This window comes from Pteronotus mesoamericanus, unplaced genomic scaffold (assembly GCF_021234165.1).
Source record: "Pteronotus mesoamericanus isolate MK-2021 breed Mesoamerican mustached bat unplaced genomic scaffold, CSHL_Meso_final contig_116, whole genome shotgun sequence".
Classification (NCBI taxonomy): Eukaryota; Metazoa; Chordata; class Mammalia; order Chiroptera; family Mormoopidae; genus Pteronotus; species Pteronotus mesoamericanus.
In genome coordinates this window covers 26571896-26643984 of record NW_026555027.1, presented here as the reverse complement: position 1 = coordinate 26643984, position 72089 = coordinate 26571896, and the positions used below count along the sequence as shown (strand labels likewise).

Genomic DNA, 72089 nt, shown 5'->3' with positions numbered 1-72089 from the left:
TGGAATACTCAGAGAGGTAAGATTGAAGACCAGATTGCCCTGAGAAACTCCCCAAGAGTCATTCTCAAGGAGTGTATCATACGATCCCACAGACATTTGCTCCAGCTGTGACCTGACAAGAGTGATGTGCCATTTGCAATAAGACCTCTGGTTTGCACCATGAGACAACACATCGTGTGGAAACAACTGCCATGAGTAACGAACACTGAGGTGGGCCGAGTGGACACACAGCCCAAATCCTGGTCTGGAAAGCCATTCAGAGAACTTACTCTGATATTCTGGCAGTAAGGTCTTTTTGATTCATGAGACAGAATATAACAGGCAGATAACGATGGTGCCCACCGCATACCAGGCCCTGCTGGTGCTAGGCCCCTCATAAAGGTCTTTTCTATGCTTCATGACACACCTGTCATTATCCCATATTACAGTTGAAAAAACTGAGGTTCAGACAGACTAAGACACTTGTCTACCAGACAAATAAGGGATAGAGAGAAAATTGAGGGAAGATGACACAATTTTGCTCCTCCCTTTCTATTCCTATAAATTATGTAAACTTTTTTGGTTCAGTCCCTCCAAAATGTAAATAATTAATAAATCATATTATTTCCATGTTTTCTGTTGACATGTTAGATGGATAAAACTGACACTATTGAAAATAGCTTATGGTTCACACCACAAAGTCAGGAAGTCAAGACAGATCAATTTATGAGGCAGAAGCAAAAAAACAACAGTCTCACAAATAATGGGAAGACAAAGGAACACCCCCCAGTCAAAGGGAAAGGAGGAATCCCCAGAAAGAAAACTAAATAAAATGGAGGCAAGTAAACTATTAGATATTCAGTTCCAAACAATGGTTCCTTATAAGGAAGCTCAATGAATTCAGTGAGCTCAGAGAGAATTACAAAAATCTACAGAGAAACTGCAAGGAACTTACTGCAAACTATATCAGCATGAAAAAAGGACATAGAAACTATCAACAAGAGACAAGAGGAAATGAAGAATACAATTTCTGAATTGAAGAACACAGTAGAAGGAATCAAAAGCAGGCTAGATGAAGCAGAGGATCGAATCAATGAGCTCGAAGACAATTTAGAAAAGAGCTCCCAGAAAGAGCAAGAAAATGAAAAAAGACTCAAAAAGAATGAAGATGCATTTAGGGAAATGCAGGACAACCTGAAACATATAATATCCATACAATAGGGATACCAGAAGGAGAAGAAGAGGAGCAAGGGACAGAGAACCTGTTTGAAAAAGTAATGATGGAAAACTGCCCTAATTTGAGGAAAGAAAAAGTCACACAATTCCAGGATGCACAAAGGGTTCCATTCAAGGGGAATCCAATGAGGCCACATCATCACTAAAGTGGCAAATATCAAAGACAAACAGAGAATCCTAAAGGAAGCAAGGGAAAAACGAAACAGGTAGTAACATGTAAGGGAGCCCCAGTATGGCTAGCAGCTGACTTCTCAACAGAAACACTACAAGCCAGAAGGGGATGGCAAGACATATTCCAAGTCATGAAAAGCAAAGGCCTGCAACCAAGACTGCTCTACCCAGCAAAGCTCTCAATTAAAATGGAAGACAAAATAAGGAGTTTCCCAGACAAAAGAAGTCTAAAAGAATATACCTCCACCAAACCAGCATTGCAAGATATGCTAAAGGGACTACTTTAAGAAAATGAAGGAAAAGAGTCTATGAATACCCAGTTCCTTTCACAGTCACCAATACTAGATATTATCAATATTTTTAATACTTATTAATCTGATTGTGACTATGATGTGTTATTTTAATTGTTCCTTCATTATTTGTTGAAACTAAACCTGTTTTTGTACATTCCTTGCCTATTTCTATACATTTTTAAAAAGTTTTAAATGACTTTTTGGTATTCTTTATCCATTTATTGATTAAATGTTTGTAGAATTTTTTCCATAAGAAAACAAAAAACTATTAGCTCCTTTTTAGATGTGTTGCAAATACTTTCCTATAAAAATATGTATTATTTTATTATAACAGATATCAATATTTTGAGACCAATGCATGTGAATTTAATAGAAAGTAGTTTGTCTAATTTTTATTAATTAAGAGGGAAAGGTTATTGATTTTTAATTAGAGAAATAAAAGGAATATTTACAATAGACACATGATATTCATATAGTCATGACACATTCTTCATGTCAATAATAAACAACTCATGTAATTTCATGTTAGTTTAACACATAAACAAGTTGCCCCCCAAAATGAGCAGACAGTTCACAAAGAAAAAATTATAAATTTTCATTAAATATATGAGAGCTCAATAATAAATTCAAAGAGAAATAATGAGATCCCACATGTTACATATTAAGTGAGATTTTTTTAATTTTTTTTAGAATGTTTTTTTAAGATTTTACTTATTTATTATTAGAGAGAGGGGAAGGGAGGGAGAAAAAGAGGGAGAGAAACATCAATGTGTGGTTGCCTTTCACATGCCCCCTACTGGGGACCCGGCCCACAACCCAAGCATGTGCCCTTACTGGGAACCACACCAGCGACCCTTTGGTTCACAGGCTGGCACTCAATCCACTGAGCCACACTAGCCAGGGATGGAATTAAAAATTTTTAATATTTAATATTGGTGAATGTGATAAGGGGCATTCTCATGAGCTGCTGGTAGAATTGCATATCAGTGCAACCTTTCTAGAAAGTGACTTGGTGATGTATTAATACCCCTCAACCTTGTGCTCTTAGCCACAAATTATGTGTCACTTCTCCCAGAAAGAATGTGATCTATTATACCTCCTTCTGGAGTCTAGCTTGTGACTGCTTTGACCAAGAGAATATTCTAGAAGAGACTCTGTGCCAGTCTGGGCCTGGCCTTTCACAGTACTGCAGTTTCCACCTCCTCCATCCTGAAACCCAGTGAAGAAGCTCGCCTGCTGGAGAACCAAGGCCCCAGCCGCACCCAGCACCAGCGTGTCAGTCATGTCAAAGCGTCGCCTGGAAAGTGGATCCTCCAGCCCCCGTTAAACCACCCCAGCCAGCTAACATCACATTGAGCACAAACAAATTATTCCCAAATTGCAAAACTGTGAGCCAATAGGTGATTGTTGTGGTTTTGAGTAACAAAGTTTTAGGTTTAGAGGGCATGTTACACAGCAATAGATACCTGAGGTTGACCCAATAATTTTACTTCTAGAAATTTGTCCTCAGCACTAATCAGAAACACACACAAAGGCTTACATTCAAGAACATTTCTGGCAGAGATACTGAAAAATCTTTGTGTATAAAATAGGAACATAAGTATATAGATCATGGTATATCCATTATGAAAGTAATTTAAATGTTAACAATATGAGAGGGCACTTACGATATTCTTGTAAGTAGAAAAAGTCATGTAAAGAACTATGTGTATAAAAATGAAAAAAATTAAAAGTTAATAGTGGTTATTTCCAGGCAATAAGATTATAAGTGATTTTATTCTGATCTTCACATTTTTGTGATAAGTGCATAATAAGAAAAAATAAACTGCTATGGCTGGTGTGGCTCAGTGGATTGTACACCAGATGTGAAGCAAAGGGTCGCTGATTCAATCTCCAGTCTGGGCACATGCCTGGGTTGTGGGCCAGGTCCCCCGGAGGGGGCACGTGAGAGGCAGCTGCACATTGATGTTTCTCTCCATTTCTCCCTCCCTTCCGCTCTCTCTAAAAATAAATAAATAAAATCTTTTTTTAAAAAAAGGAAAAAAAAGGAAAGAAAAGAAAAAATAAACCTTAAAAGAAAGCTATGAACTTGTGAAATCTGTCCACAGATAAAATAAACTTAAAAAAAAATTAAGCTCATTTTAACTATAATTTTCAATTTTTTCATAAAACCATTTACCAAGGCATTCTGCAATATTGGTCATGAATCATCTGCCACTTCTGATCATTGACAAGCTGATAGGCAGTCACATTGCAATCATAAAAACCAGCGGGAGACATACTTATTAGCAAAGGGCTTTGATAATCCATAAACTGGATGTTAAAATCCTGAATAATTAAGCAGTCCTAACGACGTGGCAGAAAGTAAAATAATTTTTTAAAAAGCTCCCGAAAAATCAGACATACATCATTGAAAGTTTGTTACGTGCCAGGAGGAGCTTTTCCACAGCCACACCGCTTAATCCTTTCAGCAGCCTTCTGAGGTAGGTGTTGTTCCCATTTTACAGACGAGGACCCTGCTGCCTCAGCTGAAGCTCCTCCAGCGGCCACCGCAGAGCCCAGAGCCAGGCCGATGTGCCTGGTCTCCCCACGGCACCATGCCACTCTACAAAGGTCAGGGTTCAACATTCCTGTGGGATAAAACAGAATTATCAAACAGGAGGACAGTCTGAAAAAAAGCCTTTTTAAAAAAATCTAACACAGTTAATTAAAATATATTTAATTGGGCTTCTTAAGCCTCTTTAGCGGGATCATTTTCTTCTTTCAGAACTTGAAGCGATCCTAAAAAGTCAATGCCAATTTTGTGAGAAGGCTTGACTATTCTTGCTCAGTTAAAAAGGGTTCAGGGAAAGGGGACCAGCTTACAAAGCAGAGGTACATGAGACACAGCTCCTCCCCCCTCATCCTCTCTCCCTGGGCATTGCTGTGAAGCCCTACCTTTAGCATGACTGAAGCTTTTAGTAAGTTGAGACCTGGTTGTGCTTGTTGGTTTTATTCCCTATTCATATTTGTTTTGTTTTGTTTTGTTTTGTTTTGTTTTGTTTTGTTTTTTTCCATAGGCTGTATCTATTTTGGGAGCCAAGATGTGAAGGATCAGTACCACAGAGAGGTCCCACAGGGCACACAAGAGAATGAGATGGAGAGTCAGATCTCAGCCAAGCCAGTGGGTTTCTGTTTGTTGTAATTAAAGACGAATAACTATAATAATAACAGCTGGCATTTCCACAGTGTTTATACGTGGTCATTTCTGTGCTATGCACTGTACATATAAACATGATCCTACCTAATCCTCCCAACACTACAAGGCAGGCACTAATTTTCATCTTCATTTTACAGTGAAGAGGCGCAGGACCCGGACCCCAGATTGGTAGTGGTCAGGGTACGAACTGTTTGATCTCAGTCCATTCCCCTAACCGCCACTTGCACTGCAGCAGTCAGAGCTGGAGGTTCAGAGAGAAGCCTGCTGCTTCTCTTTCCATCAGCTGCAGAGGGAATCGGGACTGTGAGCCACAGGAGAAGGGCCACCGCTGGGAAACTGGACAAATGGGAATCCTAGTCGTGAAGGCCAAGCTGGAAGAGCAGCTTTTCCCAGAGCCAGGGCTGCTTGTCTCCCAATTCCAAGCTGCTAAGTGCCATGAGCCTCCTTTTAAAATGCATTTCTATTCATTCATCATTTCCTATATCTAAGAGGATATAATAAGGTAGTTTATAATGACACACAAAATATAACAACATGAAGTAAGAAAAAAAATGTGAGTAGACCTTTAAATATTCAGTGGCCAAGATAAAATCATGATCAACAGAGGTCATAGTGTTCATTAGATCGGAAAATAACCAGAAGCTCAAGACAAGCACAACTACTATCAATATTAAGAGGAGGAAAATTTCTTTCCTGAAAGCAAAGCGGTACAGTGCAATGTGGTGAGCAAGGTCCTGCGCATCCCCAAAGGATTGATCCCCAGGCAGCAGCAGAGGGGAGCTGAACACACACATTCTGGAGCCAGACTGCCTGGGCTCTACCACCCTCCCGCTCAGTCACCTTGAGCAAGTTATTTAACCTGTCTGTGCCTCAGTTTCTTCATCTGTACATGGGAACTGGGGAGACATGGAGGAGTAAGCAATGGGTACAAAGCCTTTAAAGCAGGGTCTGGCATGTAGGAAGCACTGTGTGCTAATGTTACAGCCTGGTTTGGGGAATCCCAGACACCTCCTTCCTCGGGGCCCCTGTCCCCACTGCTCCCCCTGCACACCCTCCCCGCTTCATACGCATGGCTTGCTTCTTCCTCTACCCTTCAAGCCTTTGCCCTAACGTCATTTTCTCAGTAAGGCCTTTTTAGGCAGTATTTAAAACTGAGGTGCTTTTCCTACTCGTCTCCCCCAAACTAGCAGCCTACTTCCCCTGTCACAATTCATTTTTCTCCTTCTCATGAGCAATTCTCGTGCTCAAGTAACTAATTACTTTATTTCCTTTTTGTCTATCTTTCTCCACTACGTGAGGGCAATTTTCTGCTTTATTCACTGATCTATTCTCATCACCTAGAACCTATTAGAGTAGGCACCCAATAAACATGCGTGGAATGAATCAACCAACAAACTCATCCCTGTACAGCCAGCTTCTGGTCCCTTTGAAACATCCATAGGTTAAGTTAATAAGTCAAAAAGGGAACTTGTAAATTGTCTGGACTTTTCAATCTTCTTGTAATAAGTCAGGAAAGACATTCAAAGTTCTACAAAGTTTTATGGTAACAAAAGTGGTCCCACTGAGATTTTAGGTGGCATGAACTGTTTTATACTCTTAGAGTGAGCTTAAAATTAGTGGCTAAAAAGTCGCTTCCAGCAGGGACACAGCTAGATGAAATTGTCAAAGCAGAGTAAGAATAAAGCATTATTGGAATCAAATCATCACTCAGTTCTTAATAGAGCCAGTTCAAATAAATGATAGGTTTCATTATCTCTTTCTCTTCTGACACAAAGCAAGGACAGGAAAGCCAGTTATTGATGGGAACATATTATTTCACGTCCCAGAAGAATTCAAAACATTTAACAAAGGCAGGTGTTAAATGTGCAGAACCTGGGGAGCGACCCGAGGCCATGTGGGGCTCCCACTTAGTACTAAGAGTTACCTGCCTGCACAGGCCTCGGTGGTGAGCAGTCGTGTTTTCAAATAGTGGAGGGCAATCTAGCAGAACGGAAAACATACCACAGCAAGGGCACAGTGGCCAACAAGGTGAGTCAAGCTCCAGGTGGAGCTGGGAAACTCACCCAATCGCGAAGGTAGATTGACCCATGTCACCCATGTGTGGTAAAATGTCAACCTTGTGGCAGTGGCCATTTCTGTATGCCACTCTTTGGCCAAACAAAACGGTTTGGGGAGCTCTTATTTCCATGGACAATGAGATTTCTTCACAAAGTATTCAGAAAAAGAACATTGAATTGACTAAGGCTGTAAGCTGAGCGTCCTGCCGCTGTCCTTTGTTCACATAAACGGTGGCCTGAGCACAGACCTCACTGAGGTTTCCCACCTGAGAGAGAACCGTGTGGCAGGGACTGCTGGTTGGGAGCGAGCTGGTGCCTCCGGGCTCACAGGCCCTCCCATGCCCTCAGATCGCTCTCACCCCACCACTTAGTCCACTTAGGAGGCCTTCTCTCTAGTCCTCTGGTCCTTCGTTAAATTCAGTCTCATCTTACTTACTCTGTTCTGTTTTGTTTTTTTTTTTAAGTGTGCTTCTTCTCTCGCAGTTAAACTACAGATTCCTTAAGAGACAAAGGCTACATTTTAAAATTCTTCTTTTGCATCCACAGAACTGAGCATTGCTGAATTGATATTTCACACCATATGAGTTTAAGGTGTACAACATGACTCTGATGAAATCAGGGGTCCTATACCTTCTCATTCCCATCCTCCAATCCAAAAATGCTTATATTGCAAAGTGAGCACCACAGCAGCATTAGTTGACATCTCCATCACTTTGGTTCATCTTTTCAAAAAACCAGCTCTTAGTTTCGTTGTTATTTTCAATTGTTTTACTCGTCTCTATTTCATTTATTTCTACTCTGATTTATTTATTCATTTATTTCTTCTGCCAGTTTTGGGCTTAGTTTGTTCTTCTTTGTGTAGTTCTTCAAGATGTAAAGTTAATTATTTAAGATTTTTCTTTTCTCTTAATGTAGGTATTTCTCACTTATAAACTTCTTTCTTAGAACTGCTTTTGCTCCATCCCATAGGTTTTGGTATGTTGTTTTTCAATTTTTGTTTCAAAATGTTTTTTTTTCATTTTCCATTTTATTCTTTGACCCATTGGTTATTCACAGGCATGTTGTTTAATTTCCACATATTTATTAATTCTTCATCTTTCCTCCTGTTATTGATTTCTAGATTCATACCATTGTTGTCAGAAAATATATGTGGTATATTAATCTTCTTAAATGCACAAGATTTGTTTTGTGAACTATCATAGGACCTATCCTGGAGAATGTTCCACGTGCATTTGAAAAGAATAGGGAGTTGGATGGAATGTTCTGTATATGTCCATTAACTCTATTGGTATAAAGTGTATTTTGAGTGCAATTCTTCCGTATTCAATTTTAGTCTGTATGATTTATCCGTTGTTGACAGTGGTGTATTAAAGTCCCCTAATGCTATTGTGTCATTATCTATTTCTCCCTTCAGATGTTAGTATTTGCTTAATATATCTAGGTGTTCTGATGATAAGTGTATATATACTTATGATTATTATATCTTCTTGATGAATTGACCTCTTTATCATCATATAATGATATTGTCTCTTGTTACCCTTTTTTGGCTTAAAATCCATTTTGTCTGATATGAGTATAGCCACCTCTGCTCTCTTTTGGTTTCCATTTGTATGGAATATCATCTTCTATCTCTTCACTTTGAGATTATGTGTGTTCTTGTTCTGAAGTGAGTCTTTTATAAGCAACATGTAGTTGATTCTGTTGTAGCAGCAATACAATTGGGTCTTGCTTTTTTGTTGTTGTTTTGTTTAGTTTTGTTTTTATCCATCAGCCACGCTGTGCATTTTGATTGGTTAAGTCATTATTGATAGGTGCAGACTTACTAATGCCATCTTATTAATTGTTTTCTGGCCACTTTGTAGTTCTCTCATTCTCTTTTTTCTCTCTTTCTCTCTTCCGTCTATCTTTGGGAATATGTGATTTTTTTGTGGTGAAGTACTCTGATGCTCCATTCTTTATCTTTTGTGAATCTGCCATAGGTTTTTGCTTTGTGGTTACCATGAGATTGACATAAGACATTCTATTGCTAAAACAGTACATTTTAAGCTGAGAGTAACTTCTATTACATACAAAAGCTCTACTCTTTTATGTTTTTGATGTCACAATTTACCTTTTCTTATATTGTGTATTTGTTAACAAATCATAGTAGCTATAGTTATTTTTAACATTCTGGTCCTTTAACCTTTATATTAGAGTTAAGTGGTTAACACTTAACCACCATATATTACAGTATTAGAGCATTCTTATTTTGACTAAATGCTTTCATTTATCAGTGTGTTGTATATTTTTATATATTTACATGTTATTAATTAGTATCCTTTTGTTTCAGCTGGAAAAATTCTTATCAGCATTTCTTATAAGGCAGCTCTAGTAGTGATGAATTACCTCAGCTTTATTTGTCTGGGAAGGTCTTTATCTCTCCATTTCCAAAGGATAACTTTGCCAGATACAGTATTCTTGGTTGGCAGTTTTGGGGGTTTTTTTAGCGTTCTGATATATCATCCCACTCTCTCCTGGCTTGAAAGGTTTATGTTGAGAAATCCACTGTTTCCTTGTAAGTAACAAGTTTCCTTTATCTTGCTGCCTTTAAGATTTCTCTTTGTCTTTAATTTTGAGTTTTTTTTCTAATGTGTCTTGGAGAGAATCTCTTTAACTAGAGTTTGTTTGGTGACTTATGAGATTCATAACGTTGGATATTTAAATCTCACCCCAGACTTAGGGAGCTCTCAGCCATTATTTCTTAAATAAACTTTCTGCTCCTTTTTCCTTCTCTTCTCCTTCTGAAACTTCAATAATTTGCATCTTTTTCATTGTACACCATTGATCCCTAAGCTTTCTACTCCCTTTTTCATTATTTTTCCTTTGTTCTCTTCTGACTGAATAACTTCAAAGTTCCTGTCTTTCATGTCACAGATATTTTTCTTCTGCTTGATCTTTTCTGCTTTTGATGCTCTTTATTGAAGTTTTCATTTTATTCATTGTATTCTTCAGTTCCAGATCTTCTGTTTGGCTCTTTATGGTTTCTATCTCTTTGTTAAACTTTCATTTCGTTCATGTCCATTTTCCCGATATTTTTGTGTATTGTCATTGTGTATAGTCTTGTAGCTCATGGGTTTGCTTAAACAGCTATTCTGAGTTCTTTATCAGATAAATTGCAGACCTCCATGTCTTTGAGATCAGTTCCTGGAAGATTATTATGATCTTTTGGTGATGCCATGTTTCCTTGATTTTGCATGTACTTGAAGCTTTGCAATTCAATATTCTCATCTGAAGTAGCAGTCTCCTCCTCTAGTCTTTACTAACTTCCATCAGCCTTGCTAGTGACTCTGACACACTCTGTGGATGCATCCTCTCCAAACTTCTTGCTCTCTTGTGGAAGAATTCTTAAGCTTGTATGCCTCTTCTTGATCCTACAACATATCATGCTGGGTGCTGATAGTCTTGTTTGTTTTTCCAAAGGACATGCTAAAGCTCAAGTTTGTGGTTCCTGCCTGGCCCACAGATTCAGGTCGGCTTTCTGTGTGTGTTCACTAACATTTACCAGAGCTATTTCCTGCTGCTTCCAGTGGGAGCATGCTCAGGAAGTCACACTGACGGGAGAGAATGAGGGTGGTTCATTCAGTGCTCAAGGGGTACCTGTGGGTTTGTCGGGGGATCCACTGGTAAGGTATCCCCAGAGGTTCATGGCCAAGTTCCTTGATAAAGTATGTGACAGTTTGGGGGACCCACATCTTTTTAATGCCATCTCGTATGTGTATTATCTGATGCACAGGGTGTAAGACTCCTACTAGATCCCTTGGCGTACGGTACTAGATTCCACAGCTCCCACAAAGGCATTTTTGTCCATGGATGGATGCCAAATTGTGGCTTTGATGGGAGGGACATCTTATTCAATCATAAGGCTGACATCACTGCCCAAAGAGCTCCACTCTGTATCTTTCAGCAAATCAAGAAATTCAGGAACAGAAAACTCTGGACAACCCAGCTCTTTTTACCACAAAACTTTTGGATCAAGTGACTACCTCTTAACCTCCAGCTCCATTCCTACAACTCCCAGCTTCATCCTTGTCCAATATAACCTTTAAACTTTGAACTTTGTCCCCCATTTTCCACCTTATGCTTACTCTTTGAAATGGACTTGGCTTCTCTGACTTAATCCCATCCTTACTCCCTGGCTCCATCCATCCTAGGTATTGACTCCAGCAGATAAATGTAGGCTCCCAGCATCGAACTTGTCATTAGATGCACAAGACTGCCACTGAGCTCATCTAGAGTTCACCTTGGGGACAACAAAGAATCAGTAAGTGATAACTGGACATGTTGCAATTATCATGAGTACAACTAGGGAGGCACAATTCTGCCAGGCTGTCTGCTGCTTCTACCCCCAGCAGCAACACTTTTCCATATGTTGGGTGACCAACAAGGAGTGGTCTGGCTTAGCTTCCCACCACCAGAAAGAAGCAACAATTCATTTATCAGGGACAGCAGAAATGAACTGGGAGAAAAATACATGAAAGTAGAGAAGATCACAAGCTCCCTGAAGGTAAGAACTATAGGTGTCTGCTTCATCATTGCCTCCTGAGGGCGTGCCACTGCCTGACATGTTAATAGGTTCCCAATACACTATTAAAATAATTAACTAGGAAAAGAGTAATACTGTCTTTGATTTCCATCTAACTACCCTTTAAAGAAATTTAAGTCAATAAACAGGTAGCGTTCCAGTTATGGTGTTAGGACTTGCAAATATATAGATGAAATGAGTTACATGTAGGTTTTACTCTCAAGATGTTCACAGCTCCCTCCAGGCACAGAGGCAGACACACTGTAGAAGCTGTGCATGTGTGAAGAGCTTCGCTAGAAGTATGCAGAAGTACCTTGGGCACGCAGACAGCACTTTATGGAGTAATGCAGGCTGTGTAAGTGGGAGCCCACAGGGGAAAAAAGTAACATTTGAGCTGGGCCTTAAAATACCAAGCAGTATTTCAAGGGAACTTACAATGTTGAGAATGAAACTGACCACACAATTAAGACTCTAGGAAGCACACCCCCAAGTGGAGAGCCGAGTGAGGTTCGGGGCTACCAGCGCCCCTGGGGCAGGCAGAGCTGACTGCTGACAGCAGTCTCTGTCACCGAGGGTCCAGGGCACACTGGAGATGTCCTAGAACACAGGGCACATACACTGGGGAGGAGAAGGCTTATGACAAGTGCAGCCCTTCCCCAAGGTGGGCTCATGGTCTGTGCAGCTCAGCCCTGGCTGATGCCTCAGGACACGGATCAGTTCTAAGGCTCTCTCAGGCCTCAGTGGTTTTCTGGGCTGTTCTGAGCAGGCCCTGGGAATCTAAGTCTGCCTAGGTGTGTCAGAACCAAGATGGACAAGCGGGGTGCCTCAGGGAGGGCTTGCAGCCACTTGAGCCTTTAGAGCATGAGTAGCTCTCAGTGGTCACCCCAAGCAGGCATCTCCTATGGCTATTTCTCCAGCTCCTGATGCCACCAGGGAACAGAGCCTCCCTGGAGACCGAGACTGGTCCTCATATGTGGGTGTAGACATAAAGTAGGGGACACCCTCTCACCTGCAGCCACCTACACAATCTACAGGATTCAGGCTGCGACCTGTCCACAGAAGCCCATATGGAAAGAAAAAGCCCATGACCACTCAAAATGGGGATGTTTTAAAATCAGAAATCTGCCTCTCTTGACTATTTAGAAGAGAAAATGGCCACTGTACTGAGAAAGAAGCTAGTTATGTAAAATTAGAGAGGAATTGAAACCCCAAGCAGTGCTGCACTCAGGTGACCTGAAGACCCTTGGGATGCACCTCAGACTTCCTCCAGCTGCAGCACTGCTACTGCCTGTCTGCGGACAAGCCGCGATGTTTCTGTTAATTCAATGAGTATTAGCAATAGAATATTATTGTAACAAAAAATCCAATTACTAAGGAAAAGGACCCTCATTTAATTATTTGCTTTATGAGCTAGAATTAATGAGTAACAACAATATTGTAAATGGTAAAAAAAAAGGTTTCCATTTTCAAGGTCATTTCCCATTCACCACTGTAGGCGATGCTCAGAGCTCCTGATGGCACAGGCGCTGAGGCACTAACAGACACGAAGACATTCACTGCACCCCCTCAGCTCCTCAGGTTTCACAGCAAAGCAGGAATCAAGCCCAGGAAGGCTGATTCCCAATTCTGTGGTTTCTTAATCCTGGTCAAGTGCGGCTGTCAGAAAACCACTGTGATCCACTCATTTAATTTAGCCATTTCCAGATTTCATCTGTCAGGAGCTTTCCATCTGAGTATCTCTGGTGATGAGTTCCTATAGCTGACTGTTCCGCACTCAAGGCACCTAACTTCTTAACACCTGCTGCCTACTTTATGAAAATGTTTTGTAGTAGCATTTGAAACAAAGCATCCTCACCTTTCTTTTCTTTATGATGGATGTTCTGTTTTGTGTGTAGTAAGAAGAATGTAAAAAAAAAAACTTACTGTACATCTGGCTTGTAAATGTCTAAAACCACTATTTGGATGACTGTATGTATAGGGCAGAAAAACCATGCTGTTAAGGAGTTCTAAGGAACAACTCATCACAGCTGAGACTTCAGAAAAAACCCATCTACTGCCTTATTTTAAAATCTGAATTCAGGAATATGGAAGGATGCCAATGAAGTCGTTAACCTGTTTGCCATTGCACTGAAAGTATCCAGAGCCCAACCCTGAGCAAGCAGGCACTCCCTTGGTACGTGACCGCTGGTCCCCAGCATTTCCTGGGCTGGTCCCACTGCGCCTCATCTCTGGTCACCCACATGCTCACCACTTCAAGACCCGACATGAGTTCCCTTTCTCACCCCGTGTTGCACCTGTAGCTCTGCCTTGTCTGAGTTCCAGCTCTGGTCTCTATGACTGATTAGCACAACCTTGAAAAGATGTATTGTCCCACATGTTGGATGGGTAATGAATTTACACTAAAATCACAAAGGGAAAAATGGAAAACCCAGCATAATAAGTTAGTGAAACTTGGCAGCAAGCATCAGATAAAAATATCCTGCTCCTCTTTTTCAATCTACTTTTTTGTTGATATTTGTTCCTCACATTCCTTGGATTGAAGCTACAAGCAAAGCTAAAGAAGGGCAGAGGAAGGAACAAGGAAGGAAAGAAAGAAGGCAGTTAGCGGGCCAGAAGGTCCTACCTCACCTCCTCGGAGCTTTGCTCAAAACTGGTGGGTCACTGATACTTGTCTGAAAATGAGTGTTATACATTAGTCTTTTAAGAATACTATAGCTCTCTAACAGTTGAACCTCGAGAAGACTCAAAGACATGATACTTTATGGATAGAATCTAAGGGATTATGACACCTGAATGGAGAGACTTAGAGGTAGAGAATTCCTTCTAAGACTTCTTATGCCATGATACCCTTTTAGATGTCAAAATCAAAGCCCAAACTTAGTTTTGTCGTCCATACAAGTTCTAACACTCATCCTAAAAGAAAACCACAAGACTCCCAGTCTCATGTTCTGAGTATATTCCAGGTTGTTCCTCTTTGGTAACCTATAACCTTTCCTCTGGTGCCGGACTGCCCAGGTGCAAACCGTGGTTCTGCCACTCACCATGTGTATGTCTTGGGGCAATGTACCAAAAACATCTCCACAGTTTACTAGCTGTGTAAACTTCAGTGAGTGATTTGGCCCTCCTTTGCCTCAGTTTCCTCATGTGAATGAAGATAATTACTTACCTCACAAAAATCTTTCTAAAGGTTACATGAATTAATGTACAAAAGACACTTAGACCATTGCCTGATATGTAGTAAGCCCTGTTTGCCATTATTATTTCCCCTTGACGATAAAGACAACCTATAATATGTCTGTGATCTCAACTAGAATTAGTTATGAACCATAAGCCCCAGGAAAAACAGAAGATAATGGGAAAGCAAAGTAACACAAAGCAATGCCAATCACAAATTCCGCATTCCATCCGGTAGTTTTAGCCAGAGTGCAGTTTTACTTTCTCTCCCTTCCCACAACCACCCTTCTGATTAGAGAGACAAGAAAGGTGGTGAACTTGAAAGGCATGCAGCCAGATAAAGGATCAGGAAATAAGACACTGGTGCGCTTCAGACTGGATGGTCAGCCGTTACCGCGAGTGCTTCACCCACCCAGCACTGCCCTGATGAAGCATTCGACCTCCACCCCACCCACTCCAGGCTACAGAAGCGTGGCGCCGTGGCGAGAGGCCTGGGCTAGGACTGACAAACTTTCAGAGCCGAACTTTCAAAGGTATAGAAGAAATGGAACCAGGCCTCTCATCGGTGGCTTTGCCACAGACCTCCGAGTGACCTACAAACAAGTCGCCTGAATTCTCTCGTTTCATCCACAGAATGAGGATACCTGTGCTAAGCACCTCATAAAATGTTAAAATAAGTTGACATTTAGACATGTGAAAGCACTTTGAGAAATATCAAGTACCATATAAAGTTTCATTAATGGCAGGGTTTGCATTAATTTAGCTTTCCTTAAAGTTAACATAGGTTACACAAAACAAAGATTCTATTATCAAGTTAATTTAGCAAATGCTGGGTTAAGAAAATTCTCCAGATTTTGTACCAAGGATAGGGGTTTCCAAACCTGTCAGATACATTGTGCCCCTGTTGTAAACATGCATCTTTGTAACATCTCCTTTACCATCCTAAAACAAGTTCATAGACATGTCCTACACAAACGTAAAATCCAAAAAGACCACCACCAACAACAACATATGTAAATGCCTGGGAATGACTAAACAGAAAGACCTAAGTAGTCAGATACTTGCATCTACATGGAGAATCACAGCGAATATGACAGCTACAAGCACAGTCTACAGAGTTGTGTTGCATCAGCGACTCGAATACAACCAGAAGCATTTGCTTATAATGTACTTTCCTGAAATAATAAGAATTCTTTGTAAAGCTCCAAACAAAACAAAATACAACCTTCCCTTGATTTTTATGGTCACTGTATTCCTAAGATATTCGGTGTCTATGGTTATAAAATCTCAACTACTTGATGTTTATACATAAAACAGTTCGGTCTAAAGCTTACTGATAAACAGATTTTTCAGCTACATAACTATAGGGACAAGTCCCAGGGGCTGAGGGACAACTCTGGCTTTTATAGAACTGTCTGTGCACTGCAGTCTATGACCTCTGGGCCATCAGGGTGACAACAAAAACACTTTCACAATTAATTTCTAAAATGTCCCCAAGGGGGCAGTATCGCTCCATTAAGAATCCCTGCTGCTAAAGCTTCAGAGCATTTTTACCATGATAATGTGAAGAGAAAAATAGTTTGCCAATGTTTAACCACAAAACTTTGTTACCCGAGTAGCTTCTGGAAAGACTATCGCTTCACCAATCACACTTTGGGAAACATTGGTATTAAGCATTTTTAAAGAGTAGATCAAATAGTGAAAGCATACTGAGTACCTGCCACTAGTGAACAGTAATAAACAAGAAGGTTGTGGAGATACGTTTTCGAGGGATGAAAAGTGTGATGCTTCGCGGGATCTCTCAGTGTTATCAATAATACAGAATAAATATCCCTCAAAAGACAAGAGACACAGAGCTCATGGAAACTTTTCTGAGATACTCAGACATCACAGACATAGAACTGACTCATCAGTATTCAGGATAAATGATATTAAAGTTTTAGATTTGGAACCTAGGCTGTTGCTTGGAAGTCACTTTGATGGTCCTTGAACATATTACTTCATAAATTTGCTTTTCAAGGGCTTCAAGTTTCTCTATGCCCATTTCTCAAAAGGAAATTGACTTGTAGATCAGTCCAGTAAATGAGGTGGATGTTGGTTATTCTTTTCATTATCAATTCAATATACAAAATTACAGCAATGAAATGTTTATTCCCATCATTCTCTCAAACCTGAGGGTTTTATAAGCACTGGAATATATGTTTAAATTTGACCTCAAATCTGGCTTTAACTCATAACCTAATTTTTTTTTTTAAATAAACAAAAGCCCCACTATTCTGGGCCTTAGTGAGGCTAAAAATGTTCTGATTTCTACATAAGTGAAATAAACTCCAGTAAATAATTACAGAGTAATCAGGTAAATGCTATTACTTACAGGACCACAGAACCTTAATTACATTGTCAATATGTTTTTATTTTAACGGATTTTAAAATGTGTGAGATTAACGCTTCTAATTTTCTTAAGTATTTATCGTGCGTTGCTGCCACCTGGTGGGCATTTTTAACTAAAACAAAAATGATTGTTTAAAAAAATTGGGGGCTTTCTCCCTTTGTGTAAAAAAAAAAAAAAAAAAGTAGAAAAGCACATTTTTGTTTTGTAACACACTTTGTCCTTTAGTTTATGTAATCTGGGGACCAACTCATCGGCTCAGTCCGACTAGATTCTATCAAACACAGATCACTTACCACGCAGCCACACCTTATCTTTATGCAGACTTGTGAATGGATTGTTACCGCATTATTTGTAAAATAAGTATTTCAGAATACCTGAAAATATAGCAATAAAATGAGTGACTATATATGCAATGTCTAAAATCAACAAGGGCTATTTATATAAGACATTTCTTCAAATCAATACGAGACAGAAAAAGCAAAAAATATGCATAAGCACTGACCAGGATGCTTATAAATTATAGGGATGGATTAATAAATTATTCCATACATTATTAAAAAAAATTAAAATGAAGGTCACTTTATACAGTCAGATTGGCAAAACTTATTTTAAAAGTTTGATATTAGTGAATAACATGCAAGTATGAAGAAACAGAAGGCCTCAAGAATCGCTGGGAGGAAAGAAATCTAGCAGTGCTTAGTTCAGTATGTATGCACACATCCTACAACCCTGAACTCACATTCCTAGGTGTATTAGTTACTTATTGCTGCATAACAAATTACCCCAAGACTTAGAGGCTTAAAATAGCAAACGTTTATCTCCAGGTTCTGAGGGTCAGGAATCCAGGCATGGGTTTACCTGGGTGCCTCTGGGTCAGGGCATCGCAAGCAAAAGTCTCAATAGTCGGCAATCAAGGGCCAGCTGGGACTGCAGTGCCTCAGGCTAAGGGAAAGTGCCTGCTGCCAAGTCCACTTAAAGGGCTGCTGGCAGGCTTTGGGGCCTCCTTGGCTTTAGGTCAGAGAGTGAGTTCTCTGCCACACGGACCTCTACGTAGAGCAGTTCACAGCACAGCCCTCTGCCTCCCCCAGGGAAGAATGGGAAGTAGCAAGTAAGACAGGAGTCACAGATCTCTAGTAAACTAATCTCAGAAGCAAGATCTCATCACATTTGCCATACTCTATTCATTAGAAGGCAATCACTAGGTCCAGCCCACATTAAAGGGAAGAAGAGATTAAACAAGGACATGCAGGTGTATACTACATGCAATGTCTACAAATGTGAATCATTATGTTGTACACCTGAAACTAATATAATGTATGTCAATTCTACTTCAGAAGAGGGGGGTGGGTACAGCATGAATAATCAGGAGGTCGGGAACACTGGGAGCCATTTGAAAGGTTGCCTACCACACTGGGTATATGCCCGAGAAACTCTCCACAGATGGACAAAACAGGGATGAGATTGTTCGTTACAGTATTGTGTTGACATGGGCGACAAAGGGAGAGAGGAATGAGCATGACAATTTGCATGGACCAGAATCAATGTGCCATAAAATAAGTATAATCAATTCAGGTGCATGAATCTAAGGGCATTAAAAACAAAGCCCAAAAGACAAAGAGTAAAACAAATGCATCCCTCCACGGCTATTGCTCAAGCCCCCTTGAAACTTCCGCTTCCTAGAGACGGCCACAGTTATGGATTATAAGAAACAGGAGCATGTGTATGTACATAGTCTTTGCGCAGGCTAGTTACCTGCTGTTTTTCAACTCACCCACCCTTCTACGTGCTACTCTCAACACCTGAGCAGGGGAGCCATCAAACTACATTTCTAAGCTCTCTTGGCAAATGGACGCTGAAGACGCTGAAGGCTTCGGAAGGATGGAAGCAGGAGACTCTGTCTCCCAGGGGGACGGTTGCTGGCATACGCTCTTGGCTGCTACGGGAATGGAGTGATTCCAGGTGGGCGGCTGGAGCAGAGGCAGCACCCTTTGGTGAGGTGACGCCCCTTCAGCAGACCCAGGTCCTGCTTCCAGCAGTGAAGCAGCTGCTCAGCCCAAGGGCTGCAGCTCCTGTGGCTTCTGATCTCTGGGTATCACCCCCTCATCTTCCTTTTCATTGCTCCAGTCCCACTTGTTTTCCCTTTTGCACTTCCTTTTGGTACTACATATCAGTACAGAGAATAAAGACCATCTGAAAAATACTGCTTTTCTATTAACTTCTTAAGAATAGGACCCCACAATTTTAAACAACTAAATTCCCATTTTACAGATGAGAATGATTTAGGTCATTACTTGCCTAAGGGTCACGGCTGGGGTTTGAACCCAGTACCTCTGGCTCCTATCGCTTAACCATATTCTACACTTCCTTTCACTCACATATAAGTAAAATTATATTCCCCCATGATGTCATGTAAAAGAAAGAAATGTGATAGCATAGTAAAGAGAGCTAAATAATGTCAGGGGCCCTTTGAAGTAAACATTTATTTTTGTATCCTCACGCTTTTTAAAAAAGAAAATGTAAAAAACAAAAACAGAAAACAGTTACACAACCAAGAACATGACCAGCCTCCCTTCCTTCTTGAAAGATTCATTCAAATACTTGGGGTAAAATTATATACGGTTCTATATTCTAAACTTCCCATGCTTAGTGGGAAGTGCCAGATCAGGAAAAGGTATTATCAGACCTGTAACTTGTTAGATTGTTTTGCAGTAAAAACTATTTTTTTAAATAACTAAGTGAACTTCTAAGACAAGCCATATCACAATTTTAAAACATTTGTAAAAAAACATTTCTATTACTCTTGCTTACACTGGAAATTCTCAAATCATAGAGCAATGGGAATAAAGTACAGGATACTGATGATGTTATCACTGAATTAGGTTAGAGTTCTAAGCTAGGGCTGTCATATGATTTAATTCCCCAAATTATAAGCCTCTACCCACTACTATGAGCTTCAGTTTAGTCCCAAATACCTGACAATAAAGAAGCATGTTATAGTGAACATCACAGCTCTGAATGCTCCTAATGAAAAGAAACTGCTTTTAATTTCCTGCCACAGAAGTCTCTCCAGAATGCCAAACTGAAAATTGCTAGTCCTCTTTTTCTCCCTAATAACCTCACAGGAAATGAGGACCCTCTCTTCTCTCTTCCCTTACCTAATATCCTCCTCTTCCCATTTGCTACTATCAGCAATGACAACAAGAAAAATAATTGGCCCTTTTGTAGGGAAGCGGGGAGGGAGGAAGGAAGGAATTCACATAAACACACAACCTCAATGGGGTTGTGTCAAAATGAGCCCAGAAGCCAACCCAAAGAGTTCCAATGACCAAAAGTAGAACAATTTAAACAATGAAGTAGTATTAGATAATAACCCAAAGTTTAAAATAAGCATTCGTGAGTCCATATTGCTGTAAGTGATTGAAGAAATTAGTAAATGAGACAGATCTCCCACACAAAAGAATTCCAAATAATTTATGCAGATTTTCCAACTCTCAGTGAGGGGCAGCATGGCTCACCCCATCTCAGGCATGGGCTGCGCATAGTGACTTCCTTCCAAAGTGCATTTTATAGAAAGGGGAAAGGAAAGAATAACTTTTCAGTGGAGAAACTTGATAATCACTACTTCAGTCGGCGATCAAAGCCAATAGCTTTGATATTTTACCGATACTCTGTGTTAAATCGTGCTGATAGTATGTACCCTTGATACAACCACGAAAATAGCACTTACCTGTGATCTTCCTCCCAATAACCCATAACGCCAAGGTTATCAGAAGAAAAATGTCAGACAAATTCCAATAATGAGGCATCTTAAAAAATACCTGACCAGTCCTCCTCAAAACTGTTAAGGTTATCAAAAACAAGGAAAGTCAGAGAAATTGCCACTGTTGAGAGGAGCCCAAGAACACATGACAACTGATTATAGTAAGATGTCCTGGATGGAATCCTGGGGAAAAGCAGTACTTTAGGTAAGAACTAAAGAAGTCTAAATAAACCATGAACTTTAGTTAATAATAATGTATCAATATTTGCTCTTTAAGCATAATGAATGTATCATACTCATGTAAAATGTTAGTAACAGGGGAAGTGGAATATGGGAACTCTGCACTATCTTGTCAGTTTTTCTGAAAGTCTAAAAAATAATTTTTAAATATTAATAAATTCCATTAAAACAGAAAAAAATTGCAAAATGTTAATAATCTTCCCAGTTTGGGAACATAGGCAATTTATGCTTTTGTCTTTATAGTTCTCTGAGCCATACACATTTTCTAGCATAGGCTCTATGCTGCTCTAAAAAGTATATGCATACAAAATTTTTTCTCAACCTATTTAAATGCTGAACACTAAATCTATGATTATAAATCTTTTTAAAGATTTTATTTATTTTTAGAGAGAGGGGAAGGGAAGAAGAGGGGGAGAGTAACATTGATGTGAGAGCAATATTGATTGGTTGCCTTTGGTACATGTCCCAACCAGGGACCAAAACTGCAACCCAGGCACGTGCCCTGACGAGGAATTGAACCAGCAACCTTTTGCTTTGCAGCTTGACACCCAACCAACTGAGCCATGTTGGTCAGGGCTGTGATTTAAATAATTTAAATTTTAAATAAATACTATTTATGAAATAATTACAATTTGTTGCATACTGACTGTGCTTAAGAATTTTACCGATACTCTGTGTAGTGAACAATATTACTCCCTTTTAAAAGATAAGGAACGAAAGAAGAGATTCGGGAAGTTTAAGTCACGTAACCTAGGAAGTGGCAAGTAAGCTGATTCTAAAAGGTGCTTCTATTTCTACATAATACAGCTTCTCTAGAATTATTTGTTCAGCATTCATAAACTAGTGCTCGTATATATATTCAGGTACTTCACACCAGTGCTCTGAAGTGGGTTATAAATACACACACTTCCGTGAAACAGGCACCACTGCAGTGCAAACACCACCGAAAACAACACATAACCTCCATCAAATAAAAATAATACAAATAGCACTGGCACATCACACAGTAGCTAGCAAACCGACTGCTAATCGCTTTGAAACACAGCAGAGATGTTTCACTGGAAGGCATCCGGAATCATGCCCCTTCCCTAGGCAAAGCAGTTCTTCCAAACTGTATTAAGTCAAAGAACTAAAACTGAGTATTCTACAGAAATAAAAAATACAAATAAATAAAACTGAGCATTCCCCTTATACTACTTTGGAGTTCGAAGAGATAGTTTAGAGTGATTTCATGTCTTCATCAAGGCTCAGGACCACACTGTTCAAGTTATTTCAACATGTGACAGGATCAATTGAGACTACTTAGCCTACATCTGTCTTTATGATGCCCTTTCATGATTCCTTAATTCACAGGATGATTCAGCTGATGAGGTTAGCCTATTTTTAAGTAAATTACTGTATTTTAGGTGAATTAGTTCTTACCATGAAAATAAGCCAAAGTAGACTGTGTATGAGGCCTGAACAAGGGAAATCCAAAACCTGCCCAAAGAGTTACAATACCAGCATCCATGAATAAGATCACATACATGAGGAAGCGCACCTGTCAAAACGACATAGGAACCAAATTGATAGGGGACCCACTGACCAACTCTGGGACATGGCAAGCATCAAAATAAAAAATTAACTCATACAAAATAGTCATGGGATATAAAGTAAAGCACAGGGAATACAGTCAATAATATTGTGATGCGGTGTACTACGCAAAGTGTATGATTAACCACTAAGCAGTGCATCTAAAATTAACACAAAATAAAATTGAAAGAATATTTTTTAAAAATTAACTCAATATGAAAACAAACGACCCAGACCCGATTTTAAAAAGTAGACAAAAGACTCCAGATATACAGATAACAAATAATCACATGAACAGATGTTCAACATAATTAGCCATTAAAAAAAAAACAAAAACCTAATTAAAACTACACAAAGACACCATCCACTTATTAGGATGGCTCAAAAAAAGAAAAAAAGAGAAACTGACATCAGGTAGTAGTGAGGATGCAGAGTAACTGAAACGCTCATACACTGCTGGAGGGCAGTGAAACGGCACAAACCACTTTGGGAAAGTTGGGCAGATTCGTATAATGTTACATTCGTATAATGTTACATTCGTATAATTTTACATATATACACTTACGGACCCGACAAATCTTTTATTTACTCAAGTACAATGAAAACCTGTACAGAATGTTCACAGCAGCTTTAGTCTTACTCACCAAAACTGGAAATTCAAATGTGTCTCAACAGGAAAATGGTAAAACTGTGGTATGCTGCATCCGTGTAATGTAGTATCACTCAAAATAAAAAGGAACAAGCTCTTGATACATACATCTTGGATGAATCTCAAGTACACCATTTAAGTGGGAAAAAAAATTACACTCAAAGGCTACATACTATATGATTTTACATACTTTGGGAAAAGCAAATCCTAAGGTCAGAGAACAGATCAGGAGCTGTCAGGGTTAAGGTGAGGGGAAAGGTTTAAAATAAAGGAGTGGCTAACGCAGTTCTTGGGCGGTGGAGGGGAATGACAGAATTGTTCTGTATTTTGATTGTGGTGTTAACATGAATCTGTGTGTTGAAATTCATAGAACTATAAATCAAAAGAGTAAACTTCACTGCCTGTAAGTTAAAAATGAATTTTTTAAAAACATCAAATGAAAATAACAATTATAAAGGATTCAATCCTTTAATTCCTTAAAACAGAAAACCAATAACCTGAGGAGGTTTGCGAACATCTTGACGGACAGCACATGCCGCCTCCTCCTGATTCAACGCACTGAGGAGGCGGCATTGCTTCCCGGGCAGTCCTGCGAAAAGGGCTCACCCGAAACGTAGTGATGAGAACACGTCAGACAAACCCATATCGAAGTCATTCTGCAAAATAACTGGCTTGGGCTCTTCAAAAGTATCAGTTACATAAAACGTAAGTCTGTAATTGGTCCAGATAGAAGAAATCTAAGAAGTTACAAGAATCCAACACAGTGCACAATCTTAAGATTTATTTTTTCTATAGAGGACTGTATAGTTAGAACTGACAAAATCTCATTATGATTCTCAGTAACAGCGTTGTGTTGATGTTAATTTTCTGATTTTGACCAATGCATTATGGTTATGTAAGAAAACTCCTTGGGGGAAAAGGAAACACTGAAATATTTAGTGTTACTCTTAAATGGTTCAGGAAAACAGTAATTAGAAAGAAGGCCAATGACATAAATATTCCTATTTGGTGTATTTTAATGAAGGGTATCCAGGAATTCCTTGTACGACTCTTGCAAAGTCTTGCAAATTTCAGATAAATTTGACATATTTATCTGAGAATGTCAAAATCAAAAATAATTATAAAAAGTAAACATTCCTTGGGCTACAAATACAGATGAAGTAATCTGAAGGATAAAACGAACACATCTCGTAAAAGAGCGAGCCTGGAGCCACTCTGGCCCTGACTCAGCACTGACCAGACAGACAGCTGTCCCAGCCCGAGTCCTAGGTTCCGCTCCGGTAAGGCTTAGCCTCATGATGTGAAGCATCTGAATTATACAAGTGACTCTCCCTCAGCTGTTTCCTTGCTCTTGATTGAATTTTGCATATATAACAGCAGCTTCAAGTATGGATCTGGCTCTAAAGAAAACTATTGATCATGCTGATTAAGAAATTACTCATATTTATAAATTGGGTTATAAACCAGCTTCCTGTGACCTTGATTAATACCAGCATTCCCATATTTTATCAACTCTGGGAAATCAAAAAGAATATTTTGGGACCCATGAGCCTAAAAACTATATTCTAAAATCATAGATTTATCAAGGCTGTATAACTCTGTGTAATTCTTACACCATTTCTCTTAGCTATATTCCTGCATCTGTCACAGCCTTATTTCAACCAACGTGTATCATTACTCAGAAAGACATGACATTTAAAAGAGTAAGACTAAATAAGGTTAATAGGAAGCCGTATTTTTCAGTGGGAGAATCACATGACAGGTACTTAAATAACATAATTCCAGTTCGGAAAACTGCATGAGATATCTGTCATTTAAATATGGCACTGATGCAATCAATCACTTCAAGGACACAAAAAATGGAGAAAATGTTTTTATTTTCATGTTTTTCAAAGTCTTGACATAGAACAGGTAAATACAGACCACAAGTGAAAACTTTAAATATGCAGACAGAAAAGAAGCCATACAGAAGGTTCAGGCCTTTATTCATAACCTCAGAATTAAGGAGTCCAGTCTTTAAAAAAGGGAAAAGGTTCCATTTAACATTTACTCAATTTCCTTATGTAGCGGTATACTTAAAGTTTTTAGATTAGCTCTTAGTTCTGGCACACTTAGTAAGTACAATCTCACAGAAACAGGATTTTACTATTTCATTCTCCAAACACTTCAAAACCCAAGCCAACTCTTTCTCCTCATTCAAATATGAGTCATGGTTTTATAAAGCATGAGCATCAATTTTACTGCTTCATCATCTACATGCTAGATTCTAATATTCTTTGTGATGGTTGTGTTCAATGATAGGAACTTACAGAGAAAACTCCTTCTTTCTCAATTTGTACATCAAAATTTTAAAAGGAAAAATCCTTGAAATGATAGGAAGACATTTTTTGACATAAGCAGCTACTGCCATAAGGTGCTTACACAGGCAAACATAACAACAGTATAAATTGTTATTTAATATTTAAATTAGTCTATGTTTGCTACACATCCAAATAATTCAAACATATTTTCTTCTGCAATAAAAATTAAAGTAACCTCCAATTTGACAACTTTTAAAGACATTAACAGCCCTGGCCAGGTAGCTTAGTTGGTTAGAGCATCATCCCTACACACCAAGGTTGTGGTTCAATCCCCAGTCAGAGTATATATGAGAAGGAACCAATGAATGCACAAATGAGTGGAACAACAAATCAATGTTTCTCTCTTCCTCTCTCTCTCTAAAATCAACAAATACTTTTTTTAAGAAAATTTAAAGATGTTAATAAAAAAGATTAACTTTCTTCCTTAATGTCCAGTGATAAACTGAACCCCAACTTTCCTACCACAAAGGACATAAACTGATCTAAAGTGAATCAAAGTGCATAACAAGTTTATATTAACAATTATTCTTCATATGCCTTTTTTCACTAAAGGAAGCAATATAAAAGTAATGTAAAAGCTTGTTTAATGCTTGCAGATTTAGGTAACCTCCAAGGAATCAAAACTTTGAAGCTTTTAAATCCAGCACTAATGTTATGTGAAAATACTTGTGTCTCAGAAAACAGCAAACCAATAAAACCCCATACGTAAAACGGCCTAAATATCAGTAATAATAATATTCTCCATAGCTTTTGTTATCTAAAATTTAAAAGTCATCAATCTTCTTCAGCACTTTGAACAGCAATCAAAATAGTCATTATTTATTCAGGCTGAAAACTAAACTTCTCCTCTCCGATATGCAGGCACACGTGAAACAGAAAAGGTTATTTTGTCGATCATCGGGAGCCCGTTACGCCATCATCGGGTCGCCTTCTCCACCAGTAGCATCCTGAGAAATGTGAAGGTCTTCAAGCATCTCGGCCAGACTAATGCGAGGAGCTCCTTCATCATCTGTGTCACTTTCCACAGGAATGGTGGAATCTAAGAAAAAAATACAAGGAGGATTTCAAATAAATACGAATGTGGAAATATGCAAACACCTGCCCTCATCATCATTACTGTTATTTAACCACTTTATATCCACAGCTCTGGTATCATATCTAGGGCAGGCATTAACCATTCACTGAATGACTAAACCACATAGATAATAAGTACTAGTGTAGGGGTCGACAACTTGAGTGATCATGTGAGGAGGCAAATGACATCAAATGTGGTTTAGCAAACATTTTAGTAAGTTTTACTGTTCTGAAAGCTTTTTTAAATAAATGATTAACTAGAGTAGTTTTTAAAAACATAAAATGAAAGTCATTTATGAAATCAAAGTTTAAGATACCAGAATATTCAATGTGGGGGAATACAATTTAAACACTCAAACACCAACCTCTGTAAATGTTTACATTTTTTCTAATTGCCTCATCTTCTTCAAGATCTTCAAGGAAATCTTGGTATTGCCTATAGGAGAATAAAGAAACATTTAAGTATTTCATCTTTACCAGGAAGTATGAAGTTATCTTTCCTTCATTTTCAGCACTGTAAGATGTAAGATTAAAATCTTTAAAATAATATCTGATTGTCATTGCAAGTATGCCTGTTAAATATTCTGACCAGTTTTCTAAGTTTTTTCTTTCAAAATTACATGATAAAAAAATACAAAACTGAACATAAGGTGATGTTAATTTAAATATAATACAATGAGAAGGCTCCTTCCCGCTTTACCTTTCCCAAAAAATTCTTATGACCAAGTTGAAGTACATACACTTTTAAGACTAGAGATTTAACAGTCAAAAGTGTACTTACATCTAATTAACATTATATATTTAATACATACTTTAAATTACATTATGAGATTACGTTTTAGATATATTGCTGTTTTGCATTCACATTTAATGACACAATTTTCTTTAAAACTTCATTTTTTCAGACATCAGTGTCTTTACCACCATCATTAAGGCCACTTTACAAATCACCCAGTCTTTTTTCTAGAACACATTATCTCCATTTCTCCTAAAGGTGTTTGAAAAATAGTGTATTTGATATCAATGAGCTGTTTTCTTTTTATCCCAAGTCATAAGTATTCATTTGCTATTTGTGATATACACAAGGTAATTAATTACTTCTTATATTTTGACTTTTCAAATAAACTGTTTTCAATGACACTGCAATTGTCAGGTTATAACCCAGGATACAGTAACTAAATCTGTGTTAAATGTCATTATAGCCTGTTATACTGATTCTATCAACACATTGGTAAAGTTTAATTAATATTGAGTACAAGGATAAATTGTGAGATGACTATTTCTTTATCGTATAAAAACCATATAAGGTTTAAAGAAAAGTGGGACCTTTCATCATCCGTATCCATATTTTCTCTATCTCTTGCAAGCTCTTTCAGTTTCCAGTTTCTACGACGCTGACGTTTCGTACGGTCATAGCTCTTCTTGATTAATACCTAGAAGTGACAAATATTTGCAAAGTTACAAAAATGGGAACTAGGTAACAGGGCTTCAAAATCCAATAAAGACAGAAAATTAAAAGTTATGAGAATGTCAGCAAGTCACCAAACTGATGACAGGGCTTATACCTTAAAGGGGAGAAAGAGGGAGGGATCAGAGGCAGTGTCAAGAGATCTTCTAATATTTTTCTCCATGTACTTATTACTATTTTATGAGAATGCATTTAGCTATTATTTGTATAATTGTTAAAATTTACTAACAAATTTTTCAGTGATTTAAAATTGCTTTTCCTTTATTGTCAAAATTTCAAGTATCTGGTGTGCTTTTTACACCAGCATTCAGTTTTCAGCCACCATTCACATAAGCCATTCTGAAATGTTATCACAGACACTTCTTCTCTTTTTTATTCCTACTAATAAGCACTTATAGAACTACATTAATCTTTCACAATTGTATGTCCTAGAACAGTTTAAAAATTTGCAGCATGAATAAATAATTTTACACAAAACAAAATCTTGTAAGAACATCATGATCTCCTATTATGACCTATTTAGAAAGACCTACTTACACTTACACCTAAGCTGTGCTCTATTTTCTAATTTATTAACTAACTAAAGCACACGTGGGTGATGGGGCAAGGAATCCTTCTTATACCAGGACTATATTTTTGTCCACAGCTAGAGATCAATGTTTATTTTAAAAGGTTAAGGAAGCAAGAGATAGGGTCTTTCACATTCACTGTTGTACATGACTCATCGATTCATGTTAGAATTTACCAGGTTTTTTCCAAAAGTCAGATTTCTTTCTCTTAGACTTGCTATTATGAAGGTCATTTTCATTTCATTTACATTCAAACCAGAAAAAGAATTTCACTCTAAATGCCTCCCAAACTGAACAATACAGGAAATACCAAAAGAATGAACCTGGATAAATTCTAAAGGTCATCAACTTTAGCTGTAAATTTATTTTTTTCTCTATGAATAGTATCAAGCATTTTGACAGAATATGACAATTTGATTATAAAAGCAACAACAAAAAACTCTTAAAACTTGGATTTTCCACACTAAGAAAAATGATTTAAAATGAAGACTTTTGCTATCATATCCCAAGTACAATTTCAAAAGCAATCTCGAAGTTGATTTATTTTTAAAAATGTGACCTTGTTCATCTTTCCTAAAAGAGTTACATCAATCCTCTTTAACACAGGAAAAAAGGGAAAAATCTAAAGCCTTACCACATCTGGGACTCTATCTGAGTTCATTTTGTTGACATGCTCGTCATTTAAGTTACAGTTTGCCAAATCAAATCTGAAATGAAAAATAATAAAACATTTAATGGCAAAAAAATTTTCCCTTTCCATGTAACTTTTTATGTTATGTATGATCACCTGAAAGTTCCTTCTGAGATCAAACATTTAATATGTTCCCATTTCCAAAATTTTGGAGTTCACTCTACAGTGGGCATGCTTCTAGAGATCACTGTAAAGATGATAACGCACTCATCTCTGAGAGTCACATATCGATTATTGTCTACCTCACCATGTATTTGTGAAGAAGCAAAACAGACTTAACGGTACCAGTCCAAAAGATTCAGTTAGCTGGTTCCATTTAGTGTATAATAAACAAAACAAACAAAAACCCTTCATTCTCCAGTAAAGGAACTAAAACCCTAAGAGCAAAAGTAATGTTTAAGGTATGATGACAAGCCCGGCATCTGAACAGACTATCCTATGCCTGTAAACACCCTTTACATACATGGCTGCCATTTTTTAAAAGTGAAATATCTAAGCAGTAGCAGATACTTAATAAAAAAAGACCTACTCCCCCAAAAAGTCATAAAGATGATCTAACCATACAACTTCAGAGTTCAGTTACTCAAAATCTTAGAACAAACGACATTTCAAGATGATGGCCAAAATGGAGCTTAGTGTGGGCTTCTGTCCAATCCACAGTTTTAATTTACTTATTAATAGTAAAATGAGCTATAAAGCTCCAGGGAATTCTCTTTGGGATAAACTATCATAGTATTTTAGAAACTTTTGATGGCTCCAGAAGAAAATTTGTAATGCTGATTTACAGTTTAAAATACTATAAAATAATACAAACCCCAACACCAGGTCTCCAGGATTCAGAAGATGTCCCAAATGAGTGCGACAAAAATACTGTTTATCTGTATTCATTTCAGATGTTTTCTGTACCCAGACTTCCCCAAGGGTATGCTTAATAGGAAAGAAAATGGAACTCAAAAATGCATTTCATAGAAAACTTAAAATACAATGTTGGTTTTCTAATTTTCACTTTAAAAACAGAAATTATTTTATTTTCAGATCTCTGAAATACTGTCAAAATTAACAAATTAAGTAAGAGTATAGAAAAATATTCACAAGAAATTCATAATATAAATATTTTTGTTTAGATTTTCATAAAGGCTTTTATAAAACATTAACAAGTCACCTAAAAACAGACATGTAGAATTTTCAGAAGAAATGTTTCCACAGGGAGATTGGGCCAATATATACTGACCAAAAAGAGCAAGTGAAAAAGTAGGGGAGTCTTAAATCCAATCCTAAGCAACCCCTTGTGTTTTACACATAAAGTTAAAAAAAAACTAGGATTCAGAGAGAACAATCTAGCAATGCCAGTGGCCCCACTACTAGAATTTTTTGGATGTCTACTATTTTGAGATATTACACTTAAAGAAAAAAATTGTTGCAGAAACAGCATCCCAAGTTTTAAATTTTAAGCTAGAAAACCAGTCAAGTACCCTTCCCACACAGAATTTTACAAGAATTGTAACTGACATTCAGACATCCAGACTGAATTTACTATAGCACATACCAATACCTTTACTAACAAAAACAGACGCATTGAGTTCAAAAGCAATACTAAGAATTATAGATAAAATAAGGAGTCTTAAAGAGATGAAAAGAAGAGGTAGAGATAAAAGGGGAGACTGAAATAAAAGACTGATCTCAGGTTTGGGAAAGAAATGATTAAAAAAAAAAAAAAAGTGAGTTACCGGAAAAAGAGACTAAATCCTGTGTTACAGGATTCACTTTCTGGCTACTAGGCTGCTTCTATTTATAAGAGACTTATGAACCTGTTCTAACTAAGTGTATTTTCTGAAAACCAAAAAAAAAAAAATACACACATACACACACACACACACACACAATATCTCATTTCATATATGCCTAGGGAAAGTGGAATTCTACATTTATTATAAATAATAAAAGTTTTTTCTTAACCATATTACTAAATTTTGTATTTTAAATAAAAATGTGAAAAGTAATCTGTCTGACATTTCTATTGATTTTCCCAAATTATCAGAAGTTATTTTTACCTCAAAACACAGTTATTACCTCACTAGAAATGGGCACCATTAGTATACAGATAAAGAATCTCTAAATACTAATTCACAGTAAAGGAAATCAGATTTATATCCTTGAGGAAATACCTGATTTCGGGCATGGAGTAAGAACTACACAATGTGATTCTGGAACACCTAAACACTGTGGTGGTGTGCCACAAACTAAGGATGTTTTCAAAGACTAGGAAAGTCATGTCAAAAGGACATAGGAATAGACATATCTATTCAAGAAATTGAATCAACAATTAATAAAATAACCTTCCAAAACAGAAAGCACCAAGCCCAGATGTATTTATTGGTAAATTCTACCTAACATTTAAGGAAGAAATTATACAGATTCTCTATACTCTCTCCCAGAAAATAGAAAAAAAAAAAAAAAAAAGGAATACATCCTAACACATTTACAAGGCCAGAATTACCCTAATACCAAAACCAGACAAAGACATTACCAGACAAGCAAACTACAGACCAATGTTCTCTTGTGAACATGGATGCAAAAATCCTCAACAAAATATAAAAGAATTGTACACCATGACCAAGTGGGATTTACCCCATGGTGCAAGGCTGGTTCAACATTTGAAAATCAATTCATGTAATCCATCAATCACATCAACGGGCTAAAAGAAAAAAAATCATATGATGGTATCAATATAAAAAAGCATTTGACAAAATTCAAACACACACACCATTCATGTTAAAAACTCTTAGTAAAGTAGGAATAGAGAAGAACTTCCTCAACTTGATAAAGAATATATACAAAAAACCTACAGCTAATATTATACTTAATGGTAAGAAGCTCAAAGATCTCCCACTAAGATCAGGTACAAGGCAATGAGGTCCTTCTTACCACTGTTTTTCAATATCCTACTAGAAATCCTAGCTAATGCAAAGAAAAGAAAATGAAAGCTATATAGATTGGGAAAGAAAAAAAATAAAATTATCTTTGTTTGCAGATAACATGATTGTGTATGTAGAAAATCTGAATGAACAAAGAAACTCCCAGAATATAGCAAGGTTACAGGATACAATGTTATAAACAAGAGTCAATTACTTTCCTATGTATCAACACAAACAACTAGAATCTGAAATTAAAAACACAATACCATTTATATAGAACCCCCAAAAATGAAATACTTAGGTATAAATGTAACAAAATATATGAAGATCTTTATAAGAAAAACTACAAAACTCTGATAAGCAAATTTAAAAAAAACAAAAACCCTAAGTAAATGCAGAGAAATTTAATGTCTGCGGCTAGGAGGACTCTATTTGGGGTGTATTAATAATGGAGAAGACTATGCATGTATAGAGTCAGGTAGTATGTGGGAAATTTCTTCCTCTATTTGCTAAAACCGCTCTAAAAATGTAAAAGTCACTTATAAAATTTTTTTTAAGACATAGAAACTTCTGTAAGGGTTCCCAGTGGCTAATTTGGGGAAATCTGAGTCGGAGGAAAGGGGGGAGAGAGGAAGTCAGTCAGACCAGCAATCTAGTAACAAGGGGAAAAGAATCATAATATTACAATAGAGAGATCTGGCTATCAGGGAACTAGCCAAACATTACCTGTCTCTTGATACATCTTAGAAAGTACATAGAATCACCACCAAAATGTTCTGACCAAAAATAATTAACATAAATTTAAGCAAGTCTTTAGATACACTGTCCAGTTTAACGGAACTACAAGAGATTAAGTAGCAAGTTAAATGACATCATGAGGAAACAATAAAAAAGATCCACAAGACAAATGCCCTGGTTGCCCTAAAAAGTTGTTATGGAAAAAGGGGGAGGTGGCTATTATTAAATAAAAGATTTAAGAGGTATAATATTCATATTCGATGTATGATCCCCAAATGGATACTAGTTTGAACAATCCACAAAAGATACTCTGGGACAAATGATGAAATATGAAGATAAATGAAAATGTTTATATGTATGATAATACTTTGATTATATAGAAAATGTTCCCATGTTTTAGAGATGCAAACTGATGTATTCAGTATTTAATGATAATACAGCTTATATTCGATTCAAATGTTTGAAAATTTTTAAAGTCAAAAAAGGTTAGCTTATCATTTGGTCTTCCTGTACAAAAGTAAAGCAAGAAAATGCTTTTTCATAATAATAAACATTTTAAAAACTATTCTCACATTAAACAAGAAAATAAACTTACCAGATAGTGTAAGTCTCATAATTTTCACCACAATGACTATATGTAAAAGCAAACAACATACAAAATTGAGTGCAATTTTAACCTATTGTGGTGCTATCTTTTTTTGGAAACACATTTTAGAAATACCTGCATCAAGACAGTAAGTTGGGGGAGAAAAAACACAGGTGTGCAGGATAGAACTTACCTTTTTTGATATCATTCCAGCACCTGCTTTGCGTTTTAGATCTCGAACTATGCTGCCTTCCATCACAATGAACTCCTCCAGCTGTTTGGGATGGCACAGACTATTAAAAGGGTGACTCCAGAATGTATTCCCATCAACATCTGCAACTAAGAATAAGCAGAGACTACTAAAGAACAAGAGAAACGAAGTATATTAAAAGTCAACAAATGTTATATATAACTAGGGAGAATTTGGAATATATAAACTGGGAAGCGGCACGTCAACAGGAACCACAGGGGCAGCTCACCAATGTCTACAGTCATCATTTATTCCCATAAATTAGTCCAAATTTCTCACAACACAAGAGAAGTATCAGGTGTCAAATATATCTTAAGTAGTTACTATCATCAGAACACCATGGAGCTAAGTGACTTTAATATAAGATTAGAGCCAATCAGTTGTACAGTTTTCATGTGCTGGCATTTTATTAAGAAAACGCGTCAGTTATCTTAAGTAATGAGTTTATGGAAAATGAAGTTTTACCTGACAGATGTTCATCCAATACTGTACAAAATACCTTTAACTGATGAATCCTAACCTAATTGATGAAGATAATAAATGACTTTCTGAAGAATCGCAAAATAAACTCGATTTTTTAGTAACAGAAAACTAACAGGAAATAGAAAGTGAAAAGGATAAAAAAGTAAGAGATGTAAATGAGTACTAAGGAGACACTGATATGGGGTATTCTTTAAAAAATAGTTTTTATGCCCTAGCTGGTGTGGCTCAGTGGACTGAGCACCAGCCTGCAAAGCAAACGGTCGCCGCCAGTTCAATTCCCAGTGTAGGGCACATGCCTGGGTTACAGGCCAGGACCCCAGCAGGGGGCATGCAAGATGCAACCACACATTGATGTTTCTCACCCTTTCTTCCTCCCTTCTCCTCTCTAAAAATAAATCTATAAATAAATACAATCTTTTAAAAAATTAGTTTTTATTAAGGGACTATATAAATTATGTAGAGTATGATGAAATTAGTTAAAATTCATATTTAAACTAAATGTTCTACTGGATTACAAAAAGTTAAATGTTCTAAACTTTAAAATATTTGCTATACACTAAAATCTGGCAATGAACTTAAATAATTAGTCACAAAAATAAACTGAGGTAACTAAGTCAATTTCAGTAAAATAAATGGTATAAAACCAGTAAATTTTTGAAAGTTCATAGAATTATTTCTTCAAGTGAAAAATACAAGGGTGGCCCTGGCCAAGCGGCTCCTTTGGCTGGAGCATCATCCATACAGCGAAAAGTGGTGGGTCGGATCCCCAGTCAGGGCAAATACAGGACGCAAGCAATCAATGTTTCTGTTTCTCTTTCTTTGTCTTTTGTTCTCACTCTCACTCTCCCCACTCCCGCCCCACCCTCTTCTCTAAAAATCAATAAATATATCCTCAGGTAAGAATTTTTAAAAATATATAAGTGTAACTTATCAAAAGCTTTAAAATCAGTGTTTTGTGAGAATTAAATAATAAAAATGTTAACTAGTTTTTCATAACAATATTATTGAAAATGTCTGAGAAATTATTACTGCTTGCCATACAGAACTGCCAAGGCAAACAATTCCTAAAACTTACCTTGCAGGGTATTTGGATCTATGAGATGGATGGCACTAGTTACACGAATACACACACAAATCTGGTTCATATTTCCCAGGCTTTGTGCCAGTTTTGGAGACAGACAAACAACATTGTCCTAGGCAAAAGAACTAACAGTTAGAGTGAAGCAAATACTAAGTAACAGTCTACAAAAAACATTCATCGCTGTAAACCTGATCCAAGAGCATTTGCTCAAACCAAAACATTAAATTTTTAATTCTATGTACAAAGTACCTAAACAAAAGAATCTTTAGAGAAAAGAGAAAATGAGCTATATTTTCTTAAGATGGTGATATCTGTTTAATAAAAATGCTTTAATTTGTTTTTCAGATCCTATTCATCAAGCTATTTACTTCAACTTAGTTTAAGTGTGAATGCTTATCACTCTATGGTAACATTGTACATTATAATCAAAGTATTAAACATCAAACTGATTTTCTAAACCTACTTGTGACTTACTTCAATCTCCATAAAAAATAAATTTCAGGGGAATCACATGTTTCTCTCTCATGGCTACATGTAGCAATATGTAATCAAATATTTAATGCCCCAAAGAGCACACTTCTATGTGTACACTGGGAAATAACACCCACAGTGGGGTTATCTGTTTTTAAACTGCATTAAAATACAGAAGAATCTGGGTTATATTTTAAGCTGCATCTATTCACAATTACAGGCTCCTCCACTGAGAGGACACCTGTGCATCACTAATAGCACCTAGACCAGTCCTTTCTCTTTAACTTAAGATTCTCCAAAGATTAATGAAACACTCCTTTATATTGTGTATGCATCCAGTGACTTGTGTGAATCACTCGAAACACTTAATAATCAAGGTTTAAATATACCCTTTCCCCTAAATCTATACTTCCCAGGCTGTAGCAGTAAAATGTTCAGTTTTAAACCAGGGGTTTGCAAAATATGTCCCTCAGGACAAATTTGGTCCACATCCCATTTTATAAATAAAGTGTTACTGGAATACACCCTCAGCCACTCATTTACCTATTATCTATGGCTACTCTGTGCAACGGCAAGTGAACTCAGTAGCTGCAAAGGAAACTACATGGCCTGAAAGCTGAAAATATTTACTCTCTGGACCTTTACAGAAAAATTTTGCTGACCCTGTTTTAAGCCATCATGTCATCTCTTGGTAATGTACTCTCTCATAAATTAGTGGTAACAGCTTTAAAGCTTAAGAGTCACAGACCTAGGTACAAATCCTGGCTTCATCACTTTGCAGTAATGTAACTTTGGTCAAGTCACCCAACCTTCCGAAGTTTCAATTTCCTCATCTTCAAAATGACACTATAATTCACACTAGTTATTACAAGATGTAATAAGGTGAAATACACTCAGGTACAGTGGTACCTAGGTACTCATCATTACTTTGTTTCAGTACTCGTGATGAGTGCCAAAACCATCAAGTACTGAATGATGAACAATTTTCTCTTGCAGGGCGGTGTTGGGACTCACACAAGTTCTAGCAAGTACTAGGAGTTCTGAGCAAGCACCAAGTGCTGAAACATTTTTTCCTCATAAAATGCAACAAATACAGGGTTTGACAAGTTCTGAAGCTAACAAGTACCAAGGTATGACTATACTCAGATAACTTATAACTTATATAGATAACTTAACTTGTATAGAATGCTCATAATAAATTACGGCACTTACCATTGTTAGTGATTTAAATATCAATATATAAGTTCCTATGTGGCAGAGACCTCTAGATACATAATCCTTAACACACAGACTTCTATACAGGAGATCCTCAATAATGATTTGTTGAAATATTAATCCACTTACATTTTTGAAGCAAGGTTTTACCTTAGTACAATTAAATAAAATGATAACCTATATTTTAAGTGTTATTCAGATTATGTTTTTAAATCACAAAAATGATTCTATGGCCTCATTTCCACAATACTGTTTACTTTCATCATGCCAAAATCCAGTTTGAACATATTCCAAAGTGGTTCACTGATATTTATTTTAATGTCATTTCCTGTATTCAAAGTTTCACAGAACTGTCATGTGTCCACTAGGACCATAAATTTTAAGGAATAAGGACATTGAAAAACTGCAACAGGCCTTTTAATTAGTACATCAAAATAAAGGGTATGCCAATTTTAATTTTAAGCATAATTACTTTTAACATCTTTTTAACATAGCTGAGTGTGTTAGAAATCATTTAAGAAGGAAGTTATTCTAAATTTTTAACCAACCCCAGAAGGAAACCAGGAACTAATAATTACATATAAACCAATTAATTACTTCCACTCTTTTATAGACATAGATTAATTTAATAAGAAAAAGTACCTTGCATATTGGAACAATTTCCACAGAAAAAGTGCTTTTGTAGTTGTATGTGTTACTATGGATATCCTGAGAGATCAGTCTCTGTGAAGCTTTATACCTATTAGGAGAAAAAGTTACTTACAATAAAAAGATAAATGCCTTATTTGTATAGTCTCAGAATACCAATTTTCACCAAATCAAATCATCACTGTCAAAGGCCTGAAACAGCTTCCTGATGTCTGCTATGGTGAAGCCTAATTTCTTCCAAATCTTCACCAACATGACTGAACCCTAACTATTTTCAACTTTATCTACTAAAAATCTCCAAAACATACCCTTGCCTCAGCCAATCTAACTTATCCACAGAATCCATTAAAAACTATACTAACACCCACAAGTTTTGTTCACACTCATTTCACTTTTCAGTATAAACTCTACCTTTGAAAATGTCCCATGTGAGGAGTTGAAGTCCTTCCTCCTCCATGTAGCTTTTCCCCAAAGCCCTCTACCCTCATCCTTCTTTTCTCTTATTTAAAAATATACAATCAATGGTTTGGTACTACAGTGCTTACTATCCTGGGGTGAGGTCCACTTCCCCAAAGTGACTCTTACATGCTCTTAGACTACTACTTCCCTTAAAGTGACTAAATCCAATAAATGCTTACTAATTGTGTAACTATTCCTACTGCAATTTCAAATATTTTAACATAAGAGAGGTTGTCTGAGTCTGAAGAACGTATGTGAATTATACCTACTCTCAGCTCCTTGGACTTAATCACATTTAGGTTCAGAACATACCTACAGGGGACTGTACACTGAAGAAATTCTACCATCTTCTGAGCATGCTGCTTTGAAGAATAATAAAAATCCAGTCCATCTTTAAAAAAAAAAAGTCACATGAAAATAATACTGACAAATAGATTTTCTTCTAATAACATGATTACATAACAAATAAAATGTGTTAAAAAAAAAAAAGGAAGGGAAGGGGAAAGTCAAGGAACATATAGTAAGGACTCATGGACAAAACCAAAGGGGAAGAGTTGAGGGAGGGAAGGAGGGAGGGGGCAAGAGAAAGTGGTGGGGGGAGGGCAGAGACAAATGTATTTGAAAAAATAAATAAATAAATTTTAAAAAATAAAAATAAATTAATAAAAATATTTTTAAAAGAAAAAATGTGTTAAAAAATCAAATTATCAGAAAATACATTCACAATACTTAGGAATATGTCATTTAAGATTTATTCAACAAAATCAGATGCTAACAAAAGAAAATAAGATTCATAAATTTAATTTCAAACATAATAATATTCAAGGTCAACGGGCGGGGATAAAAACACTAAAAAACATAGGATATTTTATGTAATAAATGTAACAATCTACCAAGATGACAATAGAAATTCACCTAATAACAGCACTGAGATGCAGAAACAAAAACTATTAAAAAGAAATTAACAAATGTTAAGTCATGCACAATCATTGTGGGGGACTAGTACAAGACTATCAAAGCCAAAATGACCAAACTGACCAAAAATAGGAAGGATCCACAGAATTAAATCTATACAAGGATTTAATAACCAACTATCAAGATTAATTTAATTGAGATTACAGAACATGGTCCCAAGAAAGAATACAATTTTTTAAAATTTACAGAACATGCATAAGATAATTATGTACTACGGTTTTTTAAAAAACTTCAATAAATTCAAAATGGTAAAAATTACTACAGACAACATTATCTGATCACAATGCAGTAGCATTAAAATTCAGCTACAAAGGGATAACTAAAAGAAAAACTACCTGCTAAGAAATGTTTAGAAATATTCTTCCAAACAACTCAGCTAACTAGGAAACTAAAATAACTCAGAATGGCTAAAACAATTTTAAAATTGGAAACACTACATTTCCCAACTTCACAACTCAGTAACTTTAAGTAATCAAGATAGTGTGGTACTGGCCTGAGGGTGGACATATAAATTTATGGAACAGACTCAAGAATCCAGAAATAAACCCTACATTTATAAACAGATCTTGGACAGAGGATCCAAGGCAGTTCATTTGGGAAAGGACAGTCTTTTCCCTGGGAAAGCAGGCTATCCTCATGAAAAAGATGAATTTAGACCCTTCTCTCACATCATGCACAAAAAGTAACTCAAATGGGTTATTAACTTAAAGCTTAAACATAAGAACTAAAGCTATAAAATATTTGAAAGAAATAGAGGAAAATCTTGATTAGACAAGAGTTCTTAAACATGACACCAAAAGCACAAGAGGTAAAAGAAAAATACATTGCAAATTGGACTTCAAAATTTAAAACCTTTGCAATTCAAAAGAAACCATAAAGGACAGGCACCACATTTCTTGCTTTCAAGATATATTACAAAGTTACAGAAATCAAAGCAGTATGGTATCAATGTAGTCATAGAGACTGATGAACCAAAACAGAGAGGTTAGAATAGTTCACACATATACAGTGAACTAATTTTAAACAAGAGAGCCAAGAATACATGGTGCGGAAAGGACAGTCTCTTCAACAAATGATATTGGAAAAACTGGTCATCCATATGCAGAAGAGAGAAATAGACACTTGTCTTATATTATATACAAAAATGAATACATAGAGTATAATTTATATACTGTGGTAGAAGCAGTGAGACAAAATTAACCAGAAGTAAGCCTTGTATAGAAAGGAATTTAGCATGTAAGAATAAGGAGATATTTCAAATCGGTGGGGAAAAGATGAACTATTTGGTAATAGGTATTAAAACAATGCAGGTTAACCTTCTGGGAAAAACTCCTACTAGGTAGGATTAAAGATGCAAAAGTAAAGTATGAACTATAATTTACTTTTTAAAAAATAATTTTGGGAGTAGAGAAAATTTCCTTCTGTAAGACACAAAAGTCATAAAGCCATAGGTGTATAACTAAAGAAGGAAAATTAAAATAATAAGACATGAGACATTGCAAAAAGCATCTGCTCTCTCAGGCTCATGCTCAAACACGTGCTTTCAAATGCATGCTCACTCTCTCTGTGTATACATACATGCACACACAAGTAATGAAATTGATATCCTGAAAAACAGACAAATTAAATGAGGAAAAATAGATAGGTGAAGAACAAGCTATTCACATTAGAGGTAAATATAGATGGCTAATACACATACGCAAATGTTAACCTTCATTAATCACAGAAATGCAAATTAAAACAAGATGCCATTATTTGCTCCTTTAGAACAGCAAAAATTAGAAAGGCTAATACAATCTTATGAGACGTTAGCAAGTGTGGGGAAAAATGGAAACTCATAAGTGATGGGACTGTAAACTGGCACTATTTCAGAAGATAATCTAGCAGTACATAGAAAATTTAGTATTAGCATATCATTTAGCAATTTCAACTCTCAAACCCAATGCCACAGAAAAACCACTAAATATGCACAGACACAAGGACATTTATTTCAGCACTGCTGCAGCAAAAAAAATGGAACCTCTTATAAGCCAGGTTATAGTAAATAATTGAAGACATTGATTAATGAACACATAGTGGTTAAAAATAATGAAATATAATCATATGCAGTGAGTTGGAAGGTTTACAAATATATAACGTAACATGTTGTTAAGTCACAGAATATTACAGAATGATCCAACCAATCTGATCCCTCCCACCAAAACTGGGAAACCAATTTTATCACAGTGCATGTAGAAAGCACACACATACCTTGCTTTACAGTGCTACTTCAAGAAATAACAACTGAATAAAAGGGACCTAGTTGTTATTTATTCACATATACTTCTGAGATTGAATTTTTATGATTATGATTTTTAAAAGTTACAAATAACACAATCAAACAAACAAAATAGTCATTGAAATCAAACCAAGAACCACTGAGGGTGAGGGGGGAGAAGATTAATTCCTCTGAATAAAAGAAAAAGGGGTGGGGTGGTTAAACTTATAACATTTTTGGTTTGAAAGTGACTGCAGAAGTATGTCACAAAATGTATCCATATATTTTTCTACAAAAAAAATTCTGTGTGAGGATAATTCTGCCATGGTGATGAACAATAGTAAGTGTTTAGCTTCCTTAGCTACAATATTTGGATCTCCTTATTCCCAAGAGTTACTCAAAGCAGCTACCCAGAACAAAGGTGTACTTTCTCCTGGTGGCTAGCCACAAGTAGCCAGGCATTATGTTAAATAAGCAGCAAGGTTTGGTCTCACTGCTTCTACCACAGTATATAAATTATACTTTAAAATACATGCCCCCTTACTAATTATATTTTTTGCAAAACTTGATTGACAGTAAGAGCATTTCTAAAACCAGGTTCACTAAACTGTGTTTCACCAATATAAACTATTAATCTTCTATCTTACTCATAATACATAATGCACTCAGGTCAGATACAAAAGTTAAAAGATATTCTTCAGGTGACATAGCTGATATTCATTTTTCCTCTCCATTAAAGATCAAGACCACACTTCTAAGCACTTTTCTCAAAATATACAAGGTCAGTGATTAACAGATTCTGACAGCATTTCAAATGCTTTTACATTTTAACTCACCGTGAATCTCTTTGATACGAAGTGTATTCTGATACATTCCATACTTCAAAATTAACTGTTCCAGATAGTAGAAAGTTTTTTTGTGCAAAGTCTAAACATAAATGCAATATTAAATTAATAGATGAAATGCAAAAAAAAAAAAAAAGCCATTTAGAGATGCAGCACACTGATTTTTAAAACTAAAACAATCTGTAAAGACTACCTATAATGCAATAACGATCTATTTCTAAAGGTGAATGCTCCAGGAACCTAGGCTATCCTCAGTGCATGAAGGATTTGGAAAAAAGGGAAAAGAAAGAGGTTTTATTAGGTACTTCAAGCTGACAAAGATAAAATATGAGCTGGAGGATTCACTCATCATCTTCCTCTCATCACCTTTTGCCGGACTTGGACCACAGCCTTCCAGAAATCCTTAGCTTCTACTCTATGACAATCTCCGCACATTTGGGGCTGAACAACATAATCCACCACAAACACTTGCTGAAGGATAGCACCATTCATCACCTGAATTTAAAAAAAAAAAAAAAAAAAAATCACTCTCCTTCATTCTTTCCTTTCTGTTTAATAACAAATATTTTTATTAAAAAGACACTATTAATATTTTAATATTTAACTCAAACTATTTTTTCCAGGAATGCTTTGAGAATATCAACAATAATCAGTTAAATGTAAAGTCACAAGTTATACTATTTTAAGAGAGATACATAGGTTAAGATTTACTATAATAACATTGCAAATTTACCTTTAGTTGAAGTGGTTGTGAGGATTTTTTTGCAGAATTTTATATATATATATATTTGTGTACGTGTGTGTGTATAAAATTTATCCTTAGAAGACAAAAAAACTCTCAAAAAAGAAAACATTCCTAATTTGTTTCCAAACATAGTCAATCATCTGAAATCACCTCAGAAGATTTCTAAACAAATATATTTTTGTGTCACATCCAGTTGAAGCCATTTTGACTCAGTTACTGTGAGTCATGATAACCAGCCAAGTTTGAGAAACACCACCATAGCTCAAGTTTTTACTTCAATTTTTTTTCCTATAAAGTAACTTTAAAAAGATTATCTTAGCCTACTAAACATAAGGAACAGCTGCTATTAGTGACCTGATCATCTGTGCAGATGATCCAAAAGAAAATAGATTTGAAATTAAGAGTTCATTCATGTCCTTTTAAGCTGTTCAAGTCATAAAATAACTTACCAATAGCCCCTTCATTTTCACTACCTACACTTTTAATCATACTGACAAAATTATACACAGCTTACCTCTTTCTGAATAGTCAGTTTAACTTTAAGTCTCTTAGAATGGGGCTCTGTCCAAACAAAGCCTGCATCTACAAGCCGGACCTTCCACAAAACACAAACAGAAAATAACATGAGTTCCCATATGAGGAGAAAAATATGAGAGAACAATTCATTAATAAGTAAGTGCCCATCAGTAAATGAGTGGATCAAAAAACTATGGTACATTTACACAATGGAATACTACACAGCAGAAAGAAAGAGCTATTACCCTTTGCGACAGCATGGATGGAACTAGAGAGCATAATACTAAGTGAAATGAGCCAGGGGGTAAAAGACAAATACCATATGATCTCACCTATAAGTGGAACCTAATCAACAAAACTAACAAGCAAGGAAAATATAACCAGCAACATCAAAAGAAAAAAGAAACCAACAGTAACAAGAGGGAAGGAGGGAGGTGGGTAACAGGGAAAAGAAGGGGAAGGGTCAAGTCAAGGAACATGTATAAAGGACCCATGGACAAAGCCAAAGTGGGAAAGGATTGAGGGAGGGAGGTGAGGGTGGGTGGGGCAGGGGAAAGCGATGGGAGGAAAATGGAGACAAATGTATTGGAACAATAAAAAAAAAAAATTAAAAATAAATAAATTAGAAATTAATAATGAAAAGATAAAAAATATTTCCTTAATAAATTTCATAAGATATTTAAGGAATCTGCAATTAGTATCACTACCGAACATAACCAGTAAAAAAACAAAAGGATCATGAAAGGTACAACAACAACAACAGCAAATGAAAGGACAATCTAATGACTACATTAATGCAATGGGTATAATACAAGTAAAAATAAAATACTACTTACATAGGAAAAAAAAATACTCTTCTCCCTAAGGTAATATACTGTGATTTGAATGGACATTATACTTTTTATAAGAAAGCAAAGATGTTGTGACCTTATCATCTACTAGAAATCTCATGAACAGAAATTTCTACTTGGATTATCTTTCTAATATTAAGTATGTGTCCTTAAAAAAAAATAAAGAGTAAGCATTCATTAGAGAGCATCTCATGCATTGAATACTAAATCCATAACGGTAATGCACTGCTAAATAAGCAGAATCAACAGAGGCCAAGAACAGCCTGCTGTATCTGAGAAGCTACACAGAGCTCAATATTGCTAAAATAGATGTTTTGAGGAAGGAGGTAACAGGACAAGAATGAAGATTGTTTCAATAATTTGGGCAGGAGTTGTAGGTAAGCTGAACTAAAAGGTGCTAAAAATAACAGAAGCAAAAAGATCCAAGAGCTATTTAAAATACAAAATCTATAGGATTTAATAACCAGATATGGAAGGCAGAACAAAACAGATTTTATTGGGTTGGCCAAAAAGACTTTAGTTTTTTCTATAAAAGTCACATTTTTCATTTTCACCAGTAACTTTATTAGATTTGGATATTTTGAGTATGTCACCTATCTCCCATGTGGTATAACATTGATTGTTTTCAATTAATGTCTCCATTTGGTTGCTATCAACTTCAACTGATCTACCTGACTGTGGAGCGTCACCCAGCAAGAAACCTCTAGCGCCAGCACAAATCTTCACAAACTACTTTTGACACATTCAATCTGTCACAGCACCTTCTCCATACATTGCACAAATCATTTTTGCATTTCAGTTGCATTTTTCCCTTTCTTGAAAGCATAAAGCATAATATGCTGAAAATGTTGCATATTTTCTTCCATCTTCAATATTAAAATGGCTACACAAAAATTCACCAATTTTGATAAGTTTTTTTAAATGCACATTGATATGACAGCTGTCATAATAAAATCTAACAAAATTGTTTTTAATGAAATTAAAGACAACTAAGTGCTACTAGAGCCATCTTACAGAGAAAAAAAAAAAAAAAAGCAAATGAACTTTTTGGTCAACCCAACAGAATGATGCTCAAGTATCCAGCTTGGACATCTGGATAACCCTATTTTTCTGACACAAAGAATAGATTTAATAGGGAGAAGATGCTGCATATGGTTTCAGATGTTTGCATTTAAGAGGACTAACCTATGAGAAAATCAAGTGAAGATGTTCAGTAGCTAATAAGACACAATATTTAGTCTGGAGCTCTATGGAGAAATCTGAACTCTAGATAACAGATTTGGGAGACATCAGTGGGCAGGTGATAATTTAACCAAGGCCTGTCTGGTGAGAGCTGGACTAGATAGCGTAGCTGCAGCACTCCATAGTAAACTCTCCTAATACAACTGGCTCCCCACTAGCCAACCCTAGTAGTCACCAAGCCACAGATGTACAGAGAGTGACAGGCAGCGTCTGTTCCCTCGGTATCCAACTGCAGGGGTCAAGAGGAAGCCGATGGGCACTAAGGCTCCCTTTCCCTCGGCCTCCAACCTCCATCTGCAATAATGGAAGTGGACCCTTCACCTCTACTTCACCACTGCCCAACAGTCTCACCAAACTATTGGTGCTCAGACAACCAGGATTAATCAACTTTATTGGGCCCTTTAATCTTCTTCACCATAGTCCCAAACACCTCAGTCACCCCCATCTCCCACACACCAAACTCCACATGGTTCCACATGTTCCTTATTCTGTCCCATCTAACACTCTGCAACTCAACATTCACTAACAACAAAACCTCCTAAATCCTCAATCTCTTCACTGAACACTCCCATCACCATGTAGAGCTCTTGATTATATACGAGGTCTGTCAGTAAAAAGTCCAGCCATGGTTAGTATAACAAGAACAGTCTGTGCAACATCAACATAACCTGGCAGCCAAGAGTGGACTGCAATGAGCATGCATGAACAAGGATGACTTCACTGTACTAGTCAGTAGGGATGGTAGATGCCACTGAGTGAGCAAGTGTACTGTGTAGCCGTCACATTCAAAATGACTGATTGGAGCAACAAAGTTGTATCAAATTTTGCATTAAGCTTAAACGTTCCTCCACAGAAACTATTCAGATGACTCTTCAGTATTAAAATGGCTACACAAAATCTGTGGCTAAGGGCAAGTGCTGACTGGCAGCTTCATCACAATATACCCACTCACGCATCACATCTCATGCAGAATTTTTTGTGAAACATCAAATCACCCAGGTGACTCAGCTCCCCTGTAGCCTAGATTTGGCGCCATGCGACTTCTGGCTTTTCTACAAACTAAAATCACCTTTGCAAGGAAAGAGATTTGCAAGGAAAGACCATTGATGAGATTCAGGAAAATACAATGGGGCAGCTGATGGCAACTGGGAGAACTGTGTGAGGTCCCAAGGTACCTACTTGGAAGGGCATTGAGGCGTCACTGTCCTACTAACAATGTTTCCTGTATCTTGTATCTTCTTCAATAAATGTCTCTATTTTTCATATTACATGGCTGGACACCTTCCAGGCAGACCTCATACACTGTTTCTCTGCAGCTAATAAAAGTAATGACTGATATTTTTCTCACTTTCCTCCCGCTATTGGACCAGGAGCCAAACAGGTATCATCCTTGCTCTTAAACTACTTTTTCTAAACCATTCTCCCTACCTCCTCCTTAAAAGCAGCCAGGTCCGAATCTGAAATCTTGGGACTATGTCACCACCTCTTTCTCTGTTAAATCATCTGTTAATCCTTGGGTTACCTGCTTCCATTTCTCAAAGATTTTTAGATCCTGGCTCAGTCACTCTTCTCAATAATACTAATACTTGATGATTTCAGTATCCTCATAAATAATGCCCCAAATACCTTATCCTCTCCATTCTTTTTGAGTTCCTCTCCCCACAAGATCTTGTCCTGCTTCCAACTCATAACTAAATCTCCCACCACCTCCCTAATCTCAATTCCAAGTATCAAACTGACTATCATCTCCTACATTTCCAGCTCATTCTCTCCAGTTCCTGAACACCAAAAACCTTTCAATCTACTGAAATCTACAAACTGTTCATCCGACCACCTTTTCGCTATCCCTCATCTCTCCCTTCTACACACTTCCATCCTATCCCAGCTTAATCTCAAGATCAATCATCACTGATCCCTAAGTGTACACTCAATTGCCTTGGTCCCTCTCTCACTTTACCTTGGTCACCCGCCTAAATCATAATGTTGGTTAAATTCAATCCTCTGCCTGCTTATCCTTTACCCATGCAGATGGTGGGGCTAGAGAAATACACACACACCACATTATTCTGTAAGTTTGTAACGGTAGCTCTCAACCCTGCCCAGCAACCATCCTTCACTCTGGTACATTTTCCCACTTTCCCAGAGGTCTATTTCATGCCTTCTCCCCTCTTCAAACATCCTATAATAGATTTTCCCTGAATAACTACTGCCCATGAATCTGTTTTCACAATTTTAAAAAAGGAATCGAAAGAGATTTTCCAGAAGCTCCCACATGCCAACACCTCCTCTTCTGTTACCACAGATGAAATGTCCACACTCCTATTAAGACCAACCTCTAAGATGCCCCAATAGAGAGCAGAGACCTTTGTTCTGTTCAGTAAAATATCTAGGCTCCCAAAATGGGATGGCAAGAAGTACGTGCCAAATACTTGTTGAATGAACAAGGAAAAGTATTCTTCCACTATATCCTATCACTTTCCTACTTCTCCAGGACATCTCCTAGCCAACTATTCTGTATCTTTGCAGTTTTACAAATTTTTCCCTCTATACTCTATCATTCGAGGACAGCTTACTAATATACTGTAACATCTCCCATCTTAAGAACTATGTCCTTCCCCTGGCCAGTATGGCTCAGTTGGTAGGAGCATCATCCCATAAACTGCTCGAGGCATATACCTAGATTGCAGGTTCAGTCCCCAGTTGGGGTGCAAACAAGAGGCAACCAATTCCATGTTACTCTCTCCCACGGATGTGTCTCTCCTCTCTCCCCGTCTCCTCCACTCTCTAAAAATCAGTAAGTATGCCCCCAGATGAGGATTAAAAAAAAAAGAAATGTCTTTTTTTTATATTTGCAAATTTTTTTTATTGTTGACCCTATTACCAATGTCCCCCATTGTCACCCTCCTCCCTCCTAGACCCAGCCCCACCCTGGCCATCACCACATTGGGCTCACCAGACATTTGACAAAAGCCTGAAGTGTGAGAGCAAAGAGACCAAGTTACACGAAAAACTGACTCCAGGAAAAAAAAAAGAGAGAGAGAGAGAAATCAGGAAATAGGAATGTTTAAAAAAAAAAACCAAACCCATTAACAAGGCCTCAGATATACTGAAGAGCAGATGCATCAAGACTCTGAAACTTAAAAATATTTTAGTAAAAATCAATACAAACACAGGAAGATAAAGTTAAGAAAATTACCAGGAACACAGAAAAAAACAAAAAGACAATACAGAATAAAGATTTAAAACAATACAAAAGAAAAAAGACAAACTTTAACAGTAGTTTTATACAAATATTTTCCCCAAAATTTATTGCATATAAGAGGTTCTTGATAAATGAGAAATCTGATTCTATATTAAATCTTTTAAAGCAGATATATTTTCATTTTCACAAAAAGAACATATATAACTTTAAAAATGAAATGGCATGTGTAGTAAGAGTGCTTACCAACAGTAACATTTAATAGTTACTTTTGAAAAACCTACTTATACAAGGATTTACCAAAAATGAGAGATTAAAAACATATTCCTACAAAAAGAAATTTTAGCTATTTGCCCTACCTTACTCAGAGAGGCTTTAATTTTTTTCAAACACAGAGCAAGAAGTTCTCTGGATTCTAATGCACATTGTATCCAAGTTCCTGGTGGCTGGAAATATCTGAGAGAGAAGATAATATACTAAAACCCAAGGAAAACAATAATTTTCCTCCAAGGAAAAACAATAATTTCCATCTGCATATGCAGATATAACACTGATTATCAACCAGATATAATAACCCAAGTTAATCTGAAGCACTTGACCCAAATATATTTTAATAGTTCTAGAACACTTTCCATTAAACCAGTAGTTTTACTTAAAAAGGTAAAATTCTGTATATTTGCAAAAGCCAATCTAATAAAATAACCCAGCAAAGAGGTCTTAGCACTGCAAGCACCATAAGAATTCTACTGGGGATGACAAAATGACCAAAAGTTCCTCGCATCTATGCTCTGAAAAACAGGTAAAAATCATCTTAAAATGGCATTAAAATGATTTATAATGTACATCTATAATGCTTGAGAACTGCTTACTTCTCACACACAAAAAAGATAAATTAGTACCTCATACTATGTACCAAAATAGTTCAGACTATTCCCTTTCCAAATTTTAATTGTAAAACTCAATTTTTAAAATCTAAGCTAAAATTGAAATCCTTTGTGCATGTGCTTTAAGATTTTTAGCCTAGCCCAACCAGGACTTGGAACAATGCCTAGCACATAGTCAGCGCTCAATAAAAGTTTGTTAAATACATAGTACTTCTAAATGTGTTATGTGAATACTTTTTCTTTTTTGGAATACTTTTAAAGTTTCATTCAAAAATATTATACAAGTTTTTTTGTAATAAGCATGCTTTTTGAGTTAGAAAGGGCTTCATAAATCATCTAATGAAGCCCCTTCAGTCTGATCAGGAAATTAAGGCTTTAAAGGGGTTAACTGGCCATGAGTTTGAAAACGTTAATTTGTGAGAAATCCAAGACAAACTTGGTATCCTCATTCTTTGTCCAGTGTTTTACTCCACCATGCTTTTAAGAATAGCCCATATATATATATATAATAGATTAAGCCTCACACTTGCAAAGCTTGCAAAGTGTAAACCCCCTGAAATAGTAAAAACTTTCATGTGTTTATATATACGAGTATGTACATGTGTTAAGTCTTTTTCTGGGGAGATAACTTTTCAAATTCTCAAAAAGATCCATAAACCCCTCCCCTCCAAAAAAGTTAAGAACAACTACAATCCTAACCCATTCAGAAAATCACAGGCATATAATTTTATACAGTTTCATTGGGCAGTTTTGTGTTATTCAATGGCCTACTGGGTAGTTTAGCAATAACTAAAGTTAATAAATAAGGAATATAAACATTAATTTTTAGAAGGTCTTCTGCCTTCAAATCCAGTCTTTATTTCAGACCATTGCAGATGTGATTTACTGAGCTTTTTTTATTGTCATTTTGGTTACATGGGAACATTCATAGATCTAATTTTCAAAATACACTGCTAAATTACTTAAAACATAAGGTGCTTTTTTTTTTTTTATCATGCATAGCTTCTAGTGACTGAGGGGAAGAACACTTTCATGGTATAAAGGATGTCCTTAATAAACTGTTCTCACTCTTATGAACATCAACTTGTTATCTATCAACTGTATATACCAAACTCATTAATCTCTTAACAGAAAAAGAACAGACTCAAACACCTTTACACTGTCTTCACCAGATTAGCAGAGCAAACTAAAAAGTACACTACAAAACTGCAAATTCTAAAATCTTTGGTAACATCAACATAAATAAAATTAAATCTCAATACATGCATTTTTCATGTACCTTGGTAACCACAGCATATCCTATATATAAACCTCAACTGTAAGTAGGATGAATAGTTCACACCATACCTTTGGCATTGTTTGCAGAAAGATATAGAGACCTGTTTCGGAATGCCTTGACTGATGTCTACCTTACTTCGCAAACAGGCCACACAAATATTGGCAGGATTTGGACTAATTGCAACACCACATTCGCAGCACAAGCTTAAATAAATAAAGCATAAAATTTACAAATTAGATTTCATAAATGCACTGATTAAATTTAAAAACTATCAAACGAAGTCATTCAAGTTAGGGCTGTAATACCTCTGCTCTTAAAGCAGCATAGAAAAAAAAAAAAAAGCAATCCTCAAAGAGGTAGTAGATAAACAACCTTGAAATGCTGAGATTTGAAAACAAAAAAAGCAGCCAAAATTCCAAAGTCCCTCAAAATATAGCTGATATCTAGACCAAAAGGTCTAGAAAGTCTAAATTATTTCTAACAGTAATGAGACAGCATTACAGGTCGAAGGCAATTTTTTAAAGCCTCAGTATAGCACAGGGACTGCGAAAATGTAAACACTTTACCAGAGCAGAAAATTTTTAAAGGAAGGAAAGCGTATCATGTCTAGTCATTCAGTGTAACTGATGGGAGAGTCATAACCTTAGGTGTATTCGGGGCAGAAAATGTTTAAGAATCACTGATGTTGTCCAAAAGAAATGTTCTATAATATGTGATGTCCCATATGGTAGCTACCAGACACATGTGGCTACTGAGGACCCGAAATGTGGCCAGCCCGACTTAAGAACTGAGTATTTCACTGTATTTCATCCTAAGTCCTTTAAACGGCCACATGTGGCTAACGCCTACGGTACTGGACAATGCCACTCTAGAAGAATATATGGTGAATATAGCCTCTTAAGTATTTGCGGTAACAAACTTCCCAAGTAAAAATGAATTCTATTTTCTCAGGAAATAAGGCTTTTCATTTTTATTCACTTAAGACAACGAATCCCTCCCCCCTTAAAATTACAAAAGCGTTCCCCAAAGTTGGTGAGTTTCAGTCTAACATCTTTAAATTTAAATTAAAAGGGGGGTGGGGGAGGGGCGCGCGACTCACATATGTCCAGGGGTGCGGTCGGTGGTTTCTGTCATATACTCCATTGTGCTGTATGCCCTGATTTTAAAAAGAAAGAGATTATCGTGGGATCTGTCACTTGCCTATTCACTTCTTGATACAAATATTTTCTGTCTCTCTGGATAAGGCAGCTAAGCCTCACAATGTAGCAAATAAGAAAAAACAATTCCACTTGGTAACTCTGAATGAGGTAACTTCTTTATTAAAATGAAGGGAATTTCGAAGTCTCCAATCCGCAAGACCCTCTCCTGCGACTAAACTCGGCCGCTGGCCTCAGCTGTCACCTGGGTACCGCCCGGCGGGCCCAGGGCGGGGTCAACGCTGGGGCCGCTCCCACGCCCCCAAGCCTCGGACTCGAGTTGCAGGAGTCCGCGGACGGTGTCACCGCGCCCGCGGGCCACCCACCCGGACCCCTGTACCCCGCGGTGAGACCTCACAGGAAGTCCGGACCCGCGGCGCACACGCGGCGCACACGTGGCCAGAGGCCGGCCCGAGCTCAGGGCGCCCGCCCCACTCTCTCCTGCAGAGACCCCCGCGCGACAACAGCCTGGGTCTCGGTTCCCAGAACCCACTTAATACCTCTGAGCAGGACCAGGACTCGCCGAAAAACCACAATACAAGGAGCCCCTTCCACCCACTCCAACGGCCACTAGAGCCGGCACAGGACAGTGAAGGTCTCGCGAGAAAAGGGATCCAAATCTCGCGGGCCGAGAGTTGTCAGTTAAAGGGGTGGGTAGGGGCGGAGAAAGGGGTGGGCCCAGGCGAGCCACGCGGCGGGCAAGGGCTGGCAGCTGCGGGGGATCCAGGAGAAAAGTCCGGGTTCGGTCTTTCGGCGATCCCTGAGGCACATACTTTCCTATTGTTCTGTTGGGTTACCTTTATTACCGATTTTCTCGGGCCAGATTTAACTCCAACCCAGCCTCGGCCACTTTTCAGATATCCCGATTGGGAGCTTGCTTCTTGGTGAAATGATTATATAAAAGGTATCTGTAAACAGTATCGCTTTACACATAGAAATTAGAGTAAACTCCGTGGAGGAGAGTCCCTTTGTCTATTTTGTTCACCATCGTATACCTAATGTGTGCCACATTCTAAATGCTCAAATGAGTGTTGAACAGATAAAAGAAAAAAGAAGGCATAATTATTTGCGAATAAATGTATGCTATTTTTAGGCTACTCCAATTATTAGAATGTGCTTCCTGATAATATACTTAATATTTCCTTGTAACTTTATACCTTAAGTATAGAACAGCACAGACTATGTCTACCAGCTCTTTCTCAGGACAGATTTTCAAAATTTGAAGAATACAATCATTTTTTCCCAGTGTTCTCACCCAAATTTTAAGGAATAAGCAAGGTGATCTTAGAGTAGGTGATTGGAGAAGGCGTCGCATGGTTTCTTGACCACGGTACTTAAATGGTCTCCCATTCATTTTCCTTACTTCCAGACTCCAATCCATCCTCCTAAAATGCAAATATGATTTTGTCATACTCCCCTGCTTTTAATCCTTTGGTGGTCTCTGGTCACCTCCTGAATTATTTCCAATTCTCTGCATAGAAAGAGATCTGACCCTGCCAAACTCTCACATTGCTAAGCACACAGCCCAAATGGAAGGTCCTCACAAGAACTAGTCTACCTTTGCTTATGCCCAAGACACTCCACCTTAAAGATTAAGCTCGAGCATCCTATATCAGTTTTCTATTACTGCCATAAAATTATCACAAATTTTGTGGCTGAAAACAACACAAATTTATTATCTTACAGTTCTGGAGGTTTTAGGTCTTAAAAAAATGCTCCTTCTTTACATATGGCCCTAAAACATCTTGATAGGAGATATATACCTCTATAGTAGTGCTAGTGACATTAAATTGGATCATAAATGTTCTACTCTGCATGTTCCATGGGTTCAGACTCCTGGGTCTTGTTCTTCTCAGTATTCAGTGCCTCTGGATTACTGCCTGGCACCAAACACACCTTTAGTGTATCTTGGTAAATTAATTATCCGTTTAATACTCAAAGCAACTCAGAAGAGACAGTGCTTATCTCCTTATTTTTTTCAAACACATTGTCATTTCCCTTAAGTCAAATACCAGTAGGAAGAGAACTTTAGTTGAACAGATGGTGTTTATTATGCATTGAAGTCAGTGCAAACAAACCATTTGGAATTACAAAGTGTCTTAGTAAGAATGTGCTGGAAAAAAACTGATCACAGATTTGACAGGGTGACTTGAGGAGGGTCTAAGAAAGCAAGGATTTACTGTAGATTGGATGCTGTCAGAAAGCAGAGGCAATTCTATTGTTGGATATCTCAATAAATCTTATATATAGGAAGAGAGGCAGAAAAATAAAGCCGCAATCAGTAAAGACGTAGCAGTCACTCGTTTTGACCACGTGAGGGAGTGAGCAGTATTTTGTGTGTGGGACAGTGACCTTGTATTTATCTGTGCTTAGACGAGATTATGCAGTGGCCTTGCTTTCTCTGATTGTACTGTGGTCTCAGAGGAACCTTGCATCAGGTTGATATTCTATGAAATTGTTTACGTCTAACAGAAGAGTGTGGTCTACTTGTGGGTACAGGCCCGCCTCTGTTTTAGAGCCAGGGGCAGCTCTTTCTTCCTTTCCCAACACAATCCGTCAATACCCTATTTGATGTGGCATCAAGTGCCACAGTACCAGGCTTGTTAGGCAACTAGATATACAACAGCGGACAACATGGATGTGGTCCCTACCTTCATGGAGATTACGTTTCACAGGTGAAGGTGATATTCCAAAAGACTGCGTAATTTGCTGAGAGTTCTATAGCAAATAAGTGGCAGAACCAAGACCTAAACTACATACAGTTTCTCTCTGCCCTCATGCCCTCAACACCCTCTCAGGCTACCTGCCCTTCTGAGGCTCGGGCTGTCTATTCTTATCCGTGGGCTTTTCTTTTTTTAAGAAAATGTTCATTTTCCATCAAACTTATTTTAATTTTCTGTTTAAGAGTCTGTGGAAAAACAGGTTAAAACCACACAGTGGTTATTCTTAAGTAAGCAAATTTTGATGTCAGAAAAAAATACTTTCTAAAATGTCCGGGTATGCAGCTGATTTACTTCAGGGTACTTTTCAGTTAATTTAACCATGGCCTTCCAATTAATTATAAAAATTAGTAATATTGAAGAAATAATCCAAGAAATAATTTTCAGAGTGTAAGAACTCAAAATTTACAGATTGAAAGGATCTGCCATATTCTCATCAATATGGATAAAAATAAGCATGTGCCAGAGACCATGAGGCGGAGGCCCAGAACACTGGTGATGAAAGGGTTTTTTTAAGAGGATATTAAATCATTTGTTGATTACACATGATAATGGATGATGCACAAACTTCATTCCCATCTATAATTTTATCTGGTACCATAATTCAGTTTAGATACATCGCACAGGATATGCCAACAACCATTAATAACCAAATAAACTCCATGACTCTGCTTGGGTGACCCTTTTACTGGTGAAGTCCAGGTCACAACATAGTAACTTATCAATTCAACTCTACCAAGGTTTCTGAAGACAATGGCTTGTGTGCCCAAGCAGGTTGTAGATACGTTTCCAGTGGAATCTGGCATCACCCTGCAGGAATTCCAACTTCACACTGTTGGTAATTTACCAAGGTGGCTTCAGAACAGACTAACTTTACACAGCACGTTTTTTAAAAAAGACACATTTATTCAGAGTCATGATCAGACTATTACATTTAGCAATCAACAGCATAAGTGCAAAAAAAAAAAAAACGAAGAAAAATTACATTAAAACCCTTTCGTGGAAATGCTTTATACTTTCCACAGAACAGAAACTAAAATAACCTGTTTTACAATTAGTCACAAATACAGTCCTCGAGTTTTTTTTGCCCATTCACATGAGTGTTGTCTATAACATCTCTTCTTTGTAGCAGCTAGGCTCTGCCACCATTGTGCTTGGCTGAGTTCACAAATCAGTTGTAACCTATAGCTTCCCTGTCCTGTCTCTGGCTCTCCTCTCCTGCTAAGCTTTGTTTCCTGGCAGCAATTAAAACCTTCTGCCACTGCCAAAGCTACTGCTGCTGGAACCACCATAGCCAACTTGGTTTCGTGGTTTGGCAAAGTATTGGCCTCCCCCACCATAGGGGCCAGGGCTTCTGCCTCCTTTCCTCCTTTCATGGGTCCAAAATTTGAAGATTGATTGTTGTAATTGCCAAAATCACTGTAGCTTCTGCCACCTCCATAACTGCTTCCATCATTACCAAATCCATGATAGCCATCCCCACTGCCACCAAATCCACCACCACCACAGCTATCACCAAAGCCACCTCAACCCCTGAAGTTTCCTCCATGACCAAAGTTGTCATTCCCACCAAAGCCCCCTCCACGACCACCTCCGAAGTTTCCAGAATGACTTTGACCTCTTTAACTGGATGAAACACTAGCCATCTTTTGCTTAGATAAGGTTTTCCTTACTTCACAGTTGTGACCATTTATAGTATGGTATTTCTGAATGACAACCTTGTCTACAGCGCCATGATAATCAAAGGTTACAAAAGCAAAGCCTCTCTTTTTGCCACCACCTTAGTCAGCCATGATTTCAATTGCTTCAATTTTCCCATACTGTTCAAAATAATCTCTTAGGTGATGTTCTTCAGTGTCTTCTCTAAGTCCACTGACAAAAATCTTTTTCACAGTTAAGTGGGCACCTGGTCTTTGAGAACCTTCTCTCAAGACAGCCCTCTTTGGTTTCACAACTCTTCAATCCGCGCTGTGTGGCCTTGCATTCATGGCTACATCCACCTCCTCCACAGTGGCATGTGTGACAAACCCAAAGCGTCTGGAGCGCTTGGTGTTTGGAGCTCTCATAACCACACAGTCTGGGAGCATCCCCATTGCTCAGAATGGCTCCTCAGGCTCTCACCTGTTATTTCAAAGCTCAGACCTCCAATGAATAGCTTCCGTAGCTGTTCCAGCTCTTTGGGGGACTCTGACTTAGACATGACAACTGCAGGAGACTCCAATGATGCTTACTCAGAGGCGTCCACCAGCAGAAAGCAAGATTTAAAAACTTGCTCTGTTGAAAGACATTTTGTGGAAGGTATGAAAAAGCAAGCTACTGAGTGGGAGGAAACATGTGGAAATTGTAACCACCAAATGACCAGTATCTCAAATATATAAAGAACTCTAAAAACTTCAATGTGAAAAAACAATCTAATTAGAAAATTGGCAGAAGACATGAATAGACATTGCACTGAAGAGAATATTCAGTAGTGAAATAAGGAGATATGAAGATGTTTCATGTCATTAGCCATTAGGGGTATGCAGATTAAAAGCACACTGAGGCTTCACTATCCATTTATTGGAACGGCTAACGTAAAAAGTAGTGAGAACACCATATGCGGGCAAGGATGCCGAGAAACTGGATTGTTCATACACTGCTGATGGGAATGTAAAATGGTAAAGCCACTCCAGAAACAAAATGGCAGTTTTCTTAAGAAACTAAAAACACCACTACCATACATACCTAGCAATTGTATTCCTAGGCAGTTATCCTAATGAAATGAGAACTTACATTCACATAAAAACGTGTACACAAATATTTATAGCAGCTTTATTTGTAGTAGCCAAAACATCCCAGGTATCTTTTAATGGGTGAATGATTAAACAAACTGTATTACATCCACACCATGAAATACCATTCAGCAACAAGAAGAAATGAACTACAGTATTGCAATGGGAGTACAGCATGGGTCAGAAAAAAGTCCCCAAAACCCTCATAAACCAGGCTTGGGGGATGGAAGAAGCTGAGCACAGAGACCGGGAGATTTAGAATATTTATGACAACGTGGCCAGCTTCATAGGTGTGTTAAAGAGCTGCATCTGCCGTACTCCAGGGGCCAGGGAAATGGGCGTGACTTGAATCCCTGATGTAGCAGGGGGTTTGCTGTGTCTGCACAAAAGTTTGGAGGCAGTTCGCTCTGCAGTACAGGACCACATCTGCCCAGACTAACAGTGGCAGCCAGAGAAAAGCAGATGATATGGGGAACAGGCACATGTAGCCCATTGTGGGAGGAGTCAAAAAATGGGACCACACCAGAAGCTCCCGGTGGGGAATTAAACTGGGTGCGGCAGCCATTTGCTGTCTTGACCATGCGGTTTGAAAGAAAGCTGTGAGAAGGGAGAAGCAAGCAAGCAGCTATGTGTTTACAGTGAGGAAGGAGGCCACGCAGCCTGGACTAATGAGAAAGGAGATGCTGCAGCTGTGATCAGGCCTGCTCTAGCGGACTCCAGAGCTGCAAAGGACTTCCTTGCAAGCTCCTAATCAGCTGCACCTGGATTTTACCTGGGCTTTAAGACCTGTGCCTTTTCTGAGTTTCACCATGATCCAGGGGAACACAACACATGCTTTCTGGACTATTACATGGAGGCTGATAACACGTGTTCCGGATCCTGTGCAGATAAGGACATGGGGAACTTTGGGGGATGCTGTTGGCAAGTAGCCTGTGGGGATTATGGGAAGTGCTGGGTCTCATGGGAAAGGAGGGCTCTGAGCTGAGGTGCTCTAAGCTCTCCCAAGGTGGGAATGTCGTAAATAAAGACCTGCTCCTTCCAACACGAATTGTTGTATCATTCACCAAGGTGCCACGGGGATGGGCCCTGGTCTGCTCAGTAGCAGTAGCGTATAAACAACAACCTGCATGACTCTCCAGAGAATTATGCTGACATGCTGTATCACTCCATTTATATAACATTCTTGAAATGACAAAATTAAAGAGCTGGAGAACAGATTAATGGTTGCCAGAAATGAAGAAAAAGGCAAAGGGCAGAAAGAAATAGGTATAGCTATAAAAAGACAACATGAAGAATCCTATTGGTCATGAAAATGGTCTGTATTTTGACTGTATCCATGTCGATATCCCAGTAGTGATATTGTACCACAGTTATGCAAGAGGTTGCCATTGGAGGGAACAGTTTAAAGAGATCAGAGATCTCTCTGTTTTGTTTCTTACAACTGCAACCTGATCTACGATTATCACAAAGTTTTTAAATGTTTGGTTTTCTAAGATATAGGGTAATTTTTTTCTGTTTAAGGAAAACAACTCCCTGATTTTATCTTTTGTAATTCTTTTCACAAGGTTTCTACACTTTGGTCTTCATCATTGGTTGGCTGATTAACCTCACCCACATTACACTTCTCTCCAGTCTCCTTCCCATTAAGAGCAACCTTGAGTCGTAATTCTGGCCAGCAGGTTAAAAGGGGAAGTCTATTGGACTATCTTGAAGGAAAACCTCAGCTTTCTTAATAAAAAGCCACACACTCAGCGGGTATGCCATTTTGCCCTCCCTCTTTGCTCCTTTCCCTTTTTGTCTGCTTCCTGTCTGGAATGCAAATGTGATGCCTGGAGGTACAGCAGCCATTTCTGACCTTAAGGCAAGAAGCAAAAAAGGCAAATACTCTCCTGCTACAGCTGGTGTGGCAGAGAGCTAGAAAGAGATGCCCACTTTAGAGTTCTTTCTGTTTAAGGGAGGAGAAAAAAAGCCGCTTTGTTTAAGTCACTATTGGCCAGGTGCACTATTATTTGTAACAGAACACATTTCTAACATTCCTCACTCACAGGAGATTTTTGGTGGGGCAGAAACTTTGCCTATCTTATAGGACTGTTGGGAGGATGAAAAACATAATGGCTACTTAATATTTTTTTATGTGTTTCAGAAACAAAATTGCCGATACTGTCCTTTCCCTTCTTCTTTCTCCACAGTATTTTATATTTCTTATTCTCCTCAGCTTGGCCTGAATTTGTATTATAATCAGACTTTTGCCAGTCACTCTCCTAATTGAACTGAATTGTTGTTGCTCAGAAGCTCAGAATTTTTTTAATGGTCTTCCTAAACCATTCCAGCCCAGGGCAGTCGCTCTCTTCTTTGACCTCACAGTACTTACTGTCTGCACATCCGAATTGCAATTCATCACGCACTGCCCCGTGACATTTCTCATGCAGCTGTCACAGAATAATCGATGTTTAGTGCTGGAAGGGACATTAAAGATCATCTTCTCCAGCAACCTCAGTGCCTGTGAATTGTGACTTAACTCCTGGGTTTTCCTTACCTCTTCATGGGTTTACAGCTTACCATTCCAACTAGGTATTAAGCTCCTACATTCAAAGAAATGTTGACAACTTTTGATTCCACTCAATGAGGCAATTATAGCTTTATTTTTCATCTGCCACATCCCATATCTTCATCTGAGCCTAGCAGATTTTTAATTTGGAGTTTGAAGCCTTTCAGTTGCGTTAACTTTTTGCAAAACTTCCTTAATGCTTGATTGGTGATTATAATGCAAGTGTAATTTTCTTTCAATGCCACTGTATTTGTTTAGGTAACAAGAAAAATGTCAGGTAACGGGCTTTGAAGAGTACAATCCTGCACCTGTCATCTATCTCTGAAATAAACCACATTTGATTTTTGAAGTGCATAGATGCTCTCTTCATTTTTTAAAAGTTTATATTTCTGCATTTCAAGAAGAGTTTGGTCATAATTTTACATGCATGCTTTTAATTAATGTACTTGTACATGTCACTTTTGGGAACATACCTTTGCCTGTATAATTTCGGTTTATTTATAACATTCTGAATATATACTGCTTAAATCTATGAACTCAAGACATTGCAGTGAATATCAATTAAAAAAAAACACCATAGGTTATGGTAATTGGTTATACATGCTTAAAACATTAACAAAAAATAAATAAACCAATAAGTAAATAAATATATCTAATAGGGTCCTGTGTATCATGAGGCTACCCAGGTCTCTGGTCATGCAAATGATTGTACCTATTAACCATAAGTTTCTGAGGGCAAGGGCTATATCTTTTATACCTTTGTATCCCTTGGGTCTAATAGAGTAGAGTTTAACAAACATTTGAAAGATAAATGAATTAATACATGCATGAATGAATGCATTAATGAATTAATATTTCCTTTATGAAGACTCATACCTCTTTGAGTTTCTCCAGATTGCTAGCTAGCATAATGTTTTGCCCAAAGTAGATAACATTTACTGATTGTATGAGTGTTAAAAAGAGAAAAGGAAAAAGCCTCCTTTCTCTTTCTCACCAGGCTGTACCATTATTCTAGGTCTCATGGAACGTGCATTTTTCCAGCCCGCCTGTCACAGGCACCTCAATGTGTCAAGGCTCAGGCAAACCAGATGTGCTCTGTGCCCCAAGCATCCACTCCTGACCCTTGCCTTTTCTTTGAACCTATAACAATCTGCTAAAAAGTTACTACCTTTTTAAAAAGATAGGATGATATATTCCCTGGATAATGTGGAGGAAAAAATGAAGAAACCAAACTTGTTTGGATTCTGTTCATATTGTCTCCTCTCCTACTCATTTATAAAAGAGCTTGTAATATATCAGGGAGATTTCAAACTGGTGCACCATACCAAATCTAATTTATGGAAATTTTTGACAGCCTAACATTGGCTTTTTAAAAATCGAATTAATTACTCTACTACATTATATTCTTAGTGACAAGCCAGAGAGTGACTCTGGCTAATTTAGCAGAAAGGAATTTGTGAACATGCTCTAGGTCAGTCCCCGAATCCAAAAGAGGGTGGAGGACCAGACTCAGGCCCAAAATCAACACCACCCAAAATCACACAGCAGAGCCAACACACCCAGTCAAGACCACAGTTTCGCAGGACACATGGTACAGCCCACACCTCAGAGAGGGCTACTGGGGCTGGCACCATAATCCATGTCCCTGGGAACTCAACTACATGGCCACCATAAGGCTTCCTTCCCATGGGTCCCTGCTTCTCTGCATCCTTAGCTCAGAAGTCCAGGGCAGAGGCTCCTATAATCTGCAGAGCCCAGATCATGTGAGTGGATGAAGGAGATTGGGCAGTAATTACACACGGAGGAGAGTTGAGTCCCCACCTGCCACCGTCCCCCCGCTTCCTTGCTAATTTTCAAATTCCTCCTTCCTACTTCCCCACCTTTGCTCCTTCTGAGTTTAGAATCCCTAAAAAAGCTTAGTAATCTGCACATTCATCAACAAAAATTAACACAGTTGGAAGCTCTAAGAAGTCTAATAGCTGGCTGTTCTTGGTAAATATTTATCAGGCCATTTTTAGACAGTGATGATGCATTCAATTAATATTTATGAAAGTAAAATAGAAAGCCTTAAATGGTCTAATACAGCCCTAAATGGTCTAATGGTTATGATTGCACTCTTCCAATAGCCTTTAAAATTCAGAATTAGCTCCTAAATAGAGTCTGAAAGTGCTTTGAGAAACCAATTAAAATTTTAATCTCTACGTGGAGTGATTTTCCTTGCCTGCGTCATTGTGCAGGCTCACTGTTTCCTGGTCCATCCACTGCACTGTCAGCTATGGTCCCTCTCCAATAACCTTTAATCCATCTAACAGAGTGAGTGATCAAACAGCTCAGTGAAAATTTACTTGCGTTCAACAAATTCTTGGATACACTGATTAATTTTCTCAAAAAGCTTCCAAGAGGGTAAGTGGTGGCCCAGAATATGATATTTATTCATGAGCTGCTTGGCATGTAGTCACAGCCTTAACTTCACATGCAAGGAAATGCTTTTAGCTGCAAGCATTTTAATCTCTATTTGGAACACAACAAAACTCATCCTCTAAAATCCTAACAATTAGCTTATTGCTGAAATTAAGAGGTTTTTCAATAAAACCCATCCACGGCAGTAAAAATTATAAACAATAAAGAATTTTTGCATGTGCTACATTGAAAAAGACTGAATCGACAGATTTAGACTTAATTTATATTTACTGAGCATGAACTACATGTGAAACACTTTTCTATACAAGGTTACAAACAATATCTGAACTGCCACTTCAAACACACAGGTAGATTGAATCCCACTTCACTGATGAGGAAAGTGAAGTTCAAGGTCTATGGGACTTTACAGAAATCACAAAGCTTGTAGGTGGTAAAGCTAGGGTTTGAGCCTGGCTTCTGATCCAAATCAATTCTCTCTCTCACTGGAATGAGACAGGATGAGTAAGGATTCCAGCGTGAATGAGGAGTTAAGATAGACCAAGATTTAGGTAGAGATGTGTAACATCAAGCAATTCTTTCCAGATTAAAATACTATGGACTAAGCCAATGATAAAGCCAAATTGCTGGGATTTCATTGAGACACTACAACTTGACATCCTATCATTCAAAACTGGGTAGAAAGGAAGGACATGACCACAGCAAACAGGCATTTCACCTAAAGAAAGGCTGTTCCCAAATGAGGAAGGATGGCTGGATATAGATTTTCTCACAGCTCTATGCCTAGGTTTAGAAAGCAAAAACAAATGAAATAAAACAAAATCACATATTAAATAATGATATAGAATAGTTGTCTTGAAATGCCTAGTGACTACACAACAGGGCAGTCTATGACTGGGGCAGATATTTTGCAGTCTTTTTTCCTCCACTCCCATGATTTCTTGTCAACATAAGTAAGTCTGGACTTACAAATTAGGCCCAAGAGCTGGTCCAGACGTGCATCAGCATAACTCCTAGTGCCACCTGGGCAACAGATTCTTGCTCTAGCTCCACAGTACAGGGTTCAGGGTCATATCCAGCCCAAGCTATTTTAGCTTGGAGAGGCTAAGAGTAATGAATGGGGAGTTTATTTAGGGGTATGATTACTGTGTACTCTACTTCTGCAAACCTAACGTGGTACAGATGAGGTACGCCTGGCCAGGGTGCAGTTGTCCTGAACTGCTGTAGCACCCTGTATGTAAGACTGTTTGAAGGAGCAGCTGAGCTTTGAATGGCCTGATGAGCGCCTTATTTGCTCAGATTTACCATCCCCAACTGTACACCTGCTGGTCTGGCCCTTTTGAGATATCCTCAAGTGGAAGCACTTCTCCCTCTTGGAAGGAAGTGCAAGCTCAAGAGCCTACCTGCTCTGACTACATGCTGCACCTTTAAATATGTAAACCTTGTTTGATTTACCCAAATGATGCTTTCGTGTGGTCATTTAGTCAATCTGAGCCTATTAGTCACATTTATCAGGTTGGTGAGTGTGCAGAGCCAGATGTCTAAAGTAGTTCCAAGATCTTTGATTGCTTTTCAAAGGAGGTGGGTAGATTTATTGCAAAACTGATGCTCAGTGATGGTTCTCATCCTTGACCAAAATGTAAAGCTCACAGAAACTTTCAAGAAATGATTTATTTTTATCACATCCATCTAAAATGATTACTCTTTTAGACATATCACACATTCTTAAACTAAGTTCTGCTAAATAACTCACATAGAAAGGAAAGTCTAGGGCAAAACAGGCATAAAAATTTATGAAATGTGAAATATGCTGTAGCAATAAAGCTCCTAGAAGAAGGGTCTTAGTGTAGAAACAGAGTTTACTGTCCTTTGTATGTAATATTTTCATGTGCTATATAAGGAGACAACCTGCTAAAGACATTGATATGAATTTGAAGGTCTCAGTATATAATTTTATAGGAATTAATCATCTCTAGAAATATTTTTATCTGCAACATATAATGCCAAATTAATGTCTCAGCAGAAAGCTGCTCCTTGCCTCCCATTGTGTTTATGGTTGATGGAGTCCTCACTCCATTTCCAACATTCACTTAACCATCTACCCATATCTTTTACTAAGAAGCAGTCCTTTCCTTTTCATTCTATCACCTTACAGTTGTTCTTTCTCTGTGGATCCAGGCCACAGGGAAAAAATGAACACGGTTATTATATCTTTGAAAACTTTTAAAAAGGTGATTTCACTTTTACCATTAAAGTCATATTTTCAGGGTCCATGTAGACCTTTCTCAGCTGCATTACTCTCTGACATAATTTAGCTTCATAAAGGGTCTAACTATGTTTAAGATTAATACAGATATTTGGTAAACTCTTCCTTTCGATCATTCTTTGATCTGTGTAATCCACCAATACTGCTGTTTTGTAGCAGAAAGGACTGAGTTACAAAGGAATAAAATTCCTTTTGCAGGGTCTTACGGTGAGATAATGGAACTCCATTACTTAACCTTCTGGTTTCTACTCCCCTACCTCTTCATATATACTTAAATTAGCCAACTTACTTTTACCTTGGAATCATTACTTAGGTCAACTTTATTTATTTTTTAATCTACGAAGTATATTTTTAAAATATTTTAAAGTAAATTGTATTAAAATGCAACATTTACAGAAAAGCACACACATCTTAAATTATACAGTTTGCAGCAGTGCCAGCTAAGAAAAAGAACAGAAACAGGACCCCAGAACTCCCCCTGGCACTCCAACCCTACAAGGTAGCCACTCTCTTGACTCTTACACTGGAGATGGCTTTGCCTATTTTTGAACTTTTTATTAATAAAAACATGAAGCATGTATATCTTTGGGTCTGGCTTCTTTCACTCACCATGACATTTATGAGATTCATCCATGTTGGTACATATAACAATAGTTTCTTTATTCTCATTGAATGCATCATATTTTGTCTATTTTATTATTGATAGATGATTGGGTTGCTTTTAATTCAGGGATATTATGAATAGCGCTGCTGTGAACATTCTTGTACATGTCCGGAGAATTTATGTGTGCATTCCTATTGGGAATATATCCAGGAATTGAACACTCAGGTCATGCACGGGGCCTCCCTTGGTAGGTTATGTTAGGTTCAACAGGATGCTGGAGCTGGCTCTCTCTGGCTCTCGGGAGCCAACAATTAAATTTTCAGTACCTTTGAGAGATGGTTGTTAAATATAATTATTATTAAAAATTAAATTGTGTAAACTTAAATGAGTTATTTTAAAACAAAGGTAATAGGTACTCAAAATTCATTACCTCCTAATTATTTGACTACACTTGACTATCATCTATGCTATTAAGGTTATTTACATGAATTGCTGTTGGTGTGATGGAAATACTACCTAATGCGCTGCTGTACAGCTCTTCAGCAATATCCTGTGGGTAGTTTGAGATTGATCACAGGGGCATATTTATGCTGTGGAAATTGGGAAATGTTGCTAATCAGAGCTTGATTTATTGTTCTGTTGATTTTTACAGACTTAAGAGAGTAATGGAGAGAATGTTAATAATGCAGATTAAACCCAAAAGCGTCATGTTTATAGGTGATAGGATGTGAATATCTGAAAAAAAAAATTATCAAAGCCTGCTTGAAATACAACCTTAGATATGGATACAAGAGTTTAGCAAAATTCAACAAAAGCATTCTGTAAGAATCAATTAGCTATATGGCGTTTACAATAAAGAGTATTTATTGCATATTTTATTAGTATTTGTCAATTTATGAGGCACACACCTATGCTCTCCCCGCCCCTCTGGAAAGCCATTGTCAAACATTTACCAGCGCATCTCTGGTTATGGTGCAGCCTCACTGTAATCTGAGTTTATTTTCCCTGACGACTAACGGAGTTGAACATATTTTCATAAGTTTATTTATCAGTAGAATATCCCTTTTTATAAAGTCCCTATTAAGCCTTTTGTCCAGTTTTCTACTGTGTTCTTTGTTATTGATTTGTAGGCATTTTTATACATTCTAGATAAGAGTCCTTTACTGAATATATAGAGAGCAATTTTCTTCTCTCAGTGTGTGACTTGCCTTTTCATGTGAAGAAGTTCTTAATTTTCATTTAGTACAATTTATGAACTTTTCCTTTGCGGTTAGGGCTGTAGGTATCCAGTCTGAAAAACATTTGCTACCACTGAGGTGCCTGTGTTTTCTACAAGAAGCTTTGCTGTTTTATCTTTCACATTTAGATATGCAATGCACTTGGAATTGGTTTTTCTTATGCTAAGACTCATTTTTTTGTCCAGATTAACATCCAATTGGCCCAGAACCATTTGTTCAAAAGACCATCTTTTCACCATTGTACTTCAGTATCCTTTTTGTCAAAACCAAAGGACTATGCATGAGCCTTACAAGGCAGTTTTAAATCAATGAAACAATGGATTTTTGCCTTTTGCAGATATTTCATCACCTCAGTCATTTTAATAATTTATCCAAAACAGATTATATTTCAGATGGTTAGGGAATAACTTGTCTCACCTCAATAATGTTTATTGATTGCCACTATGAATAAAATCCTGGGCTAACCCTGAGAATGCACCCTCTCCCCACACACAAAAAATCAACTCTATTCACTCAGTCCCTTTATCCTTTTCTCTCTTTTCCAAGCACATTGAAACTGAAAGTCATAAAAAAAAAAAGCACTTCTGTCAATGCCTCCCTTTTCTAGCTATTTATTGTTAGAGCTTTTGATAGCTTTCAAACAATTTTCTTTCATAATATTAAAGAAATTTCTTTCATAAAATTAAGGCAAATTCTGAAAACAGATTATTGAACACATCAATATTTACCTGTATAACTGTATGAGGAAGAATCAAGTTACTTGTTTATAAGAGAAAGTTACTTGTTAATAAAGAGAGAGTGACTTTTTTAAAAATTGATTTTTAGAGAGAGGGCAAGGGAGGGAGAAATAGAGGAAGAGAAACATTGATTGGTTGCCTCTTACTCGCCCTTATCAGGGGACTTGATCTGCAGCCCAGACGTGTGCCCTGACTGGGAATTGACCCACAGCATTTTGTTCACAGACCAGCTCTCAGTCTACTGACCCATACCAGCCAGGGTGTGATTAACTTTTTATCCAAAGGGAAAGCAAGAGACTTTGTTTATCATGACAATTTGGTTTTTCCTATTTACAAGATAATGCACCCTCGAAATAATTAAAATAAATAAAATTCATTTAAGAAGAACATATGAATGGGTGTATAATTTCTCATATAAGGGAATTAATTTGTTAACTCTGTTATTGATCCTATCATTCAGAAAGAAGCAAAAGCCCACATTGCGATCATGTTCGTGGAACCTTTTCTCTTCTTTCAATTTGATTATAGGAAGGACTTAATCTTCCACTAGAGGGCATCTTTAGCCCATTTGATCTTTTGTAAAAAATAAGTAACAGCAATTAGTCTTCTGCTTAACATGGCTATGTTACCTGTCAACTATACCTGACCCTAAGGAGAAAGTTGTGGATGATCCTGATATTAAAAGGACTCTTAGAAACACACACAATCTTTTTCATTAACAATTCCAATATTAATAACTGTTACTGTTATGAAATTATCTTTGGAATTAATCATCATTCTTTCTTATCACCTCTCTTCCACAAAAATAGGCCTCTTTGAATATAAGCAGCATAAATATAATCACAACTGAAATATTTAGTATATAATTTATTATGTACTCTATGAAATAGACTATTATCTCAATGGAAAAACTCACAAAGGAAAAGGTAGTTATATCTATTTCAATATAAAAATTAAATATATAAATCTAAGGTAAAAGTATAAACAAAATTGAAGTGCAAATAACAAACTAAAAAAATAATTGTCACAAATATGAAAATGAGTTAAAAACATTAATATATATATAAACACCTGTGCAGATATATAAAACACTAAGCTCTTGATAAAGGTAGACACAATATAAACAGATTATTTAATGAACACAATTTAAAAACTTAATAAACTTATTAACAATTTACAGAACACAAAAATACAATATACTTTCTAACCTATTCTGTTAGAAAGATAACAGATGTTAATAAAGGTGGAGAGAAGCACAATTTCATGCACAGCAGGTGTAAGAAAGTGCTGACTTATAAATGTAAAAAGAACATTTGAATTGAAAAAGTCTTCAGTTTTCAGGCAAAACAGCATAGATTGGTTCAGGCAAATGTCATCAATAAGTGTTACATCTAGAGGAAAACTTTTAATGAGTAGCAGAATATTTGCATGTTTTCATGGTGTCTTCCCTCTTCAGGGGAGGAAAGATAATTTTCTTTCTACTCTTCTAAGTTCTGTGGCTAAGAACCTGCCCCTTAATAAGAGACAGATTAACAAAAGGAAAACAAACAGAAATGTATTAATATATATACCTCATACATACATACATACATACATACATACATACATACATAGGGGACACCCAAGAAAACTGAGTAACATTCCCCCAAATGGCCCACGCCATGAACTTAAGTACCATCTTCAGCTAAAGAAAAATGTTGGGGAGCGGGGAAGCCAGTCATGGAAGTTAGCAGGAAGAACGTAGTAAGCAGGTAAGGCTGTTGGGCAGATTTGTTAATTAGGGTCATCCCTCTCTTCCTGGTACAGACAGGGAAACACTTACCAATGGAGGTTTCCCTTCAAAAGGGTAAATTCAGCTCTGTTTCCGGATCTTCTGTATCTATTCTGTCTTAAAAAATAATCTCCAAGAAGTTTCAGAGCCCAGAAGCTGAGCTAGTAGATTCCTCCATCTCTTTGAACCAGTCTCTTAGTCCGGAAAACAGGTCAGTCCAGTTAAAGCATTGTATCTGCTTCAGGAGGCAGTGTAGGAGAGGAAAAATAATTTTCTCTACCCTTTTAGGTTCTTGGCTAAGACACACACTGTTGCGTTGGGGGATGGAGGGCAGCGTTCCGGGATCTGAGGGTTACCGTCTGGGGCCAGCTGAGATGGGATCGGGGACTCTGAATCCTGCAGAGTCCGTCTCCGGGTCGGGGGGTGTCACGGATCGGGGGAATAAACTCGAATCGTCACAAACACTTCTCTGCTTGCCAGGACAGGGGACATGGCACATCCCTCTAGTGGGGAAGGCCCAGAGTCCCTTTGTTCAAAGGCTTTTATTGAAAAGGTTATCGGTGGGGCTAGGTAACAGGAATGCACGGGCTATCTCATTACATCAGTATGTTAATGTTTACAGTGCATAGGTCATGTTTTGAAGAAAACCAATGGCAGAAACACACCGATTTACATGGGTCCAGCCGAGGGGAGACTAGTAAACAAGAGAGAGGACTAAACATGAGAGTGTTGTAAATATAAGAGTGCCTAAGGGTATATATAGGGTTAGGTTCTGTGAATAATGTAAATTTCCTTTCCAGCATGAGCTGGCTACAGCTTCTTAGGGAAGAACAAAGCACACTTTAAAGAATTTACTTTTAGGCTTGATTTCCCTGGGAACTGCCAGATCTGGTTTAGGGCTGTCTCCAGTATTGTTTCAAGCCTGAGCCAGGCCGTGGGGAGGGAACCGTCAAGAGACAAGGAGACTTCTTTCAGATAGAATGAGGACTCCGGCCATGTCCAAGCCGAACCGAGGGGTGCGGGCCTTTTTGCCCTTTCTGTGTCCCCCAATTTCTTCTCTTCTTCCCGTACCAATTGATGTCTGGCTGAGGTTGTTATCTCTGCATAAGCTAACTTACCCATCATCAACAAGCGACCATCACAGGGCTAAGCAGAGAGGCAGGAGCTATGCCCCTGCCAGGAGGTAGAGGTTTTATCTCCTTGAGCCTGTTTCTCCAAGGCCTCCTTCATTATTTCCAGCTTGGGGCCCTCCCGCCTGCTGGCAGGGTTACAGTTCCTGAAACCAGACAGGGTATTTCCCAAGAACACACTGAAATAAAAAGACAGATCAAGAGTGGGGGGAAAAAAATCTTATTTAAGTATGTACCTATGGGAACCCCACAAAAATATGAGACTCAAGGAAGTAACCAAAGCAGGAAGCTTTTATATATTTTAGACAAAGAAACAATGTATTTGTGGATAATTAACAAGACAAAGGGGTTTAAGCTTGGGGCAATAAAATGGTGAAAAAGTAGCAAGGTTTTGTTATAAATCCCCAGTAGAAAATTTCCTCTCTGGTGATAAGAATGCCTTCTACCCACCTGTACAGGGAGGGTACATTTTACATGGGAGGTTTATCTCATACTTTTAGGGGGACAAAGGAGGGTCCGAATGTCCTTCTTGTACTGGTTGTTTCACAAGGACCTTTGATTCAAAATAATCAAAATGCCACTGGGGCATATTTTCGTGTGATGTATTCAGAATCAGCGATGGTACAGGTGGGCTCCCAAAGTTAGCCTTATACGGTACAAGCAGTCAGGGATTCAGTGAGAGGCATTTCTGAGGAAACAAAACAAGCACAAATGTTAATAACTGGAGCAGACTATAAACCCAGCTATAAACCCAGTTTCTGAGTCCTGAGGGCAACCAGTGATTTCCAGTTGATGGGCTCAAAGTATCGTTGAATGAAAGAGAGAGAGAAAGATACTTCTCCTTTAGTCAGATAAGGAGTGTTCAAATCCTTATCTGACTAAAGCTGAGCCCCATGAAAATACAGCTGTCATTAACCCCCGTCCAGGGAAGCTTCCTCTTTGGGGGGGAACACACACTTAGTATGGGGAAGTAAGCATTTAGCTGACCTAAATTTCTCCACTGGGGAGTTCGCAACCAGGAAAGACTGCCTGCTCATTTGGGTAGGATGAGAAAGCCCAGTAAAATCGTCTCTACTTTCCCACTGAAGCCCTTAATCACCTCCGCACCGTTTCCCCCTATTAAACTGCTAAGTAAACTATAAGTGCTCCCACATGGATGTAAATAAACCTGTCTTTTCTCCTGTGTATCTGCCTATTGTCAATTAATCCATAGGCTCCCTCCACTCGACTTTGACCTAAGCTGATAGAGAAAAACCACTCTTGCCACAACAAAGAGCAAAGGATAAAGCAGGTGAGGCAAGATGTTCATAGGTGAATCTAGGTGGAGGGTATATGGGTGTTCTTTGTATTATTCTGATAAAGTTTCTATAGCTTTGAAATTATTTCCTAATAAAAAGTTTTTTTAAAAGAGCTGCTTATTTAAATGATATCTATAAAAGCAAAAAGAGAAAAATTATTAAATAAAACTTTCTGTATCCATTCAATGTTATCATAGCCATCAAAACTGATGGATTAAAAATGTTCCATAACATGGAAAAATGTTACATTGCTGTTCCTTAAAAAAAAGAGAGAGAGAGAGAGAAAGAAATCAAGTCCATATAGGTAT

At 37.6% G+C, this 72089-nt stretch overlaps 1 protein-coding gene and 1 pseudogene across 3 annotated transcripts; both read right to left on the bottom strand.

Annotated features, from left to right (window-relative positions):
* Nucleotides 1-25133: 25133 nt before the first annotated feature.
* NMD3 (NMD3 ribosome export adaptor) lies at nt 25134-69454 on the bottom strand. 3 transcript variants are annotated; one of them, XM_054580277.1, is made up of 16 exons: nt 69405-69454; nt 52184-52240; nt 51153-51287; nt 49281-49377; nt 43628-43708; nt 42735-42863; nt 42360-42450; nt 38604-38682; nt 37827-37923; nt 35493-35610; nt 33878-34023; nt 30260-30372; nt 29389-29461; nt 28044-28150; nt 27083-27153; nt 25134-26682 (listed from the first exon to the last, which is right to left on the bottom strand). In XM_054580277.1, the coding sequence occupies exons 2-16, from the start codon at nt 52225-52227 to the stop codon at nt 26552-26554; spliced, it is 1512 nt and encodes a 503-aa protein (XP_054436252.1). In that variant the 5' UTR covers nt 52228-52240; nt 69405-69454; the 3' UTR covers nt 25134-26551. The 3 variants fall into 3 exon arrangements, with proteins under 3 accessions (XP_054436252.1, XP_054436261.1, XP_054436249.1); XM_054580286.1 differs by lacking the exon at nt 69405-69454 and adding an exon at nt 52781-52888; XM_054580274.1 differs by lacking the exon at nt 69405-69454 and adding an exon at nt 52486-52504.
* LOC129076056 (heterogeneous nuclear ribonucleoprotein A1-like) lies at nt 56246-57200 on the bottom strand (annotated as a pseudogene).
* Nucleotides 69455-72089: the final 2635 nt, after the last annotated feature.

Coding starts and splice junctions, on each gene's coding strand:
- NMD3 (XM_054580277.1), bottom strand. CDS start 52,227: ATGGAGTATATGACAGAAACCACCGACCGCACCCCTGGACATAT. Junction 28,151..29,388: donor CAGATAGAGTCCCAGATGTG/GTAAGGCTTTAG, acceptor TGTCACTTCTAG/GTATTAATCAAGAAGAGCTA. Junction 26,683..27,082: donor AAATGTAAACATTTACAGAG/GTTGGTGTTTGA, acceptor TTTTTTTCTTAG/ATTCCACCATTCCTGTGGAA.